Source organism: Talpa occidentalis, unplaced genomic scaffold (assembly GCF_014898055.3).
Source record: "Talpa occidentalis isolate TD23 unplaced genomic scaffold, MPIMG_talOcc4v2.1 talOcc4.9, whole genome shotgun sequence".
Classification (NCBI taxonomy): Eukaryota; Metazoa; Chordata; class Mammalia; order Eulipotyphla; family Talpidae; genus Talpa; species Talpa occidentalis.
This window is the reverse complement of record NW_023605305.1, coordinates 23072511-23144599: the sequence shown is the minus strand read 5'-3', so window position 1 is coordinate 23144599 and position 72089 is coordinate 23072511. Positions and strand designations below refer to the sequence as shown.

The 72089-nt window shown below is 49.6% G+C and overlaps 1 long non-coding RNA gene across 1 annotated transcript; it reads right to left on the bottom strand.

Moving 5' to 3' along the window:
- Positions 1-28713: 28713 nt before the first annotated feature.
- LOC129145123 (uncharacterized) lies at positions 28714-40989 on the bottom strand. Its single transcript, XR_008550214.1, has 3 exons — positions 40554-40989; positions 29840-30052; positions 28714-28745 (listed from the first exon to the last, which is right to left on the bottom strand). It is a non-coding gene; the product is annotated as an uncharacterized LOC129145123 (long non-coding RNA).
- Positions 40990-72089: the final 31100 nt, after the last annotated feature.

Here is a 72089-nt window from a genome sequence, read left to right as displayed (position 1 = left end):
CATGCCAAGATTTTGGAGCCTGGTGTAAGAGCTGCTGTTGGTTCCCTCTTCTAAATTCTCCTATTGCAGCTTCTCCCACTTTCTTATTTTTGCTGGACGATGAGAGAACAGCTCTCTGGGACAGGGGGGATTAAGGAATCTGGGGGGAATGTTTAGGGACCACAGAGGTTTCCAGACCACATGGGCTGGGTCAAGCAGAGAAGAGGTCAAAACATAGGGGTACTAGGAGAGAGAGGGCGTAGGGAAGACAGGACTGGAGAGCAGCCAGAGAGAGAACAGGTGGTAGGAGGGGTGCAGAGGTACAGGAAGGGATCATCATGGGCTTTAATCCAACCAAGAAGGTGGTGGAGCTCCCCCGCTGCCTGGAATCCCTAAGTTATTGGTCATATCTCAAAATCCAGGGAGGGGACGGTGGGGACCCACGTAGTCTAGAGGGTATTCCAGCATCCTAACCAAGCTAAGGTAGGACAAATAGAGACTGGACCAGTACAGCTGAGAGCCCCCGGCAAGCCATGTCTGGTGAGCCCTTCCCATTGCCTCACCAGTCACAGTCCAGACATTACTCCATTCAGTCCTTCTAGAAGTCCTGCTTATGCTACTTACCCATAATCAGGGGATGTGGGCCCCCTTTCTGCCATGGATGCATATGCACAAATAAACACAAAGGAAGTGCTACGAAAATAAGAAATGTCACCCAGTTCATGAAGAACAGTGAACCTGGACTTGCACCCAAATGGGTGGCCCCCATGGAGGACAGTGGTCTTCCTCCAAACAGTGTCAGCTCCAACCCCACAGGCAGGCCAATCAGCCATCAAAGCCCAAATGTAAGCTGTTGAGAAGATTTTCCAGGGTGGGTCTGATTGGACATGTTTCCCATGAGATCATCCAGACTATCAGAAAGAGGATTCTGAGGTCATTTGAGTTTAAGAAACTCCACAGACTACATCTCCCCATGGAAGGTCACAAAAGACCTCAGCACCTTGAAGACACTGAAAAGTCCTGGAGCAAAAAGCCTCCCAGGCAGACTGAAGCCAGTGCTTCTCGACACTCCTAGCCCTCCAAACTCTTGCCCTCACCTAACACTCATCAACGCTGCAGACTGTGTGCTGGGACAGCTGCAGAGCTTGCATTTCAGCCTGTGGGGCCAAACTAACTTTGCAGCAGCTGGCACTCAAACACTCCCCCCATGTAGGGACCGAACTACAGTTCAGGAAGATGCAAATATGAAGTCATCCTAACTCCTTGGAAGGAGCAGACATGGAGAAAAAAACCTACTGAGATGGGCTTGTGAGCTGGGGATGGAGGAGAAGATGGATGGGGGTGCTCTGTTGTTGGTTCTGGGGACTTATGCAGTCATGAAACCAGTTGTTCCCAACAGATCTTCCCCTGTGTAAATCAGACCCCAACTCAACTGGAACAAGATGATTGCATGAGTCACGCCTACCCAGGAGAAGAGAAATCACCTTACGAATTTATAACAGAAAGAAAATAGGGATGAGAGAAAGAGAGAACAAAATATGAGGGGACAGATATCCTGGGTTCTCTACCATCCAGGTGATCCCCCATGCCTACTGAACAGTCCATCCTAAAGCAGGTGACAAAGGATCATGGACGTGCAGGCTATAGGGGTCAGCTCCCCAACAGGCAGAGCAGGGGAAGACCACAAAAGAGATCTAATTGCAAACAGACTCCCATAGTCAATATTTCATGGAACTCTTGAACTTCATGTCTTCCTCCCAAAGGCCTCCACCGGACAGGAAAGGGAGGAATGGATTGTCGTGTTAGCCCTGATCAGTCAAGAGACTGATCCTGCCAACCTGCCATCTTGACTTGTAGCCAAGACTTGACCCAGCACAAGGGTCAAAGGCAATGACAGTTTCTTCCACGTGGACATTTTTTAGGCCATATTATATCTGAAAATGACATTATAAAAACCTAAACTGGTGTGACTCTCCAAATCACACCCTTGGCCCCTGCTATGCAGTCAGGCAGCCGCCATCCAACCATGAAAAAGGAATTTGTACATAGACTAGATCCCCAGGTAAACAGAGATGCCATCTCCCTGGTTAAACAGGCTGGCAGCTGCACTGAAAAGGAAAGCCACCTCATTAGAAAGAGCTGGCACCAGTGCTATATTTGAAATTTGAACTTTCCAGACCAAGCCTGGGAATTCTCTACAGTTAACATTCAAAGAAGTGACCCTCCTGGAGCCAAGGCAAGACTTGAGTGTCAAGCTGTGCAGCGAGAAGACACAACAGAAGGAGATGCCTCCAGTCAACCGTCTGTTTCACTGAGCACCTGCCGTGTGCCGGGCACTGAAATATAGGATGTGAGCAAAGAGACCAGGCCCTTCCCTTGCGGGGCTCATGGTGTGATCAATATCACAAATAGAGGCAGAATGCAAACTGCAATAAGTGCTACAAAAAGGAACACCCGGGGCCCTGAGAGCTTATAGCAGCAGACCTGGCCCAGCTTGGGGAGTCAGAGTCCAGCACGGACACTTCCATTAGCAAAGGGCTCCGCCCATCCCCATGAGAAGCCTCAAAGTCAATATCAGGTCCAATTGTACAGCATTTGAATATTTTTGTGTATTTACATACAAGCATGTAGTTTTCTATTTGAAGGTATTGTGTATGCTTGTATGTAGACTTATATAAATATACGTATGGACATTATGCATCGATGCTCGAGTTAACTGTGTTGAAACCTGCATCTCACGCTCACACAGAGCAGATTGTGCTGGTCCCCATTAATCCAATTGTTGTCTTCATGCCAAGCAAGCCCCTCCGATATTGCTTATAATCCTTGGTGTGCAGAGTGAGGGAGCAGTAAGAGCCCTTAACCAGAACGGGACCTTGACCAGAGACATCCTGTCCAGATGTGGCATATGTTACACCTGGAGAGTGTGTGGACTAGACAGAGATGTGCTTGCACACCTGTGAGGACCCCCAGGGGGTGGGGCACTTGAGGGACTCTGTGCACCTCACTCTGTGTGTGTGTGTATGCTCGTACGCATACGCAGGCTCACAAGTGCATGTGTAGACACCCTGTTCTGGTGAGCAGGAGGGTGGTGAGAAGAGCCTCGTTTTCCTGGGTTGGCAGTTTTGTGACTCATTTCCTCTGGGAGTCAGGTGCTTGCTGTGCGTCCTGGTGTTCCTTACAGCCGTTTTGCCTGCAGCGGTCACACAGTTGAAAAATCTGGGTCTGTGTGGCTGCTCAGAGACTCTGCAAAAGCAAACAAGTAGGATTCGTGGCCATTTTGCAATTCCTGCTCATTAGACATGTCTGGAGCCTTGCGAGTGAGCTCTGAGGATAAATAAGTATAAATATTATATTTGCCTCCAGGTTATCTTTAAAAATGTATTTCCCTCTCCTGCTACCTGCCCCCTCCCTGCCCCCAGCCACCACCAACTGTCAGTGCCTCCTGAAAGCTCCTGGGCATCAGAGGCCCACAGTGAGAGTCTAAGGTCTTCGCCTGGGCTCATTTCCCCTGGGCCGGCTCCCATCACCCCGTCCTTAGGGTGACCAGAGATGGCAGGGCACCCCACAGGCTTTCTGGTACCCCCCTGGGTGGGGAGAAGGGACGTGATGTTCCCATTCTGCTGCGAGTCAGGGCTACTGGCAGAGCACACACAGAGATGATGGGTCTTGCTAGGGAGCCCAGACCTGTGTGTGCCAGCCCGCTAGAAGGCATGCTACCTGGCATGATGCCACCCCCTCAAAGATATTAAAATACCCATGTTGGGCCCAAAGAGGTCCAGGCTCCAATTGGTGGATCATTAGGTTTTAAGAGAACAATACCTAATCTAAAAACTCAAGAAAAAGGGGTGATTTCCAGGAAGCATATGAGGATCCTATGTGTATCCTCCCTCAGCCGCCCCCCTCCCCCCCACAAGATCTTCTCAACCAGCAGTGCTTTCACAGAAACGGCAGGTCATGGACCATCCCTACTACCATGGGAGACTATCCTCCCACCCGCCTGCCTGCCCTGGACTCAGACAAAGAGACTGTTTTGGACTCTGAATGTGGGGGTGGATCGCACCACATAACAAGAAAAATCCCCCTAAAATTGCATAACAGTGGTAGCTACCATTTGTTTAATGCTTCCTATATACCAGGTACTCAGCTGATTGCTTTAAATGCATGATCTTACCTAATATTTACTATAATTAGAGGTAGCATTATTATCTTTTTGCAGAAGAAACTGAGGCCCAGAATGGTTAGCTCGTCATCACAAAATCGCACAGCTGAAAAGAAGGAGAGACAGGCTTCAAGTCAAGGTCTCTCACGACCACAGCTTAGGTTTTAAGAGAACAAAACCTAATCTAAAAACTCAAGAAAAAGGGGTGATTTTCAGGAAGTATATAGCAGATCATTGGAAAGTGCTGCTCATTCAACGTCATTCCATTATGACGCTAATAAACAATAAGCAATCCCAACAGTGTTGAATGGAACACCATTATTCAATGACCTGCTTTTGTTGTCTCACTTAAACTCACAGATTCCAAGAATGTGCCGAAGATGTTCAGTGAGGACATACTGTAGGGATGCCCAGAAGATCTTTATCAAGCAGGAGTCCTTGCACTCAGGAGACCTGAGACTTAATTGTGGTTTTTTTTTTTTTTGTTTTTTTTTTTTTTTTTTTTTTTTTTTTTTTTTTTTTTTTTTTTTCAATAGAGGCATGCTTTATTTATCTGTTTGCTGGTTTGTTTGTTTGTTTTATACATGCACTGGGTACAGTCAGAAGTGCGGGAGGGAGGGTGAGAGAATTCACCAGAGCCAGAGCAGGGAGCAGAGCAGGCAGAAGGACCGAAGTACACTGCTGAGGGGAGCAGCGGGCGGCAGGAGAGGTCTGCGCGCCATGTGGGACCCTCCTCCGGTGGCCGGGAGCAGCTGGGGATCGAACCGGCGCCGCAGAGGCCGCGGAGGCCCTTAATTGTGGTTTTAACACTGGGTTGGCATTACCTGACATGCTACCATTATTTCTTCCCCGAACCATGGTGAGATTTGCCAGTTAATGCCAGTTTAAGTGTAACAGGGTGGTCCCCAGGAAAGGGGGAGGTTCCCTGCCCCCACCCAAGGGAGGGTGGAGCTGAGCAGGAAGAGGAGAAGCTGAAGAAGAGACTGAGGAAGGAAGGAAGCAGGATGGAGCCAGGAGACCTGGAGGAGGCGCATGGAGCCTAGAGACATGTGAAGAAACTGCGCTTGTCTTTGGGTTGTGGACTGGGTGACACAGACGTGGGTGAGACCCTGTGGGGAGGTGACAATGGCAGCTTTTATCTTGATGTTGATTTTGCTCTTTTCCTTCCGGGCTTGTCCGGTTGTTTGTGACCCTTTTCTGTGGGTCCCCACTGGAAGATGCTTTAGACTTGTGGCAGGCTTTGGAGCTTTGCTCTGGGCCAATCCCATTTGGATGGACTTTTACCCACAAGGGGACGGGTAACTTTGGATGCTTGATTTAGAAACTAGATTATTTGCCTTACCTGTATTGTTTCCTAGTTTTATTAAAGTTCCTTCCCATTAAAGTCTCATGTGTTTTGTGTTGATGCGGCGGATGGCAGAACCCATTTAGAATAGGCAGGTTTGCGGGGTTTGGGCTGCCCCTCTCCCTGTCCTATAACATAAGCACCAAACCTAGATATGGCTTCAGAATTCTTCTCAGCACAATGGTCAAAGCCAGTCACCTGGTAAGAGTTGGTATATGAGATGAAATCCGTGTTGTCACCATTGCAGGTAATGGGTGTAGACCACTTGTGTTTCAGTAAGGAGGGAAGGTAGTGGAAATCCAGTAAGAGATGCTTCCAGAGGAGTCATAATCTCCACATGGAGACTTCCAAGTTTCCATCCTCTTAGTGTCATCTGAGAGCAGATGTGGCTCACCTTCTAAAGTCATTTGCCAAGACGTAAGGAGATATCACCCATACTAAGGGTAGCAGAGTGAAAATCTGAGAAGAAACTTGAGATTTTTGAGCCACCAACTACATCTTCCCTATTTGCCTCACCTCTCTGTGTCCCTGTTAAATGAGAGAATGTACAAGCATATCATTTAAACTTTTTTTAGGAGGATGTTCTTCTTCTTGATGCTTCAATGTTCTCATTTGCAAAATGTGGGTTACAATAGGATTATTCTAAGGATGAAAGGAGATAGCGCATGTAAAACACTTAGAACAGTGCCTTGCAGGCAGTTGCTAGCAGTTGTTACTGTTAGAAATCATTATTATTATTTGTGCAAGCTTATCTCCAAGATGGCAATCATCAAGCCATTTCCTCCCTTTACCACTGCCATTTCCCCATCAAGAGGTGGGGTTTATTCCTCTTCTTAAATCTAGGCTGGGCTATGACAACTTAAACCAATAGAATGGGGGTAATACTATGCCACTCTGAGCCCTACCTTCAAGAAGACTGGCAAGTGCTGGCTTCCCTTCTCTTCAGACATTTGCTCTTAGGATATCTCACTGAAACTCAGCCACCATGCAGTGAGAAGCCCAAGGCACATGGAGAGGCCACCTGTAGGACTCCAGGAAACAGCCCCAGCAGAGGTCTTAGCCCATGGCTAATGTCAATTGTTAGCCAATGCACACATCATCCTGGATATCCAGCCCAGCTGAGCTTTCAGGTGACACCAGCCCCAGCCACACCTGATTGGGACAGCATGAAAGACCCCCTCAATGACTCAACCCACAGCAATTATAATAATTTGTTGTTTTAAGCCACTGAGTCTTGGGCTGAGCTGTTACACAGCAATAGGTAACCAATACACTAATTATTACGTTTGCTTCTCTGCATTCCCCTGTAATTCTAATTTGCATATGAATGGGGGTATATCCCAAGAGCAGTGAGCAAGCAAGAGCATTCACCTTTGGTCCCAACTCTATATGATTTTTCAGTTCAAGTGCACAATACCATCCTACTGATTTAGTCCCTGTGTCTCAATTCCAAAAGTCTAGGAGAAAGAGTCTATGTGGGTCAGGTTGAGTTAGATGTTTACCCCTGATAAAATCATTTGTGATCAAGATGAAGGTCGCATGGACCCTAGTACTACATGGGAGTGGGGAGCAGAATTCCCTTGGAAAGATTGTGGGTGTGGAGGAAATACTGGGTGTTTTTTATAAGGTAAATCTCAGCTAGCTCATATCTTCTATGCTGACTTTTTTTCTCAATGTCCACATGCTTGCTAAATAGCTGCAGCAGCTCCAGCCACTTCTCAGAACCCAGTGCTTGAAAGACAATTAGACTCTTTTAGTAGCTCTTCCAAAAATCTGCTGCCAAATGGAATGAAGAGTAACACTAATTATAGCTACAGTACAACATCTATAGAAATCCACATCCTGTTAGGGTCACTTAAGGGGGCTGGAAAGGGAACAGGGAAATGAACCCCTACTTTCCCAGGCCCTACCTAATCCTTTGTACTTCTGGCTATTTCACTGTCCTTGAAGGTCCTATTTCTACTTGCTTTTCCACCTAGCTGGTTGTCATTTGCCCTCCAATGAGATCAGTTGAAATGCTTGTCCCCTTAAGATTAACAGCAATGTTACGTGAAACAAAGGGGTATCCTCAGCCCGAGGATGGCTCTGGCTGGCAGAGAGCAGTCATTTTTAGAGGGAGGGAAAAGAAGTGGGCTTCAGAAATGCCAAGGCCTGCATTGGCCTCCGAGTCATTCATCAGAAGCTGACATTTCCCTCATTGCTGGCCTAGAGCCAGGGAAATGAGTAGCTTATTCTGCTGCTTTACACTTTGAGTCCATATGCAAACCAGAGGGCTGTGTCTATAAATAAGATATTATAGTTAAATCAATATTGATTATTAGGAGTTAGTGTTATATTTAAAGTCATAAAACTAAATAAACATTATGGTAAAAGTGTCCTAAATCTCATGGGCAAAATCATCAAGCAAGGCAGACACGGGTCTGGGGTTGATGGAGCCAAGATCCTACTTCCCCACGCTCCCAAAAGGGACCATCCAAAGATGACCATCCCTAGTAGGGCAAGGGAAAGGCAACTTGGGGATAGTGGACATGTGACATGTCCTCCAACCCATTTCTCAGCCATTTCTTGGCTTTGTTCCTACCATGTTACTTGGCACTTGGTACTCAGCCCGTTTTCATGGCTGGTGGCTTAAGAATAGTTTATTCACAATATGACAATTGGACTGACCAAGTTTATTTTTCTAAGAAAAGCCTTTTGCTGATTAAAATATATTTTATGTTTATTACAGAAATGATAGAAAAAGCAAGGTAAACAAAAAGAAAATAAAATTCACCTAGGATCCTACTACTCAGAGATAACCAGTTAGAATTTTTGGCATATATCTTTCCAATCATTTTTCTGTTTATAAATATGTGTGTGTGCATGTGCATACATTTTAAAATAGACTTGAAATAGCTAGGTTGTTTTACAATCTGGATAGAGTATATTCATTTACTAGTATTTACTTAATCACTCCCTTATTACTATGTATTTTGATTGTTTCTAATACAAACTAAATTACTTTTCAGTTTTTTTCATTGTTTTATAAATTGAACTAAAAGGTGCTTTTCTTTAGGAAATAAGTCTTTATTTTTTCCCAGTTGACTATGAGGAAGACCAGCACTGTGTCCAGCAGAATGCAGGAAGCCACTACACCTTGGTTGCAGCATATGCTTAGCTCAGACAGAGACAGAAGCACACACTGACGAACTCCAGCAGACACCAAAGTCAGTAAGGCCTCCTGCTCCATCAAGCCACATTTCTCACCTGAAGGCCCCACTCTGCCCCATCACAGAATGTGGAGAATTTGGAGGTGTCCTCCTCATTTGTGCACACTGTTGGAAATAGTCATCCTTACACAAGGTCATGAAAGAAGTAATCCCCCGTGTCCACTGCCCACTGCTCATCACCAACTGTCAAATAAAGATGTGTCCTACCCTTTATCTGCTAATCAGTCACCCTCCCAGGACACTGAATCGTGCTCAAGTGCACAGGATCACAGAGCCATTTAGAGATTAATGTCAACAGTGACAAAAACCACCATAGCACCAGCAGTCATAGCCTCTCCCACCTGCTCGTGTGAGAACCACGTTCTTGGCCTCCTGCTTCCAGAATCCAGGGCTTCCTCAGTTTCCCCAATTCCTGTCTTTCCCAGGCCTGATCTCCCAGCCTCTGGTTGATTAGTTATGTGAAATTAATTCTGTTGCTTGCATACAGAATCCTAACTGAAACCTTACTCCTCCCCCACTCCATTCACTCATCCTCCACAACTCAAGTCAAATGTCACCTCTTTGCTGAAGGTTCCCCTAAAGGTAATCAAGATTATCTTTGTGCTTCATTTCCATGGACCTTTGCTCGTAACTCCCATAGCATTTATTTTCTCTGTATGTATGATAGGTAACAACATACACGAAGCCAGAGTTGTGTCCATAATCATAGGAGCTTGTCAAAGGAATGAATGAATGAATGAATGAATGAGTGAACATGCATACCTATGAGAAGAGATATAACATATTTTGTGTTCAACCATCAACCAATTAACTGACTGTTAACAGGGACACTGGACCTTGTTCAGTATTCAGTTCCAATGAAAAGTGACCATCATTTCCATCTTGTGCAGCTGGGAAGCATTCCTACTTGGCTGGGAACACATGGCTATTAAGCTGTGGGTGTGTCCTAGTGATTTTCATTGGTATTCAGCATTAGCTTGTGCACTGGGCTATTGTTAGACCCACTGCACTTTCGGTCCCTCTGTGATTCCATGTCAGGATTACAAACCAGTCATCTGCAGGTCAAAGGCATTCTGCTTCATTGTTTCACTTATTACCTGCTTAGCCCCAAGCATTAGTATCCTTGGCCTCTATTCACTAAAGTTGGTCAATAGAGGTAGAAAGACGGCTGCATGGGGGTTTACAAGGGCGAAGTCCTGTTGAGTCCGTTTCCAGAGTGTCACAGTCAAAGTCAAGAAAAAACATAATTGGAAGATCTTAGAAATCTCTGATGCTAGAAATCTATGCCCCTCCTTTCCAACCCTACCTTCCCCAACATTGAAGGTAAAACCAAACTCCTCTTTTCTCCATCAGCCTCCAGAGGTGCAAGTCTAGCCTACTACCAGAAGGGCATTCAGCACCCAGAGCATCCAAAGCCCAACAAGGGGCCAGTTCAGGTAAAGCCTTTCCATCTGCCACAGGAGGTATAAGCCACAGCCCAGAGGGCACTGCAGGACCCCTCCCCTCTCAAGGTAACACGAGAGACTCTCCAGGCAAGGACATGGCAATGGGGATGAGGGACTATGGCTCTCCAGCCTCCTGCTCTCAGGGCAAAGTGCAATTGGGCAGAAGGAGGGGCTCAACCCTGCCCCACAGCTCAGTTCATGATCAGCGCCTGCTCCGTTGGCTCAACCCTGAGCCGGGGCTCCTCCAGGCAAGAAGAATTTGGCAATCAGTCCATCTCTGAGCCAGCATTGTCAGAACAAGGGGATGAGGAGAAGATGGAATTCTCATCCTGGGTCCTCTTTTTTCTCAGTGATGGAGGCACAAGTGGGAGGAAGGGTGAGGACTTGAGGAGACAACCTAGCTTTCCTCTTTCTCTCATCCCTGCATTGGACTCATAAGAAATCCTGAAGGCCCTGCCTCCAAAACAAATCCTGACTCTCCCACATCTCTTCCTGTCCATTTCCCGCCTCCACATCCAGTCACAGCATTGCAGCAGCCTCCTAAGGGCCCCCACCTTCATTCTTGACCTCACGCAACCCATTCTCAACCCAGTAGCCAGAGTAAGCTTTTCAAACTGTCAGAGCTCTTTGACTTAAAACCCTCCCAAAGGCTTCTGATCACCCTTAGAATATAATCTAAATTCTCGACCATGGCCTCTAAGGCCCACTGTGCCATGGCCTTCATCTACCTCTTGAGATGCATTTTCTATTGGTATTCTCCAAACTTTCTACACTCTGCTACAATGGCCTTCTCTTGTTCCTTGGGCCCAGCAGTTTTATCCCCATGTCAGGGGCTCCCTCTGCTTGGAACTCTCACACACCTTTGTACAGCTTCTCCTCCTTGCCATCCAAGTCTAAATTCAAATGTCACCTCCTTAGAGTTCCAGACCCCCATTCAAAAGTAATTCATCTCTGGTCACTCATGCACATCACCTAATTTTACTTTCTCTGTAGGTCTAATATTATCTGAAAGTATTATACAACATTATCCTATTTAAGTGTGATCTTTCTTATCCATTAATGGTCTCCCCTTCTGCAAATGTGAGCCCATGACAGGTAAGCTAGTATCTGCCCTGTTTGATACTATTTTCCCCAGTGAACAGCATATAATAATATACAATAAATAGTTGTTAAATTAATTAACTGGCTAATTATACAGGTGAGAGATTATAGAGCATAAACTAAGGCAGTGGCATTCATAGTGAAATGGAAAGGATAAATGTGAGACATATTTAAGAAGCAAAATCAACAGGGCCAATTCTAAATAAGAAATGAAATAGCAGAAGTCTCAGGATTCAACAACTTGATTGAAATAATTCATCAATTTTGGTAATTTATGGATAGAAAACCAGAGGAGAGGAGACTTTAGAACAAGGGAGACAATGTTTTTCTACAGTGAACCAGATAGTAAGTATCTTAGGTTTTGTGGGCACCATCTGGTCTCTGAAATCTACTCATCTCAACTCGTAAAAGAGAACAGTCACAGATAACATCTAAACAAATGTTTGTGACTGTTTTCCAATAAAACTTTATTAACAAAAATAGGTCATGGGCCAGATACAGACCCCTGTTCTCAAGCAAGGGACCTGGGAAAGAGGGATGGTGACTTTCCCTTCTGGTAAGTAAAGCTAAGAAATCCCATGCATCCAGACCTAGGCCAGAGATCTGGCCACTCCTGGTTGCAAACTCGCCAAGAATGAAAAGCTCCCAACTCACAGAACAAGCAAATAATAAACGAGTTTTGAAAATAATTAAAATTGAAAATTGATTGTCTGGGCCAGAGCAGATTTATGCAAAGGGTCCCTGCTCCATGGGGAGTGGAAAGAAGGTTTCTAAGCTCTGTGTTGAACAAGCTAAGCATTTTTTCAGATTATTCCCAGCATAATATGCCAAAGGGAATAGGCTCCATTTATTATTTCCTTTAAAAAATCAATGGGCTGAAACATTCCCTCTAGACCTATAATATTTATTTCAATGTTCTGTCAATAAATATAACAAGGTTAGCTTTCTATCAGTTTAGTTGGAAGAATCATTTGAGGGAAGTTCTATTTGTTAAGCTCGATTACAGAAAGCAATCAATAGGGGGAAAATTCCCCGGTCACTATAGGCAAGAAATATAGAGCTCAGAGGAGCCATCACAGGAAAGAGATTGATGCCACTGCCCCATGATCTCTCCCTCCTTCCCCCAGAAGTAGAAGATGTGGGTGCAACATTGAATTATGGAGTGTCAGGCTGCAAAAGGCCCCATCTAAGTGCTGAGCGGGAAACTAAGCCACAGAGAGAGGAAAGGAATTATTCGAAGTCATGTAGTAACAGAATCTGAATGAAAACTTAGATCTTCTGAACTCAGATTTCTCCCAGGTCTTGAGTTACTAAAATGACTCATTTAGGACAATAGATACAGAGGTTCATGGAGTAAGAACGCTTTTCTCAGAAGAAATGCAAATGGCCAACAGGCATATGAAAAAATGTTCAACATCACTTGTAATCAGGGAAATGCAAATCAAAACTACCATGAGATACCATCTTACACCAGTGAGAATGGCACGTATTTAAAAAACTAGCAACAACAAATGTTGGCGAGGTTGTGGAGAAAAAGGAACTCTCCTGCGCTGTTGGTGGGAGTGCAAACTGGTCCAACCACTATGGAGAGCTGTGTGGAGATTTCTTGACCTACTAAACATAGAGCTTCCATATGATCCAGCAATTCCACTCCTAGGTATTTACCCAAAGGACACAGAAACATCAATTCCAAAGAGCACCTGCACACCTATGTTTATAGCAGCACTGTTTACAATAGCTAAGCTTTGGAAACAGCCCAAATGCCCAAAAATAGATGACTGGATCAAGAAGATGTGGTACATATACACCATGGAATATTACTCAGCATTCAAAAAAGATAAACACATGCAATTTGCAGCAACATGGATGGAGCTAGAAGGGATCATGCTCAGCGAAATAAGTCAGAAAGAAAAAGAAAAATACTGAATGATCTCACTCATAGCAGGAATTTAGAAAACCTAAATAAGATACCAGGAAAAAGAATAACTAATCAATACAAAATCAAAATCAAAATCAGCAAGCAACTATAAACCAGAGACACACCATGGGGTGGGGGGAAGGAAGGAGTAAAGTCAAAATAAGGGGGGGGTGCAATTGTATGGGGAATGTAACCAAAATGAAAATGAATACATTGTGCAAAGATGAAAAAAGATGTAAGAATTATATTAAATATTTAAATTAAAAAAAACAGCATGCAAACTGTAAAAAAAAATATAAAAAGAATGATTTTCTCTTGCATTTGGGTTCAGTTTCTTTGGAATAGAACTTTCCAAAAGATGGATAGAACTTTCCAAAAGATGGATACAGAAGAATATCACAAAGATAGGACAGAAAAATGCCCTCTATGAGCTAGGAAATTCCTGGAAACTTGGAAATTTAGGAGAGATAATTCATCATTTATACTGATCCTCCAACACAAATGCATATACATACACATACACACATCCCTAACTTAGCTGGCCAGAATGTCTTCTCTCCTAGAACTGGAGTCTTATCTTTTCCATTGCTGTTAGATTGGGCTGGATGGTTCTGCTTAACTCTCCCTAAACCTTCCATGAGATGAATTATGGGAAACATAGACTTTGGGGTCAGGAGACTGACAAGTTGGCTCAGCCTCAGCATATTGTTGACTGGATAGAGTCATTTCGCCTCTCCAAGCTTCTCTTTCTTATGAGTAAAATGAGAATAGCAGGTAGAGGCAGTATAAGGAGTGCATGATATTGCTAAACAGGCAAAAATAATTCTTGGTATTATTGATTGTTGTTATTATTAATAGCATTTATTGACTGCTTTCTGTAATGCCATACATTGAGCTGATACTGTTTTATCACATTTAATTCTCACAACACTATGAGATAGATGACATGTATATCTCCATGTTACCAATGTGGAAAATAAAACTGGGAGGTTAAATAACTTGCCCAAATTCACAAAAGTAGGAAATAATAGAGGGAAGATTTGAACCCAAGTTATCCAACTCTCTTATGCTAGTACTTATAATATCTACAATCAGGATTTCAGTAGGTCCTGATTCAGAAGGAGGAAGCTGTTTACTCCACTGTATCCCCACAACACCCCAACCACCACCTCATTCAGCAACTGAGTCCTGAGATGTATGTGGGTTTTCACACCCCCACCTCTAGCTGTCCATGGTCTTGAATAGCCAAAAAGACTTCTGCAAGCAAGAGCTGTGTGGCGGCTGTCCAAAACCATCACAGAGAAGTCTGAGACTTTAGCCAACTGAGTCCTTCACCTAAAAACTAAATCATCCCAAAGGGAAAGTAACACCAGCTCCCCTCAACTATCAGTGAGGTTAGGAATTGCTGAGGGAACTTGGGGAGAATAATCTAGCTAATGTGACTAAACAAATTTGTTGAATTTCTAACACGCCAGGCATTATTTAAGATACCAGAAAAGTAAATACATTCACCATCTTTCTGAACACTACTACCTAGATGTTCTTCAGCATAATCCACAACTGAATTCAATAACCCATCCACCAGCCACCAGAGCCAGAAACCTGGGATACATTGGACTCTGCCTACCTCTGACCTAGCCCAGCATGCATTCACTGGCCCCAGGTACAAAATGCTTGTAATAACTTAGAGCCCCCCAGCTGACTGACAGCAGGAAATCCAGTCTTTTGAAGAGTTCTCTTCCACTCTACTTTGCACCTGCCCTACGAAGTGTTTCTGGGAGCCTGTCACTGTGCTCCCACAAGTCAGGCCCGAGTCCTGGTCATCGCAGGGATCACCAGCTACACACTACAGTGTGGGACCCAAGTTTTACAAGGAGCCTCTGAGTGGTTGGAGCAGAACGGGCATTCAGAGTCTTAGTTCAGCTGAAGTGAGAATAGTGTCTCTGCATCAGTCCCATCCACAGTGCTCCTGAGCACCATGTTGCTCGGGGACAGAGGTCTCCAGTTCACACACATGGCACCTTCCTTCCAAAAGACAACTTCCAACAAGAGATCCAAGAGGGACTTGTCCTAGAGCCACAAAGCCCTCAGTGCACACAGTGAGTGAGAGGACAACATGTCCACACAGATGTGCGTGTGCATGGCTTAAGGCAAAGCACTGAACAGATTATATGGAACAGATTAAGGTAATTCTTGTTTTATTGAGTCCATAAATATCTTGAGTCCATCTACTCCTCTCTCTCTACCTCCACCATCATCATCATATGAGTCCAACCACCAGTTCTTGTGAGGACTATTGTAATTGCCTCCTCACTAGACTCTTTCATACACTCTGGCCCGTCCAGTCCACTCCCCACACAGCCACCAATATCCTCTTTTTTAAAATGTGAATGTGACCATAGACCACCCTTGCTTACAATCCTCCAGTGAATTTCATTGTACTGAGGGCTGTTTTAGTCTCTTTTCCAAAAAGGAGATCCTGAGACTTGGATTTGGGTACAGATTGTCCCAAGAAGCACAATTAAGGTAGGGAATGGAGAAAGTTCACAAAGAAAAAGAAAAGTTCTAGACTTATTTCTTATTGCCCCCATTACATAGTAGCAACTCTAGGTCCTTTCTTTGTGTGCTGGTCTATTAACATGAGGGATCTGAAACAACTAGATGGAAATCTGCTTCAGGTTCAATGGTGTCCTTACTATTTCCCCTGGTGGAAGTACCTTATCCCTAAGAGCCAGGACCCCTAGTCCATTATGGCCTTAAGATTCCTGGATAGGGCCTCCCTGGGGGTGCAAGAGGTTAAGATGCAGCATTATGAAGCTATCCACAGCCACTGCAGCACAAGTACAATCCCTGGCCAGGGAGCAACCCACATGGCACAGCAGACCCCTCCTGTCTTCCCCACTGCTCCCCTCAGCAGTGTATTTCAGTAGATCCGCCTATTCTGCTCCCCATTCTGTCTCTGGTGAATCCTCTCATCCCATTCCCACACCTCTAACCTGTACCCCAGTTCTTGTATGCATAAATAAATAAATCTCTAAAAAGAAAAAAAAAAAGTGTTCCAGGACAGGAGATACAAGTTTCCCCAAGCTGATTCCAGGAAAGGATGGTAAGAAGGCCCAGTCCCACCTTAACCCCTTGATTCCCAGATCCATTTGATCTGGCTCTTGTAATACAGCATTGTTTAACAGCCTCTAGTTTAATGTATATGCTACATCCTGGAAAACAGAATCCCAGGCTTCCAGGGTGCCATTCCTCCAGCTGCCACCTTGTGAGTATTTAATGGATCATTCCAACATTCTATCATGCTATCAGGCCGGCAGCTTCCAGGTGATATGATGTCTATCAGGACCAGTGGCATGTGTCCATTGTCATAACTCCTTTGCTGTGAAGTGTGCTTCTTGATATGAGGTGACATTATATGGAATTCATGTGAGTCCATAAACATTCTGTAAGCCTCTAGAAAGTGGTGCCCCAGTTAGGGAAGACAAACCTATGTCCAGAGTGTCATTCTCAATAAGGACAAGGCATCATTCTCAACAAGGTCACTTGCCACTCGTCATGTCCATGCCTCAGTGTTGTACTGAGGCTTCAGTGTTGGGCTCTGCTGTGGACAGGCCACATTCTGACCAGCTACATCAGCCTTGGTGAGAGGGGCTCGTGTTGATGGGTCTCTGCATAGGCTTCATCTCTGCCATGATGCTACTGTCAGATGAATCCATTATGCACATGTGAAATGGCTAACAGAGGCTGACTAACATCCAATGAGCTGATCTTCTTAGGCCTTGGTGGTTTAATGTCTTTTCTCCACTGGATGCTCTCTCATGAGCAGTAATGTAAAAGACAAAAATCTAAAAAATGTGTGCCTAGTCCCCCAAAGTCTTCCACATCCCTGGTCTCCAGACCCTTTATCACTATTCATTCAATATAGGTGCTTCCAGACCCCTGACCACTGAGCCAAGCAGCTCACCATGCCCAACAGTCCATGTGTGTATATGCTCACCTCAGACCACACCCCCTCCATGAAAAGGTGACAACCAAACTATCCTGCTTAAAGCTCTACCTAGTAGACTCCTTTTCACACTGTCCATTGGGGCCGCCACCAACATACGGGGCTGACCCACCTGTAAACCAACCCAAGGTTTACCTCCTCTATCTGCTGGGCATGTAAATCACCTCACAAGGTGATAGATGAGTCTGAGAGGAAGGTATTGGCATAACAAAGACAGTTGACATGGGACACTAAGCCACCTGTGGGTATACTTACCTGTGCCCTCTTGACCTGCTCAGATCTGACTCAAATACACCTGTCCCACCATACAAATAATTGTGGATGCAGCTACTCAGCCTCATGACTCAGATCTGATAAAACCTCGCTCATGATGGGCAGCTCTGACCACATAGTCACTTGATGGTCCATGGCCAGGAGCTCAGTGTCTGCTAGGGTCCCGTGATACTCCAGAAGCTGATTTTCAGGCACTGGGTAGTTCTCTGCTACGGAAGGGTTGGCTTTGCTCCATAACTAACTCTACCATTCTTCTAACAGGAGTTGTCAGACTCTACCATAGATAGCTCTAATACTACTGGAGATACCAGGTCACCTGGCCCAAGCAACTTAGACTTGCTGTTGAGCCCTCTTTTGATCTAGGAACCTTCAAAATAGGCAACCTCTAAGCCCCTCAATAAGTGGGCTAGAACATAATTTCCAGGTGTGGTTTGTACTACCTCAAAACCCCAAAGAGGCTGGCTGAGAACTGTGCCTCTTTCTTAGTGGTAGAAGACTCCAGGAGCAGCATCTCTGAAAGACTTACCAATATGTCAAGCCCTGAATCTTTGCAGGGTTGCTCTCCCACCTCCTGACATGCTCATTTCTTACTAAGGTGTTCAGAGCACTTGCCACTCACTTTTCTTTAGCTTCCATGAGAATTATGCCATAGATACAGTGGATCAGCATGATCTTTTGGAATGTCAAGACAACCAAGGTCCCTTTAGACTACATTGCAAGAGAAAGCAAAAAAAAAAAAAAAAAAAAAGCAACATAGCCTTGGGGTAAAACAGTAAATATATGTTGCTGTCCTTCCCCTGTGAATACAAACTGTTTCTAATCCTTTTTCCTGATGTGAATTGGAAAGATCAAATGCTGTATATCAAATGCTGGAGGCTATGTTGATCTGTTCTAGTAAAGATACCTAACATTTAGCATGGCCGCTACAGTTAGGGATGCCACCTGTTGCAGCAGTGCACGGTCATCATCCATGACCAATCCAGATTTTTCAGAGATCATACCAATGAACTGAATGGGAAGCTGATGGGGAAAGAAGGAAGAAAAAGAACAATGAAAAGAAGAAAGAGGAAGAGAGGACTTCTTGTGAAAGATGTCAGTGTATCTCTAGCCCACTAATTATTCATGCTGGAGACTTCGATGTTGTCAGAGTCAAGATCAAGATTAGTAGCATCGTGTCTGAGATAGAACCCAATAGCTGAAGTCCAGAGAATGGATTCGGGACCTGACATAGTCATGCTCTACTCACTGGGACTTGGGTTCTGCACCTAGAAGTAATTCCTATTTCCCAGGTCACATGAGCCAGAAGTAATAATTAGAGTAAGTAGCCCAAAAGAGACAGGAATGAATGTGCCATCTCCAATTATCAATGCCACAGTCTCTATTGCTGTGACTCAGCCTCTGTTGGCACCATTTGATCACTCATGCAACAAATATATTTGGCATGTGCTGAAAATACAAGAATAACAAGAAAGTCACAACCCCTGCTCTCCTTGAGCTTACATTCTAGTAGAAGAAGCAAGTTTTTATCAAATCATCAAATAAATGAGTATATAATTATGAGTCGACATAAATATTCTGAAGCAACCCATTCTATAAGAGCAGATGAAAAATAAGTTGGATTAAATGCTTCTCTGAGGACACAACACTTGAACTGACATCTGAAGTATGAGTAGGAGTTAACCAGGCAAAAAAGAGAGGAAGAACATTCCAAGCAGATGGTAGAACAGGTGCCAAGGCTCCGCAGTGGGGAGAGGGACACGAAAGTGTTGGTGGAAGTGAAAGGCCAGCATGCAGGGATTCCACAGGCCAAGGGGCCGCCTGCGGGGAAATGAGGCTGGAGAGGTAAGCACAAGCCAGGTCCTGCACACCTTACCGCCCGTTCAAGATTTCAGCCTTCCTGGTAAGGCCAGTGGGAGGCCAGTGAAGGGATTTGGACAGGGAAAGTTACAGGACCAGATGGATGTTTGGAAAGGATCATTTTGGCTGTGAGGTAGACAATGGGCTGGAGGCAGCAAGAGTAGAAGCAAAAAGACAAGTAAGGAGCCTTCACAGTAATGCGGGCGAGAGACCATGGAGACTTAGGCTGTGGGTGTAAAATCAACAGGACTTGGGCTAAGAGCAGCTGCTGCTGACATCTTGTGCTCTCAGCATCTCATGAAATTTGCAAGGTTCTTTTGGTTTTGAACAATGAAATCTCATTTTACAGGGGGGGTTAGATTTTGAAGTCTGTGCAGAAGACAATAATTGCATATAGTCAAAAATCCCATAGAAAAACTCCTAAACCACTCATGCAGTCCAGTATCCATAGGTTCCTGTCTACAGTCAAAAACAGAAATTTTTAGGCACACTAAAGTTAGAGAGAAGATGAACTAGAATAAAGAAGGCCACTGAAGGGAAGCTCAGATGCAAGTGTTTGGACACTCAAATTACTCTGTCTTTAAGACAACTTTTCAAACCCCTAGCAGTGAATCAGGACATGGTGGGAGAAGAGGAAGAGGTATGCAATGTACCTACAGGAGACAGGGGTAGAAATCTTTAAAATTTACCCCTTCCTGAATATTTGTTCTGTTCAGTTTAATAGTAAGCCTTTATAACTCTAAAACATCCTAAAACATTTGTTTCTTGCATTAGGTGGTCTTAGTACAGGATTCCCACTGCAATATCTGCTCCAGTCTCTAGTCCCCCTCCCCTTGAAGTGAATTCTTTCCCAAGAACCCTACCCCCAGCCCCCTCAAGACCTACCTGAATGCTAAGATGCCTTCAGCTTGGGTCAAGCCAAGACCCGGTATGGTCAAAATGTAACGTCCCGTTACCATGACAAACAGCAAAGACTGTTTCTTACTCATGCCACTTGCACCTTCTGGGTTGGTTGGGGTTCTGCTCTGTGGCCCCTCTCCCCATTGATGGGTCAAATACCACAGTACAGGGAAAGAGCGCTCTGGAGAGGACTTGACACCGCAGTTAAATGCCCAGACGTGGCATGAGTCACTTCCACTCACAACTCACTGGCCAGAATTAATCACCAGGCTTTCACCCAATCACAAGAGGGCCAAGAAGTGCAATCCTGCCATGTGTTCAGCAGGTGCGTAGCCAGAAATATTTGACAAACAACACTAATGACTTCCACATGCTCTAAATGTACAATGACAAGAGAAAAGAGAAACGAGCTTTAATTATTAAGTCTGTGTGTGGATCCCTGGCCCTGTGCAACCATGTGGCTGAATAACATGTGCCCCTGCTCATGCCCTGGGGGCAGAATCTGTGCCCAGAAACAGATTCCCAGACAGCATTTGGATCAGCTACCTTGCATTAAAGAGATGTTCCACTCGAGGCAGCTGATAGAGCAGGGCTTGGCCCCACTACCTCTCTATGCCCCCCACCGTCACCGCCACCACCTCCAGGCTCTATGGAGATCAAACACAGCAAGAGGGACATGGGGACTGGAGCTCACTCTGTCACCAAAACTCTGATAGCTGCCAGATGTGGTTGGTCTGTACTACAGCAACACAGCTGAATCCCAGCCCTCAAGAACCTCCCAGTACACGATGTGATGATGTGAGGTAGCTGGTTTCCACATACAGGTTCATCCTGCTCCTCCAATGGTGCTCCTCCTGACAACCAGGCCCGCCTACTTACCTTCCCCTGGATCTGGTGAGCCTGGTGACCAGCTTTGCCCGACAGGACACAGCACACGTGAGGGTCAAAACCTTCTAAATCCAAGACTCAAGAAGAACGACCACTTCCAGTTCTTCCCTCTGAAAGCACCGTGCTGGAAAGGAACCAAAACGAGACACTCAGCAGTTAGAAGCTGCGCAGGGGAGGCTCTGGAGGATGAGCAGCGTCAGGACAGACCAGTCTCTGCCCGGCTCCCGGCTCAGTGCAGCCGCCCGGTTGGCCAGCTGGGGCAGAACTGCCCGGTTGAGGTTGGTCAGCCCAGAAACCCTAAGGGGAGGGGAAGGCAATCGTGATTTGAAGCCAGTGGGTCTTGGGATGGTTTCTTACACAGCAACAAATAAATGAAGAAAGCACAATATCAGATGTGGATGTTCCTTTCAGAGGGAGCCAGAGAAAGGGCCTGAGAACACCCGACGTGGCGTTTTAGATTGGAAACGACTTTTAAACAGCTCCGTGACATTTAGGGGGGATTTGGGAGTGGGTGTGGTGGAGCGATACACCTATAAGAAGGGAGATTAGGATGGACCAGCAACGTGGAACAACGGAGGCCTCAGCAAATCCTACCTATGAGAAGTGCTGGAGGGGGCCAAAATTCGGCGTCACCCCAGATGGAGGGAAAGGGATGAGTGTGGGCATCTCCTTGGCCATACTGGCTGTGGCTGGCCCCTGCAGGGTTCAGAGGCTTCGGCCAGGTAACGCTGCAGCGCTGCAGCGGAGGGTGCAGCTGGGAGCCCCCACTGTTGAAGATAGGAGACCTGAGAGGAGAACTATCTCCTTAAACAAACAGGGCCAGGGAAGTGCCTGGCAGAATGAGGAGGGGGCGGGGAGGAGCCTTTCCAGGCAAAGGAAACAAAACCTGAAGGCTCTGATGTGGGAGCCGCAGGTAAAGCGCAAAGGAAGAATCACAGGACTGGCACTTCGCGGGGACCAAGCCACTGCCAGCACGAAGGCATGGGCTTCCTCCAGGGGCAACAGGAGCTCCTGGCAAGTTCTCAGCAGGGCAGAGACATGACAAAATATGTTTACCAAAGTTCCCTTGGGTGCAACGTGGAAGCAGGACCAGCAGAGCGAGGCTAGAGGCAGAGGGACAGTCAGTGACACAGACGAGAAAAAGTTCAGCTCTGGCCCTGGTCCGTGTACACCAGCGAGGTCCTGCAGAGACTGAGCGGCCAGGCTACATCGGGGTGCCAGAAAGGGAGTAGACATTGGTTGGGGGGAAGAACATCCCACGATGCATGCCCTCTGGGAAGGAAGAAGCCTCCCCATCTGAGCACGGGAACCTTTCACAGGAAGGCAAAGCACATGCTGCTGCCAAGAGCTCAGTGTGACCTGGGATTTCAATCCACGCATCCCTCTCCCTCCTAGGGACCCACTTTTCAGTCAAGGCCCTGACCCGTCAAGGCACGACCAACTTGCTCTGTTGAGAATTCAGCCATTTTCTGTGGAAATCTGCTATTCTCATAATTAATTCCTGGGCCTAACTTTGTTTTTTCTGCCTTCCAGCTGCAGAAGAAACTCTCTTTATCTGATGTCAGGGAGGCCTCTGGCTTTCACACTTCACCTTAAATTGGTGATTAATCACTCTCAGCCTTTCATTGTCTTTCTCCAATGCACTGGAGCCCCCAGCAACAATCATTAATTCCATAGTCTTTATAATTACTACTTCCTCCTGTGAGCCTCCTCCCAGCCCTGGCCCCTCCCATCAGAAGCCCTGGTAAAAGTTGTAACAAAAGCCCCGCTCCAGCTTGGCCCGGGTGCTTAGTCATTCCACCCACCCCCAGGGAGGGGGTTCTCATTACCAACTGGCCAGTGAGTGACTCAACTCCGTAATTCCATTTGAGAGTCTGTTTCCTAGGAACCACTCCTACCACCGACTCTTGTCAAGGAGGTCAGCTTCTCTAGAAACAGGTGGAAGATGGAGATCTGCATGCAGAGGCTTATCGGAAAGCCATCTCAGCAACAGCACCTGTGAAAGGGGGAGAGCGACAGGACTGGATGGGGCAGAGGGGGGAGGCAAATTGAGCATTAGCAACAGAGGCCAGCCAACTCCCTAGAAGCCCTCGAATCCTGGACACTTTTAGAAATGTCCCAAAATGAAGCAAGAGTAATCAGGGAGTCACTGAACTGGAACTGGCCCTGGGAGAGGCCTTACTTGGGAAGGGTAGTTCCCTTTGGCCGAGGTTGATTCTTGCTGAATCAAGAGGGTTGAAACTTAGCTGAATGCTGATGGTCATCAGGACTCCCACTGGCTGGGAGGGTGAGTCCCTCACTCCAGAGGGGGGTACCTGGGGACCATATTCCCAGCATCCACTACACCCAGAGAGTGATATTAGGCAACTCAAGACACAGCATGGTGGTCAATAATGACTGTTGCTTAGGTTAAGTAAATTCTGAATTTGACTGGACCCTGGGAAGCAAGCTCCTTCAGGGGAACCATGAGGAAGAAGCCTCTGTAGGAGGCAAAGAGGAAGCAGAGGTGCAAAAGACATGATGACTCTTGACCTCTCAGACCAAGCTAGTGACCAGCTTCCTGTGTGGGCCTACTGGCCTTTAGTAATATACGACTGTATGGCCTGCACTGTCTCCTCATAAACACACACATGCATGTGGGTGCACTTTGACATCTCCTGGGGCAGGGATCCCAACCACCTCTCATGAGCAGATCTCTGTTCTCATTGCCAAAATCTGACCTCTGCCCATCCAGCTTGCAGAAACAGAGCCTTCCTCTCCCTGTATTCCTGGAGGGTCAATATACCCCAACTGGGGTCTGCTCAGAATCCTGGCGCAGCCCAAGTCTAGGATAGCCCAGGGCACAAACATCATCACCAACAATGATTAATATGTACTGATGACCAGTTTTACTCCAGTCACCTGCGCTGTGCTTTAAACTTGGGCTTGTTTCATCCTCACCAAGCCCTGGGAGGCAGGTACTTCTATTATCCCACTTTACCAAGGAGGAAGCAAAGTATCCAAGAAGTTAGACAGTCTGCCTGCGGCTGCACATCTGATTGACAGCAGAATGGGAACTGTGGTTCCAATAAGGTCGATGACCTTGAGACAAGCAAGGTGTTGACAATGGGCGGGCTGGTCCACTCATTCAGAAAAGCCTGTTCTGGTGCTTAGGAAAGGAGCTGTGCCAACAGAGAGCCTGTCCCTCCTGGGACTCACCTTCTACCGGAGAGAGAAACATGACCGGGAACTGGAATTCCTTTACATTTGTGCATTTACGATGTTCGAAGGTCTAGTGGGTGCCCAGACTTCCCACGTCTGACCTGAGCCCTCACTCTCCCCGCTGCTGGGAGTGCTGGTAGCCAGCCAGTCCCTCTCCTCCAGAATGCCCTGCTTTCCCCCAAGGTCACTTCCCTCCACAGGGGCAGCGAGTATCCAATATCTGGTCCATGAGGGGTTATCAGGCCCCCCGCCCCCTCGCCTAGATGCAGAGCAGCTCTGCAAGCCCCTGCGCAGTGCGGGGTCAGCTGCGTCTTTGTTGAGACTGCGCCATAACTCAGCTCTGCCTCTGCCTGGCTCTGCTTCCTCCACTCCCCATAGGTCTTGATCTGAGAGCCTTCCCCATAGACTTCCTGCAGCAAAACCTTATCTGCGTGTTTCCCAACGCACCCAACTGTGACCGAAGTCTACATTCCGAGGGAAAAAGAAAAAACAGGGCAGATAAAGGGGCATGGGGGAGGATGGGGCTGCAGGGGCAGCAGATTATAGAATTAAATAAAAGAGTTAAGGTGAGCTCATTAAGAATCAAAAATCAAGCAAAAACGAAGGAGGAAAGGCAGCTCCTCAACAGCAGGGGCGAGAAGGATTCTAGGAGGGGGAGTGGTGACCCCCAAGGCAAGGGGGCAGCAAGGGCCATCGAGCCAGTGAGGAGGGCTGGGGAGGGGGAGAGCCTGGGGCAGATAACCAGGGACTCACAGCCCTTGTGGAGACTGAACTTTCTCTAAAGGAGCAGAGCAGTGGCAGGACCTGATTGAAGCCTGCTCTGCTGCCGTGTGGAAGCGCAGCCTGGCCTGTTTGGAGGTCACTGCAGTAAGGCCAGGAAAGGTCTTAGTCAGGCCAGCCAGTGGTGGCAGAGGAGCAGCAGAAAGAGAAATCGGCAGGTTCGGAAAGCATGTATAAGATCTAGTCAGTGTGACCTGGACCCAGTAGGCAGCTCAGCTATGTGTCAGGGTCCAGTCCGACTAGGAACAACAGAAGGTGCTCCTGGACACAGTGGAGAGGGGGCCGCAGGGTCTCCATGGCACAGGGGCCTGACTCTATAATGCTGACATTCCAAGCTCCTGTGGCTGCTAATTCTGTGAGTGACAGACAGCAGAGAAGGAGAGAAGGCTCATGTGACGATGAAGAACAGCATACTGTGTGCATGTATGGGACTGAGTTGCGCACACATTTGCAAGTAAGAGTAGGCGGGTCTGTGCAAATAGAGTGTGTAACTGTGAAGTGGAGTATTGATTGTGAGTGTGCATAAGTGCTTGGAGGGGGATGCTTCTATGTGTACATGTTTCTGGGAGTGTGTATACACATGCAAGTTCCTGTACATATGTGTGGGGGGGGGCGTTTCTGGGAGTGTGTGTGTGCATGCTTCTGAGTGTGTGTGCATGTGCTGGGCCGGTGCAAGGACTGGGCACACCCTGGCATTACAAGTGTGTATTTGAGCGTCTCGGTGGCCTGGCAGCTGGGTACATACTGATATGAGTGAATAAATGATGCCAGCTTAGGTCCTGACACACCATAACACCTATACTTGTGCAGTGTGTAGAATCAACAAATAATTGCTACTGGCTTTTGGAGCAGAGCACTTGGGTCTCCTGGAGGGCAGGGATGGAATGTCCCCTGAGCCACCCTGATCCACACAGCTCCCCTAATTCCTGCAACTTGCCACTTCAAGAAGCAGAGGTCTCTGCAGCTGCTCCAGTCCATGCTCTCCTGTTCCCCTGGGCTGTTTGGACTGAGCTGGGAGAACCGGGGACACAGCTCCAGGGAGGAGGGTGGTTAACTCTCCATTTGCCATTAAACATAATCAGGAAGAAATCTGTGTGGAGCCCGCTGCTCTGGCCGATAAGTGATTCCCCAGAACAACAGATAAAAGCCTGGCACTGAAGTGCAGCCAGAAACGATGTGTAATTGGGATGGAAGAATCCTTAAATCTGCACGCTGCTTTTAGCTTGGGAGGCTTAAATTACAATTAATAGTTCCCTTGAAGAAGGCAGGAGGGGAAATAGAGGAATTCCAAGGCCTTGAGCTCAGAGCCCTGGGCACCATTCTCAGCTCTTCAGTGTTTCGGGAAGGGGAAAGTAATAAAGAGGGAGAGCAAGCTGGGGGTGGGCAGGGAGCCCTTTCAGGGTCTCGGGCACCCTGATGAGTTGCATCTCTTTAAGTTCCAAACCCACTGGTTCCCAAACAAGCTCATCTGAGCCTCTGGACCTTTGCCCAGCCCCCTTGGGGCATCCCTGGGATGCTGCCAACATCAAAAATCTTCACCACCATGTTGCTGATGGAGAAACTAAGGGACACACCTGCCCTGCGGTTGTGGGATGAAGCTAATTCACCTTCATCTCCAAAACTAGGAGGGGCCTGAAAGCTCATTGATCCTTAGGATTCACTGGGGTTCAGAGGCCCAGAGATGGATGAGAAAGTGCTTACATAACATCACACAGGAGCCAGGTGTCCTGACTCCTGTGGCCGCCCACTCCAATGCACCTCTAATTGAAGAGCCCAGAGTCCTCCGAGGACTCAGTCTCAGGCTGCAGTCCTGCAGCCCCGTCTGTCCCCCACCTGCTCCCGGGGGTGGGAACTGAGACTGGGTAGGAGGTTCGCAGGCCTCCTCCCCCCTTCTCGGCCTGGGGCTACCCCCATCTTTGCTTGGCCCTCCTTCACCCCAGCATATAGACTTCCAACTATCCCTCTGCCCAAGCTTTCCTGCGTTTTGTTCCCGTGCCAAGCTTGTACCCTGGGCTCTTCCTTTGGGTTCTTGCCAGAAGACAAAGCCACTGGCAGTAGGACAGTGGTGGGGTGTTGAGGTGGGTGGTATGGTAACTGGACACAAGTCAGATCCATGAAGCTGTCTAAGTGTCCTCCAGGAATGAGGCTTTGGGCCTCGGACGACACCAACATCAAAGAGAGCCCTTCCCAGGGCTGACTGAGCCCTGCCCCAGCCAAGAAGACTGGCGCACAGGCTCCTGTGTTGGTGGGAATTCCAAAGTGCCCTCCATGAGCTCATGGGTGGCTGCGTGCCTAAGCTTGCAGTTCATGGCTTTGGAATGTGCTCGCGAGGCGGCCAGCTTCAGTCCCCCCATCTTGCCACAGAGAGAGCTGCTGCCTGCTCTTGGCCCTGCAAAGCCAGGCAAATTTCATCAAGGCTTCCTTCTCAGACTGCCAAGTTGTGTAAGCACATACCTGCAAATGCGTGTGTGCACGTGTGCACATGAGCCCCATGCATGCAAGCACCCTGTGTGCATGCGTGAGCTCACATGCACCTGTCTCTACACAGAAGTGGGCATGTGTGTGCACATTTGTGTGCATACATGTATAATGTATGTGTGTGTGTGTGTGTGTGTTCTGTGTATGAGTTGTTTTAAAAGAACGCAGTGAGACCCGCTCGGGGCCTGTGTAGCTGAGCCTTATTTATAGCTCTCCTCTGTCTGGTTCGTTTCCTCTAACTTCCCTGCAGAATGATATGAATGAAAATGACACTATTGACTATCTTGGTAACCATAAAAGACCTTATAGAAATAAGATTTTTATAGTTTGTGGACTGGGAGAATCAAAAGACTAAGAGTTATGGACTCAGAGGAGAGGAGAGAATCAAGCTGAGGCAGTAGGAGAGGTCCCCACGGTAGATCGTCTGTGGGTTTTTTAAAACAAACTCATATAAATAAAGTGATTGTCTTGAAAGAGTTATGAGAGCCCTGAAGCTGGTGGGCAATATCTCCGTGGCCTCTGCAAAGGCGGGAGGGCGGGCTCGCTGTCTGCCCGAGGAAACCTTCACTTTGTGTGCGTCCCTGATCCTGGCCTCCCTGGAGAGACAGGAGGCCCAGCAGGGTCGGGGCTGTCCCTTTTGCTCCTGGACAAATACGGCACTTGGAAGTCTTAGGAAAAGAACCCAGGCCAGGCCCCCCACTAGCTGGTGTGACTGAGAGGGTGTATGGGACTGAAGCAGCCCTTCCAAGCTTGACTGGAAAGACTCCCCCCAACGCCACCCCCAGTGAAGGTTGAGCATCCGGGTCCTGCACAGCAAATTCCCACACCCTTTGTGGGAAGCCACACCATCACCATCGCCACCACCACCCCAATAACCCTTCAGAGAGCCCCTGGAGCTCCGTACTAAGTCTAAGCTGGTTCTTGTTAGCAACATCCAAACCCAGTTTCACCAACCTTCACCAGTACCCACTTTGCATTCTACTTTCCAGATTCCATCCTGCCTTTAAGGGGTCCCTGTGGGGTTGGGAGGACGGGGAGGGGAAGGGGCAGGGGGAGATGTGCCCACTCAGGTACACACGACTCAGGAACAGACAGAAGAAATGTTGAAACTTGGTGATGTAACTTCCGATTTTATTCACCCCAACCAGCCAGGGGCCTGACTTGCACACACAGGACTGCTGCATCAGACTCGGTCCAGCCCTAGAGGAGAAGCTCGTGGCCAGTGGAGAGAGGGACACTGACCTGACAATCACAACACAGGCGGGAAGGGGTGAATTGAACACATTGCCCAGGGGACATGGATCATCTCTGTCTGTGGAGTCAGAGAGGGGGCTCTTTGGAAGAGGAGACATTTCTACTGGGTCTTGAAAGACAAGTAGGCATTCACCAGAAAGAAGAGGGCATGGCCTGGCCAAGGGAACAGAAAAGGCAAAGGTATGGAGGTGAGAAAATACAGAATATTTGGGAAACTGCTCAGGTGCCCAGAAAGATTGCCCCCTGACACGGGAATTGAAAGAAATATTGGGGGTTGATCTTGGTTGTTCACCATGGTTCATTTTTTGCAGACAACCAGGCAGCATAGAAGCACTTTAGGGAGGAAAGTTAGAGTCAGTTCATGTTTTGGAAAGATCACAATGGACATAGAGACGCAGAGAAGAAGGTACCTGGCCAGGGGGTTCGGGCAGTGACAGTGACATCAGACAGAGGCAGATAGAGGCAGAAGGTCAGGGAAGGTGAGAAAAGCTCCTTCCCAGCTTTGCATCTGTAAACTGTGCCCAATCTGGATAATGGATTTCAGACAAAGAGCCGATGGCACGCTTAGCTGCCCAGCCTTAGCTGTCCAGTTTCCCTGGGGCCTCTCCTCTCCTCTCCCCTCTCTCATTCTGGTCCCCCGAACCCCCAGCCCTAGCTTGCCCCCAGCCCTCTGGAGCAACACCAGGTGCATGCCCTCTCCCGCCGTGAAAGGAATGTTTCTGAAAACCAGACAGAAGCCACTCCATCAGTTCAGGTGGCCCGCTGGAAAGAGCTACCAGGCTCGAAAGGCTATCTTGCCTCCTGCCTCCTCCCCAGGGGACCTGAGGACACAGGGTGAAGGTCAAGCGTGCCTGTGGCCCTTGTCATCGCCCTGACTCCTTGTCTGCAGGCATTGATTTCTCTCCTTCCTGACCTTTCAAGAGAGATGCCCTGAATTCCATGCCCGGTCATTACAGGGCCTGCAGGAGCGACTCCGGGAGCCCCAGCCCCCCTCACCACAGCCCCTCAGGGATGGGGTGCGTCTGGGAGAGCAGCCTGACCTGCTGTCAGCCGGCCCTGAGCGTGTCTGAATCGAGGCGAGCAGAGTGGGGCTGGATTCACACCGACTGGAGCTGCAAGGCGAGTTTATGGTTCTTGATTACACCCAGCAGGGAGGCCTTCTTAGTGATGAGAGAGAAAATATTCAACAACCTGTCTTTGCAATGTGCTGATCTCTTGAGGAGAGGGAGAGCGGGAGGGAGTGGGGGAGGGGGCTGAGAAAAAGAGAGAGAGAGATTTATGATTTATGAGACATGAGAAGGGTTTTCTTTTTCCAATCCCGGGCTCCCCAAAACTGCCTCAATATTTCATCTCTCATCATTTATGTTTGCCTTGGTGGAACTTGGAGACAGAATGACCCCATCAGCTCCCAAAAGCTGGTGGAACTCTCAGAAGGGTGTGCAGCTGGGAGAGAGGGGACAGGGCAGCACCCCTCTTCCGAAACCCTCTTCCCTCCTTCACATTCTTCTTTATACTCAGACTGCATCTGCTTGCACTGGGCACCCAGACACAGTGCCTGACTCACAGGCGGTGCTAATGAATGAAGGAATGTAAGGATGGGGGGTGTTCTCCCCTCCTGTGCCGCTTATGCCCCCACAGCCCCAGCCAGTAATATACAGAGTCAGCACCGATGGTATGTTCTAGATAAATGAGTGAGTGGGTAATAGATTCCACCCTGTAGGACTTCAGGGCTCACCCCAGCAGCCCTTCACCCCGCACGCGCCGTTTCTAAAGCTCATTCTGATTTAAAATGATGCATCAGATAGTTCCAGAAAATGGGATGCTGGGGGAAGAGTAGGGAATTTTTTGGAGACTACTTGTATTAGTTGCTTCTTAATAATTCATGGGAACTAGAGTTTTTAAAGCATTGAATTTGAAAGTACCTGCTAGAGAACTGGCATTGAGGGGCAGGGGGAGAGGTGCCTCAGTTTCTGCAAGAACCCCAAGCTCTTCCTTCAGAAAGGAGTTTGAGGGGCCAATTCTGTCCCCTTTTCTCCTCTCCCTCCTGTCCTCTCTCCTCCCCACCCCCCAACTCCCAGATGGAGCCCCCACCATCCAACTTAGACCCCTGCCACTTCCTCTTTGGCCTCCGTCTCCCTACCTGAGGAATGTAGAAGGGCATCTCAGAAAGAAAAGGCACTCTTGTCTTTACACAAACAGTCCAAGTCCTGGTGTGTGTGCAAGTGGGGTGGGGGCAGTCAGTGGCCCAGCTGAGAAGGGGTACTGGATATCAGGTCTGCTGCCACCAGCAGAAAAAGGAAGGTGCTCCCCCAGGTCCAGCCCCCCAAAGACCTCCAATGCTGGCAAGTCCCATGTCTGCCTAGGAGGGAGTCAGACACTGGGCATCTGGGCACCCTAGGGAGTCCAGGTCAGCAAGCTGTGCTCTCCAGGCTGAGCAGGGGCCCTGGGGGAAAAGGCGCAGAGAAGCAGGGGGCCTCTGCCTGGCCGGCCTTCCCCTCCCAGGGCTGAACCCCACTGCTGCTGGAAACCCTTTTCAGCCAGTCTCCCTGGTCTCTGGCTCTGCAAAGCGCGGTACCCACCAAAAGAGAAGGAGGCAGCGCCACAGGGATGATGCCCAAGCTCCGAAACTTTACACTGAAAGTTAATCCACTGAAGCGGAGCCCAAAATAAGCGCACTGCCTAATGTGCCGGGAACTGCCGGTCGCAAGGCCAGACTGCTAGCGGATGTCTGTGCATCTCCGCCCGGAGCCTGCATTTAGCGCCAGCGAGGGAGTCTGGGCTGGAGCGCTGCTTTCACACCGACTCGAGCCGTGAGTTTATGGATCTTGATTGCACCCAGCAGGGAATCCTTTTTAGTGATGAGAGAAAAAATATTCAACAACCTGTCTTTGCATTGGGTGTGTTGGACACACTTCCCTGCTTCGGAATCAGACATATGCAAGTTGTGGGAGTAGAACTGCTGTCAGCAGGCCAGAAACACTCCTCTCCTCTCCTCGTCCCGTGGAAGGGGGCGGGGAGCCCAGAGGGGCCGCGGACGCCCCAGCTCCTCCAGGAGAGGAGGCAGCCCCCGGCGAGGCTATCCCTCGGCCCTCCGCCTCCTCGCCGTGCCCGGGCCGCCGCCTCCCTCCCCGGCCTGCCTTGCCTGCGGCACACGCGCCTGGGCAGTCCTCGGGGAGCCGGCTCCCGCGTGGGGCCCGCTGACAGCGAGCCCAGTAGAATATTGTATTAGTTGGTTGTGAGCTGTGTTCTCGTCAGGGTATCTGAGTTTCACAGAACAGACGGGGTGAGAGTTTTTGTGCTATATCCAGATTGGCTTAAAATAATGTCGTTTTTGTAGCTTATTAAACCACAGAAACTACACCAAAGTCATCTACGCTGCTGCCAGCAAACTCTCTGAGTTGGGGTTGGAGTAGGAGCTGAACCCAGCCCAGGGCTCAGGCCCCTGGCCCCAGGGAGAGGGCAGAGGGCAGGGGCCGGGGTGCAGACAGGTGAGCAGCCATCTTCTGCTCACCCCTTCCTGGGGACAATGGGGGACCCCGCTGAGCCCTGCCCTGTCCCCAGGACTGCCTCTGCCACTTCTGGGGCTGGAAGGGAGGTAGGCTGAGGGGGGTCACTACCTGCAGCCATGGGGAAAGACTAAGTGGCAGGTTCAGCCCCTACCTGGGGAGACCACATCTCCACAGGGGCAAGTCGCCTCCAAGTTTCAACCTGGATGGTTGGCCAACTGTTCCAGGACTTCGGGAAAGAGTCAGGGGCCTGAGTAATTGGGAGAGGGAAGGGGTCTGACAGAAAAATGCTGCCGGGCAGTGAAGGTCCACGGGTACCCCTCCCTGACCAGACGGGCCTCCCCTTCTTGCCTGACCCGCCCTCCCAGGTCCAAAAGCAGAGCTGTGTCCACTCTGCTAGAGACAGTGGGAGAGGGTTCCTAGGAGACTTGGGCAAAGAGAACTCAGAAACTGTCCTCGTTCTAGGTCATTCCACCCGACCTGGATAATCATAACTACAGCTGCCATGTCCTGGCTCAGCCAACATAGTCGTCATACAAACCTATGAAATATGTGCTGAGATGGTCCCTAATTGTCAGATGAGGAAATTAAGGTTGGGAGAGGTGGAGCAATTTGCCCAAGGATACACAGCTCACAGAGCGATAACGCTGGAACTTGGAACTTGAAGCCCCAGCACACCAGGGAGGGAGCCCAACCACTGTGCCTCGCAACCCTCTGGTATTTGAGACCTAGGAATGAATGACGTTCAGCTCCCATACAATCCTGTTTGAGTGTTTTAGAAATGGGAATGCTACTTAAAGAAAATGAAAAATAAATAAAAACGAACAAGGATGTTTTAAAAAGAAGAAAATGAAAAACATTTGGGGAGAAATCAATATCCGCCCCCCACCCCAGGCCATTTCCTGGTGTGTCCACTGGCCATGCCTCTGACTTCCTGCCTCCCCTGCCCGTGGCCCCACCAGGGGAGAATCCAGGGCCAGGCAGTGCCCTCACTATTTTGCACAAGCACACTGTCGTGGCCACCATGGCCACAGGCTCCCCTACCCTCCTCAGTGACCCATGGGTGTGGCAGAAGCCACTACCTTCCTGACTCTTGGGCTTTATGGGGTCAATTTCACATCCCCCCCCAAAAAAAAAATAAGTCCTTCTGGGATCAAAGCATGAGACAAAGATAGAAAGGATCAAAGTTGTGGTTCAGGGATCCAAAGCATGAGTCAGAGACACCCTCCAAGTCTGGCAGACAGACAGTGCTTCTCAGTGGTTAGGATTTGGGTATGGGCCCAACTCCTGGCTTCAGGATTTGGGCACATCATTGAATGGCTCTGTTCCTCAGTTTTCTTGTCTGTAAAATGGAATAATAGTAACAACCTCCTAAATTGGTTATAAGGATTAAAAGAAGATAGATAGATAGATAGATAGATAGATAGATAGATAGATAGATAGATAGATAGATAGATAGATAGATGATAGATAGATAGGATTTGTGACAGGTTTGGTGTATAGTACATATTATATAGATGTTAGCTAGCATCACCATCCCCTCAATGGCCCATCCACTTTGACTTTGCCCCCTTTGATCCTTGACCCTAGCAAATTCCTTCTTCCTCCCTCTCTCCTCCTCTTCTTTCCTCTCTCTCTCTCTCTCTCTCTCTCTCTCTCTCTCATTCTCACAGTAAGCCCTTACTTAACGACCTTGACATTCGGGTTCTTTTGTTCAGCCTTCCCTGGGATTGTATTTATCTCATCAACCTTATAACAAAATGACATTGGGTGAAAGGATGATATTCAAGGACCTGCTGTGTTTTGCTGCACGAGTGTGCACATGCACATGTACACACATAGGCATGCAAGCACCCACATCAGCCTCCCACCCTCAGGACTCTCCCTGCACGTTGATGTCCTCTGTGGTGTCGCTTCAAGGAATTGCTTTCAACCACTCTACCCCTTTGCCACATCAGAATTCAAAGTCAGGAGCTCCCCAAGAGCCCTTCAAGGTGTACCAACCATGTCCCAGCCAGTCCCTGGCCTCCTACAGTGTTTGTGACTGGGGTGCAAGTGCCTGGTGAGGAGGGGGAGTAAGGCTGGTACCCTGGAACCAGTAGGCATGTGGGCAAATGGGAAGGATGGGGGGATCCCAACTCAGCAATGATGTCTCCCTTTTCAGCTCCTGCTCCAACGGATTTCAGCCAACCCTCCATCAGATCCAGGGGTCAGGAGGCCCCGTCAAAATTAGAAACTTGTTTCTTGAGTAGTTGGTTATGATCTAATCGGCCAGGTGTCCCGAGTGCTCCAAATCTTCACCCATGAGCAGGACCTCCCTCCTGGCCCCACAGAAGCTTCCAGGCAGAGTTCTTTCACACCAGGAAACTCTCAGAACACTCAGCCCAGACTATCACTTTCTGCATCCAAGCCTCTATTTCAGGAGGGAAGGAGTGGGGGGCAAAATTTGCAGTGAGGCAGAATGAATTAGCTCCCTACTGTGTGATTTCAGAGACATTGCTCAACCTCTCTGAGGCTGTTTCCTCCTAGAGACAAGAATCTGTTCTTAGGGCTGTTGTGGGAAGTGAGAAGGAAAATGAATAAGAATGTGCTAGAGAAATTCTGAAACATCAGACAATGAAAAGTTGTTTCCCATCACCTCAGAGGCTGTGCGAGCTGGTCTCCATTTGCTCTCTACCCCCACCCCCATCCATTTTCTGCCCTGCCCTGTGCACTGGGAACCTCCCCGACATGAAGGCTTTCAACCAGGATCCCAGCCCCCTGGCTTCTAGTCCTGTCCAGCTAATGCTCTGCGCAGGCAGGAGTCAGAGGGCAGGGGAAGAGACAGGCTGGGGATATAGCCCTTTTCTCCCCTGCCTCCCTGTATTCTGCTACTCATTGTGATAATCCACGGCCACAGCTCTGTCAAATGACCCTCTGTCCCCCCTTTTTACTTATATTTTTTTAAGATTTATTTATTTATTTATACAAGAACCAGGGTACAGGCCAGATGCGCGGAGGGGTGGGTAAGAGGATTCACCAGAGACAGAGCAGGGAACAAAACAGGCAGAACGACCAAATACACTGCTGAGGAGAGCAGTGGGTGAGACAGGAGAGGTCTGCCGTGCCATGTGGGACCCTCACCAGACGGCAGGGATCGAGCCAGCACTGCAGAGGCTGCAGACAGCTTCACAGCGCTGTGCTCTACCGCCTGCGCCACCAGGGGCGGCCTTGTCCCCCCTTTTTAGAGTAGCCAGAGTTTCCTTCTCCCTATCACTAATGTCCAGATGCTTCACCATCCTTTGTTTTTCTTAAATCTGCTTTACCCTCTCAAATCAAACTGTCCTCAGTGAAGCCTTTTTGCATGTGCCAACTTTCCCAAGCTGATCCCAATGCAGAGTAAAACTGGGCCTACCAGCGTCTTCTATGCTCACCCTGGCTATTCTGTATCTTGAAGACCCTCTGGGTGCCCAGTTCTGCCACCCCCACTTTGGGTCCCTGAGGACTCACAGGACGAAGTCAGAGGGAATCTGAAAAGACTCGAATGTTCTTGGATGGCTGTCCCATGGGTCCCTTCTGTCTGGTCCCTTCGTGTTGCCCATGCTCCCTCCAGGCAGAACAGGCAGCCTGTCGGGGTAAAGACCTGCCCAGGCCCTGCAGCCCAAGGGCAGCCCCTGGGGAGTGAAGGCCAGGATCAGCCTTTGTCCCCCACACCTGGAGCTCAGTGCCTGCTTTGCCTGCGCAGTGGAAGCTCTGGTTTAATTAAGGATCTTAGGAGAAAATTCTCTCTTGTTATTTTCTGAATAAATTAAGGAAGTAACTTTGATGCAATATCATTTTCATCTAATCAGGAACATTCTGAAATTACCATATTGTTTTCCATTAGAAACCCCATCAGCCCCCAAATCAGATAACCAGGCTGGAGACTGCCAAGGCCCCTCTGTCCTGGGGCAGGTGCGTGCCACTGGGACAAAAAGGGACTGGCAGCTCCTGCCAAGATCCCTTGTTGAGTTCATGAGAGTGCTCAAGGCTCTTAGAAGGGCCCCCTCAGCCTTGGCTCGGCTCAGGAGGGGTCCTCCAGGCCAAGGGCAGGGGAGGGGCAGGAGGCCTGCAGAGCGGGTTGGGTTGGATCAGAGCATGCCCAGGAGCTTCTTGGCTGCTAGGCCAGGATGGGGGAAAGGTCAGGCTCCTAATCTTGAGCCCCCATTCCCACTGCCACCCTATTAAGCTCCCAGAGACAAGAGGAAGGGGGCCCCTAAGTTCCGAGCTGGCACCAGGGAGCACAAAGAACGGAGGCCCAGGGATCCAGCATCTGAGAAAAGACTAAAGACCTCCCACGCAAGGTGGGGCCAGAGGCTGCTGGGAATTTGCGAAATTTCCCCCGCAAAGCTGATTTCCAATCTCTGACGAAGCTCCCTGAAGGCTTGAGCTGAAGGTGTCAAGACCACAGCAAGGCAGAGACCCATGGAGGGTAGACAGGAGGGTCCTGAGGCTGGAGTCCCCTCCCAGGAAGCTCACTGCCTCGGTTCACAGCCTCCTCCTCCAGGCTGCCCTCCAACCCTCAGCAGGGATGGGCCAGAGCTGGCCTCTTTCTGAGGGTCATTCCAGAGCTGTGTAATGGTACCTTGCCTCAGCGTGCCCTGAGAGACCCACGTTCACCCTCAAGAAAAGAGGGTGGTCACTCCAGAAGTGCTCGTGGTAGGGTCAGAATCTCTTTCTGTTGGTCTGTTTGTCCCTAGTCCTTGTCTCTGTTTCTGAGTTTGTCACTCTCTGCTCTTGCTCATGTGCATGCTCTCTCTCTCCCTTACTCGCTCCGTCCCTCCCCCCCCCCACCTCCTCATCCCACCATGCTTCAGGCCTTTGAGAAGCCAAGAGGCTAACCCCAAACCCAAGAGGGACAACTCCCAGCCCTGGTTGCTCTGGGTCTGCATGTCCCAGGGCTAAAGCCGGACAAGTAGAAAAAAGGGGGCGGGGGTATCTGAAGCTATTCACCGTCCCCCTGAGGCTGCCCCAGAACCAAGAAGGCAGCCCAGGTGATGCCAGCCATTCAGAGTCATGTGAAGGAGGAAAAGAGGAAGGTGGGGGAGACTGACAAGGAGGAGGGTGGTTGTCACATGGCAGAGAAAAGTGAGTGTGGGGGAGTGGGCAGGGTCTGAAATCCCAAGACAAGTGGGGAGCCAGCCTGAGGGCAGCGAAGTCCCAGGTGTTCTTTGAAAGTGGCCGGTGGGTCCTTCTCCTTGTCTCTGAGCTCAGCAGGGGACCAGGCACATGGAAGAACCAGGAAAACCTTGCCCAGTTGGATAAGGAAGCAGCGAGTCGCCCTGCAGGGCTGTGTCCCCTGTAAGCACAGGAGGGAAGAGGGCCTGGAGGGCAGCTCCCACAGGGCCAGGAGAGGCAGCCACCAGCAGGCACTCTGGGGAGCAGGGCTGTGGCCTTTGGCACCGGGACAGATACTGTCTGCACTGCTGCTTTCGGGCCTCTGAGCCCAGGGATGGGGAACAAGGCCAGGAAAGGCCAGCGGCTCACGGGTGGACCCATTCATTCATTACACAGCTTGTGCAACGCCCCTGGGTGAGGCCGCTTGCCTCCCTGTGCTTGTGGGTGTGGGTGTGGGATGTGCATGGGGGTGGTGGGCATTGTGCGTAGATCGGAAGTGGGTGCTGATGTAGACCCGGGGGCGGGAGGTGGGGTGGGCTAAGCATGAGTGGGAAGGACCTGCGCATGCTTGCAGGTGTCAGTGGGAACAGCTGAGGGCCAGGGCAATCAGTCCGCGAGCAGACCCCAACCAGAAGGTGCAGGACCAGTGCCCACTGCTGCTGCTCATCCCACTTTCTGCTCTAACCACTCAGAGTGGGCACCTGTCCAGGGAGTTCCAGGACCCTGATTGTTCCTGGGGGAGCTCCCTGTCCATCCAGTCCCACTCCTGCACCCCTCCCCCTGCCTGCCAGCCCACAATCAACCACTTGACATTGGCAGCCTGTCTTACCACAGTGTGAATCTCTGGGCTCAATCTGAAGTTGCTCTTTAATATATTTGGCTCAGAGAATACTTCCCACAGTCTCTTCTGGGCTTTTCTGGCATTGGTTTCCGAATCTGCTCTTGCTAGCATGTTGCCTGGCACACAGTAGGGGCACTTCTGCTGGCCCTCCCTCTTCCTGGACTTTACTTCCAGTCCCAAGCTGAGAAGGGTCTCCTAGCTCCCTTGGCTGCTGGCAAGTGTCAACTTCCCTTTCTCCTGGTCCATCGGTCTAGCACTCAATTTTGGTCTTGAATTGATCTCCCCAGCCCTAGCCTTCCTCCTTGCTTCTGCCCCAGGTGTCCATGTCCCAGGGAACTCAAGAAGGACTGGGATTCCCCTCTGAGACCCCGGCATTTGCCCCAGGCAACACTCCCAGAAGAGGTGCACATTCCCGCCTGCCAGCCTGACCTGGCCAGGCCCCAGCGCAGCGCGTAGGGACGCCCCTGCCACAGCTGGCTGAAGCTTGTTGTCTAAGCCTGGGAGCGGGCTGGAGGGTGGCCCATCCGAGAGCAGGCACACCCTGGGTGAGGTCATGCCTGCCTCACACCTCTGGTATTCCGGCTGATTGCTATCTCCTCCCCAGCCCTCAGGTTACTGCCGTGGAGATGCAGGCAGAAGAGGCCCTGATATTGCAGAGCTGGCCCCAGGCAAGACGGGCTATGGCTGAACCCAGCCTGCCTGTCTGCTGCTCCCACCACCACCCTCACCTCCTGCCACCCCATCAGATGGACAGACAGACAGGCCAGCTGCCCCATGGGAGAGATGTCTGCTCCCCTTGGCCACCTCCACCAGGTTAAACCCTACCCCATCACTGGGCAACCTGGAGAGGGTCTTCCCTCCTCAACCAGGAAGCCAGGCCAGAGGAGGGGTGCTGGGGGGACAGGTCCCAGATGACTTTCCCTTAGGAACATACTTTGTCACTTCCACCATACCTTCTAGGCCTCCTCACCTATTCCTCAACCAAACTTCAGTAATCCAGGACCCATATGATTTAGATTGTCCTCAGCAAACCAGATAATTGTTGAATCCCATTGTGCACTGGACCCCCAAGATGGTATGTGGGTATTTTGATGAGCCTGGACTCTGCAAAGGAGTGATTCTGTGGCCTGGGGTTCTTGGAATCCAGGGATGCATCTGTACCTGGATTCTGTGGCTTACTAGAGTGGTAGAGCTCAGAGGGGGGCTCCCTAGGGGATGGGGGCCTGGGGAGGCAATTACCAGCAGCTCTCAGGAGACTTGCTCTTGTTTCCTGTTCTCTTTACTACCCTCATCTCCAGACGGGTCCCTAAGTCAGGGAAACTGAAGCCCTGAGATGATAACCAGCCGCACATTTGGTTGGGAACATGATCTTCCTGGGTGACCCAGACATCCTCTCCCTCTCCCATAGCCCCTGCCACACACAAACCCCTCCACTCCCTCTCCTGTCTGCCTCCTTCATATTCTACAGCTAAGCCAGTGGTTCTCAAAGTGTAGTCTCTAGATCAACAGAATTAACAACACCTCATTCAAAATGCAGCTTCTTAGGCCCCACCCCAGACCTACTGAACCAGACACTCTGAGCTGTGAAGCAGTGAGAAGCTCTGCTAGTCTTTTCAGACCTCAGTAATGGACACATCACTTGGAGGTCCCATTAAATACACAGTATGGGAGTGTAGATTATGACTCAGGAGGCCTGGAGGGGCCTGGTATTCTGCATTTCTTAGAAGTTCCCAGGTGAGGCCAGTGATGCTAATCCAGGGACCACACTTGGGCCAGCCAAGCCCCGCATACCTGGCTCTGTGTTCTCAATCCCGCGGTACTTAGAACCACGTTGGGGGCCTTTAAAAATACCAATAGTTGGGCCCTGGCTCCTGAGATGATTTAATTGCTCTGACATGAGACTGGGGCATGGGTAGGTCTTTAGATCTCCCTGGGATATTCTAATGGGCAACTGACATTCTCAGCTGACATTCTAAGACATCCTGGGCACATAGATGCCTACATCCTGACCCACACCATACCATCCCACACTCTCTTCGAGCCTCCTTATCCCAGTCGGCATCTCTGAGCCCACATCTGCAGATGTTTGGCACATGAAGCACCAGCGCAAGGACAGACGGTGAGGGCTAAAAGCCTCAGATGTGCCAAGGCAGTCAGCTGCCGGCACGTGTGCACAGCCAGGCCAGGGACATGGGCAATGCAATCCTTTGGGTATGCGCTAACACCCCCAGATGTATTTAGCAAAAGAATGCACAGGAGCAAACACACAACCTGCAAGAACATGCACCAGCCATGAAGGAGTCAAAGACCTCTTCCGTCGGTCTCCAGTGGGTGACTTTCCATCCTTTGTCCAGACGATAGGCCTCTGTCTGTCCTTGACACGATCAGCACCAGGAAGGCTGGACTTAGGTCCCCTCTTCTGACTCAGCACCACTGAGGAACTCTGGACTGATCACAGCCCCCCACCCGGGGTGTCATGGGCACCCCGGAACAGGCCAACTCAGCCTTGGGATATTTGACAGGCCCCAGGAACCAGAACCAGGCGGCTATGGCAGGGCATTGCCCCCCAGGGACTGACCCAGTCTGGGGACTGTGGGTATCTTCAGCCCCCCTGCTCATCACACTGCTGCTGTTGTTGGGGCCTCCTTAGAGTTTAAAGCCCTGCACCCTGCCCCCCTACCCCGCGCGCTGGGTTCCTCCACAGACAGGCCTGATTGATGACTCAGGGGGGCTGCGGCTGCCGCAGGCCTGTTTTATGATGTCATTAGGCAGCTTCGGCGGCGGGAAGGAATCCCTCCTGACATCATAAAGGACTTGATATTTCGCTAATGTTATCTTGGCGGCGTGTCGCCCTGACATTTTCTCTTTGCAGCACTCCCCCCAGGACCAGGAGGTGTCTAACTACAGCCTGGAAAAAATGCAAAACAGACAAATGCACCCTCGGGGGACAGCGGGAGAAAGCTAATAGACCAGTCCCGGGCTCCCCACCCACGGAGGTGGTTTAGGTGGGAAGCAAGCATGATGTGTTTGTCAAAGGGGACCCAAGGCTGCCTTGGGCTGCACTCTCCCAGGGGCCGCTGCTCAGCAGCAGGAGGAACTCGGCCTGAGCTTCTGCCAGAGCTGCCACCCGCCAGCTGTGCAACTGGGGCTAAGCCCTGACACCGCCATCGGCTCCTCCATCCACAACACAGACCATTTCAAAGACTGTCTTGGGCTCCGCTGAGGGCCCTGAAGCTTCGGGGGAGGGTGACTTGGTAGAGGGACTCCATCCCAGGCTGGGAACTGAAACTCTAGACAGCCTGGGGGAGGCTGGCTGCCATAGTTCACAATTCTCCACCCTACACCCAGAAATGGTTTTGGGGGTCAGCCTCAGAACTCCAAGTGGTTTCCCCAGTCTGGAGCCCAGTGTCTTCAAAAGACCAAGACCTGCTTCTGGTTCTGAAGCAAAACTGAGTCGGCACGGGTGCAAATTCCTTGCAGGCACTGGCAAGCAGGAACCAGCAGAAAGGGACCAACTCTCAGTTCCAGGGTGGCTTGGGTAGCTCAGGGCTTGATGAAGGAAAGATCCAACAGCTTTGGGTACCTCCTAGATCCACCTCCACAAGGACCTTAGGTTAAATCAATCAAATCCCACCCAAGCAGCAATCACCCACCCCCATCCCAGAATTCCTGCCTACTTTGCAGTGTAGAAAACAGCTCCGCACCCCACCTCCAAAGACGTGCTCACTTCTTCCACCAGGCAGCCCTGCCTTCTGCCTCCCTGTGGTTTCCCCAAGGGCCCCAAACCCTGCCTCCTGGGCTTGAGGGAATATGGCTGCCCCCTGCACCCCAGGACAGCTCTGCGGTGATATGTGCAGACTTTCCCCATCCCCCCACAGAGTATGCAGGGGAAGAAGCCAAGTTTGTTTTCTCATGTTGGAAGAGCATAGCTGGCTGTTTTAACTTGGGCTCCAGGGTTAGAACTATAGTTCAACAGCATGCACTTCGTCACCCTCTGTATTTTGTTTTATGCAATTAAAATTTATTTGAGAAGGGTGTGCAGGCCTCACCAGACTGCTAAAGAATACAATGACATTAAAAAAAGAGGATCCCAAAACAATTTTTCTTTTAAAAAAAAAGAAGGAAAAGAACTCTGTTCTAGAATCCAGACAAAGACCTTTCACCATGAATGTATTGGGTTTAGGAAGATTATCCTGACCTGCATGTGCCTCCCAGCTCTGGAGAACCCCCAGTCTTTGAAGGCACCACTATAAAATTTTAAGGTAGATAAGGCCAAGACTTGTCTCAGATGTGGCCTGCACCTCCAAGTCCCTCATGCACACCAAGTGACAAGATCACCCAACTCCTGCACTCCTGGATTCCTGGATCTGAGCTGAACTAGCCACCTGGCAGACACTGGTGCACCTGGCAGGGCAGGCAGAGGTGGGTCAACCCCAACCCTGGCTTCAGGGAGTTCTCACCACCGAAGGCAGACACACTTGGGCCACACACTACTGCCCACTCTTCCCATGGGGCTTTCTAGAAGCTGATCCTGAGGCCCATTCCATGCCCTGTGGGCAGCCAACCCTCCCTCAACCATGCAGCACCCACTGGACCACCTACCTACCTTAGTCTGAATGCCCTCTCGCCCCGCTGAGAGTGAGCCTCTAAAATGACCCTCTTAGCCTTGGACAAACTGGCAGCATTGTACATAGAGATAGAAGGTAGAGGATGTCGGGGAACAGGCAGCCCTGCCCCCTGGCTAGCCCATGTCTCTGATCATGTGAGGAAGCAGCACATGGACATATATCCTCCTGAGCTGGCTGCCCCAAGCAGAAGGCCCACAGGACAGTGTCCTCCAAGCCACCTGTCGCCTGCCCTGCCTTGCTGAGGAAGCACCACTCCAGAGCTGCAGAATAATAACTTGATTGTCCAAGCTGGTATAATGCCACTGCTGTGCGTTGGTACCCTCCAAAATGGTGAGCAGGTCATTCATTCACAAGATCTTCCTTAAGTACTGGTGACTTGCCAGGCACTGTTAAAGATACTGGGAACAAAGACAAAAATCCTGCTCTTAAGGAGCTTACATGCTCTTGGGAAGAAACAAGCAACATAGAAAATAAATAAGCACCAAGAATGGTGTGTCATACTGAAGGGTTGATCAGTGCCAGAGGTAAAAGAAAGAGCAGGGTACAGAAAAGATGACATCTGAGTAAATATCTGAACGGATAACAGGAGGAGCCGTGGGGAGATCTGGGTGAAGCATGTTTCAGCAAAGGACACAGCACATGCAAAAGTCCTGAGGCAGGAATGTAACTGACACATCTGGGAAACAACCAAGAAACAAGGGCAGCCAGGGGAGATGGGGAGAAGAGCAAAGACAGTGACAGGTGGGGAGGTGGATCATCTGGGGCCGGAGGTCACTCTAATGACCTTGGCTTTGACTCCACATGAGGTGGAGCCATTGGCTGTTTTGTGCAAACAAGTGAAGTGATACAACTTGTATGTTAACGAGATCACTGTGGCTATAGTGTAGAGAACAGACCACTGAGGGGTGGGGGAGACTGGCGCTCAGCCTGCTGCACACCAGGCATTGCTCCTGGGCGTGTGCATGTCTGTCATCCTCACAAGCACCCTGAGAGTAGATGCTTTATCCCCCTTGTACAGATAAGGAAACTGAGGTTCAGGAAGGTCACACACCTATGATTGAGAGACTCGACCCAGAAGTCCCCAAACCTGAAACCCAAGTCCTTCACACTCCATTTCAAGTTCTGCCAGGTTAGGATTCCAACAAGGAGAACGTCTAGCCACAGACCCCAAGACAGAGAACGGAGTCAAGACATTTACCAGCTGGGAACTTCATGCTAATTTGGAGTTGCCCATAAAATGTCATCTTCACATGCTTACTCTTTACATTAAAGCTCACATGATAGTCCCTGGTATTAGTGCTTTTATTTTCCTTTATACAGTTTCCAATTTTTCGTCAATCTTTTTATTTTAAATTCCATCCAAAATCATCAGCGAAGGGAACAGACTGTAAGGAGCGGGGAAGCATTTGATAATTGCAAGATGTGAGCTGGGACTCCTTGTCTCTTACCAGAGTCATCCATCGGCACTGACATCACAGGACGGCCTGGGGCCAGCCCTGGCCAGGGAGTCTGCACGGGAAGGGCTGCCTCTGCCCAGTCCCTGCAGGTCAGAATGGGAGTGACATTACCAGCTGGCCCAGGAGCGGAGCCCTATCCAGGTGAGGCCGCCTGGGAATGACTCCAGCATCTGAGCAGGGAGGTCCCGCCATGAAGACTGGCCTCTGAACACAGACAGGAGAAGAGCAGTCCCCATCCCAAAGAAGTTCCACGACGGCAGAAGAGACCATGGACAGACAACGGGGGAGCAGGGGCACAAGTGCTCGGGGGCACAAGTGCTCCGGAACGCATACCAGCAGGTCTGGCAGGTGGAGGGCCACACTTTTCCCCACACACACTGTGGGAAGACCGGGGTGGGGGTCTCCTCAAAAGAACAGGTTCTCACTCTGCTTCCAACTGGAGCAATTATAAATACCCAGTGGGGATTGTGGTGATTTCTATTTAAAGAACCCCAGGAGACTCTGTGAGCTCTGTTTTCCCCACAGCAACCCCAGGACAGTTCTCCTCAAGTGAGTTTCAAGAAGGGAAGGAAGAAGTGAGGAGAGAAGGATGGAGAGAGGGGAAAGGAAATGAGGAAGGGTAGTAGGAAGGAAGAATAGAGAAAGGGGAGGAGATGAGATAAGGAAAAAGAGAAAGAGCTAAGTAAGCCCCAAAGGACAGGCAGGTGTTTCTCCAGAGGTATCAGACCTGGTCTGGTCAGGGGCAGCACCAGGGAAACTGAGAGCTGAGTCCAGAGGCCCAAGCCACAAGAAAAAGATAAAAGGCATGGCCTTGAGCTGCTGCAGCCATGCAGACAAATCCATCCTTCTCACCTTGATGCAGCTGTGCCTGCATCCTGACGTAGATACCAGCAGCCTCACAGGTAGATGTGAGGAAATGCACCACCATAGGAAATGCACCCACTGGTGCATGCATGTGAGCAGATTGACAGGTATATGCAACACAGAGAGGCATGGAGGGCTGGGGGGAACACCCATGGTGTCCAACATTGCTCACACGGATGCCAACAGAAAGGCATGGCCCCATGTCCACACACTCCGACAGGTGTCAGACATGCGCCAGTATGGACACACCTGCACAGACATGGAAAGATGTAAAAATGAACATCATAGACACAGGCAAACGCCCATACAGATACTGGCAGGTGTGTACATGCACGAAGTTCCTGATAAACACAAGAGCAGGTGCACATGCATGGTCATATGCTGACACCCAGACACACATCTCAACACATGCATGTGCACAATGACCTATTCTGATAAGTAATGCACAGTAATGCACCTATTTGTAAGAATTGTGTTCCTAGGTGTATCCTCAGACACAGGCACAGGCACTGAGGCACGCTCAGAGACATTGGCCAACATGCCCAGGCATTGTCAGCAGACATGCACACATACACACACACACACACACACCTGTACTCGCTCTGCGTGCAGGACCTGAGCATCCAGGAGTCAACTATCCTCACAGCCATGTCCTTCCCTGCCCACTTCTGCCAGCTGCCAAGCTTTGGCTAGCTCCCTGGCACTCAGCACCCCACCAGCCCTTCGTCTGCCCATTGGCCCTGGCCCAGGCCCCAGGCTCCAGGATGGCAATTGCCCCATTCTCCCAGGTGCCGACTCAGCCAAATTTCACACCCAGAAGTGGAACCAGGCCAGCGGGGCTTGTTGCAGCGCGCTCGGGGCAGCAGCGCGGGGGTGGCAGGAGAGATCCAGGATCCTGTAGTGGCAGAGAGAAGAGCAGCCCCAGCTGCCATGCAGGCCTGCCTGGCTAGACCGCAGGCTTGCTCTTCTCCAGTCACCCACCCGCTGCGGGCCTCAAGCTCCTCCCCTCTGAGATGGAACGGTGCTGCTGCCCCACTGACACGCCAATTAAATGGACACATCCCCTCCCAGATGACAAAGGGATTTCACCTAATCTTTGTTTCATCTTCACAATAACCCTAAGACACAGGTTTTATTTTCACTGTTTTATACTAGGAAGCTAAACTTCAGAAGGGTAAGTCACTCCAGGTTGCAGAGAGGCTGGGAACCCCAGTTCCTGCTCCAAATTTCCTGTTTTGTGTGGTCAATAAATAGGCAGGACATGAGCCACCAGAGTCCATTCACTTGCCTGCAGCAGACAACACTAATCAACACAGTCTATCTTCTGGTGAAACTAGACTTGGCCTCAGAATCCTTCTTAACACACTGCTCCAGGCAGCCATTCCTGATTGACCAGGGCTGGCACCTAAGATGAACCTACCTGCCATCCTGTCAACGAACTCAGAGAGTGGATGAAATCAAGGGCAGAAGGCACTTTGGAAGAACAGGGCAACGTGCCTATCCGAGGGATTTCAGTACAGCTTTCAAAGGCAGTTCCATTCAAGTCCTCCCAAGTCTCCCAGGGCCGAGTGGCAAATTAGGAACAGACAACACGATCGTTGCTCCATTTCACAGAGGGTCAGACTGAGGCTTGGGAAAATCCCAATCCCAGGGCCACACGACCACAAGTCAGAGGTGGGGCTAGGATTTAAGCAGACTCCTGCTTCAGTGCTCTTTGAACATCCACAGTCCCAGCCCCACAGACCAGGCCAGAGTGGGGGGACAGGGGAGCCAGGGCTGGCAGGAGAGGAGAGGAGGGCCCAGTCTCCCCCCTGCAGAAAGGAATCGACCCTACAACTAATTGGTTCAGAGTGCTTCTTTTGACCCTAATTAGCTATTTGTCATGTCTCCATTTGCATACCAGAAAAGATGCAAATTTGCATATTTGTAAATGAGGCCGGGCCTGGATGTGGGTTCTGGAAGAGCTTGGCAGTTGCTGGCAGGCAGGGAGGCAGCTGGCTCTTGCCACTGAAGCATGGGCCGTGGAACGAGGAGATTTGGAAGACAGCTCCTTGGCTCGGGGCTGCAAGGTGCTCTCGAAGGGGGTCAGACAAGCCAGGCCGCCACACTCCCTCCCCTGGGACTGAGTGGTGGGTAGGGAGACTGGGTGAGCCTAAGGCTGCTATTTTGATTAGATGAAACAAGGAGGGGGGATATAAAGTAATTTCAGGACGCTCTGTGCTGGGAAGCCTTCTGTTCCCATCCTTGGATAGAATATGTAACACTTGCAAAGGGGGGACCGTCCCCCTCCACCTCACTAGATAGGAAAAGGTTTAGGAGGGAATGGAGGTCAGGGAGAGATGAGGCCTCACATGCACACACACACACATACACACACACACCCCGCCTCTCTCTCAGACTCTGAGGCACCCCTACACTTGTACTCACAGCTACAATTCATTTACACACAGGCACAGACACACTCACGCAATCTTGGCTCCCCCAGAAGCACCCTTACCTACAACCCCCCAGACCCCTGAATACACACAGGCAACTCTAACTGGAGAGGCACATTCACACATGCAGACATTCCCAGACTTCCCGCCACATACACATTCACGCCCTTACACATACACACACACTCAAACACTTGAACATAGATGTAGGCATACAGACACACTGAAGCTGTGTGTAAATATTTACATACACACACACACAAGACACACATGAGCACATCCTTACTAAGACCCAATTCCCTGGCAAATTCTGGAAATTCTGACCCTGCTGCCAGAGTTTCTGGTGCCTCCTTGGGAAGAGACAAAGGAAGCTAGGTAGCCATCCCTCCTGGAAGGGGAACAGGTGCATCCCCAGGGAATCAGACCCCAAGTGGGGAAGGGTTCCTTCTCTAGAAAAGCAATGACTAGCAAATGCCCCAGAGCCTTCTGGGCTTTGGTCTAGGGCTTAGAGCAGGGTCAGGGGGTGGGGGAGTGGGCCTGAACAAATAGGAGAGTGTTGGGGAGCTGGGGGTGGCAGGAGGAGCAATGGTATTGGCGGCACCTGGAGCAGGAGACCATACGTGCTTTGGGATTTTCACACCGACCAAAGGGGCCAGTGTGGACTGAGGAGGCACAAGCTGCTGCACCTTCAGGCATGGGGCACCAAGGTGCCAAGCTCAAGGGGAGCCCCGGACCTAAAAGGCTTCGCAGGATCCCGGCCCGGAGGCCCAGGGTCAGGGACCGGAAGCCTCCACCAAGGCTCCCATTCCCCAGCACTCCTCCCCAGTGCCTGCACCTCAAAAGGCAAGCTAAATAGCTCTGTATTTGTAAATTAAATATAGCTGCACTCCAGCTTTCCAAATTGCTGGGAAGGAGAGAAGGAGAAAGAAAAGAGAGAGAGGAAGAGATGAAAAGCTGCCGCCCTCAGGAAAGTCTGGCTGGTACAGATTGCCTGAGTCATGAATATTCATCTGGCGAATGAGGAGAGCGGGAGTTTGCATAACAGCTCCACCCACCCAACTGAAAGAAATGTCACCGCCTTTGCCAATAAAGTGCCAAAGGAAGCCGGTGGAGGCTGCCAGCCAGACGGTGCCAAACTGCTGACTTCCACTCCCAGGCATGGAGAAAGCACATTGTTTCCGGCCCAAGGAGCCGCCACTTGGGACTTGGGGAATGGAGCTGGCTGCTGGGAGAGAACCAGAAAGAAAAGTTTCACTTGCCACCCACAGGAAGCCTGGTGGGCAGAGCACCTGGGACACGGCCCTCCCCTGAGCACCTCCAAAGAGTGGCTCAAGGCTACTGATAGAGGAAACCCACTTTGGGTGACCCCCCAGGGGCCTAGGTTTGAACAGCAGGCAGCCAGGTTGGCCCCCAGTTGAAAACACCATGCTTGGGACGCCTTTAAAGAAATCCCAAGAAGGAACTCATATCTGCTAGAGTCTAGATATTTGCTAGAGACCGGAGACAAGGGGGCCAATTCGATGTCACTTTGGGGCCTGGAGGTCCGCGGCAATTAACCTTGGCCCCAGTGTGTAGACAGGAACACCCCAACTGCAGGTAACTCGTCCCACTCCAGGTCACACTCATTTCCAATACCCAATCTCACTGTCTCTTATTCCAAGAAGTCTTCTCTGACCACCCTTTCCCCAAGTCAGGGTCCTTGGTACCCCTCAGGCCTGAGAGCTTGCCTCAATGCCAGCCTTTCCCCTGCCCATGCTGCTTCCTCCTCAGGGCATGAGCTGAGCACAGGAGCTGTGGCTGATCAAACTGTCTCATCGTCCCTGCTCAGCACAAGATTCAGGGAAGGCCTCTTGGGTGATCTACTAAACAAAGTCACTTTCCTCCATCCATCCCATTCTTACCCCATGGCCATAGCCAGCCTGCCTCCTTCCCACTGCCTGAAAGATGCTTGTCAAGTCCTGAGAGGTGAAGCCTCCTGGCCTGGAAGCTCAGTGAGATCAGGACAGGCACCGAGCAGCAGCCTCCCCTACCCCGTCCTCAGACACCGCCATTGCCACGAAGAGAGCACAGAGGTTCCAGCTCACACTGCATCCCATCCTCACGATGCACCCACTTGGTTGTATGAAAACCCGCCCGCCTGCCCGCCAGTCTGCCGCAGCTGGCTCCCTCCAGTAATTACCTAAATGAATGGGAGAAGCAGAGCTGGAGAGAGGACGTTCTCTTAGTACAGAAAAGCAATTAGGGCTGTGGGCGTCTCCAGCTGCTGCTCCTGTTATGTAAAGTTTGGGATGTGTATTTGGGACTTAATGAGGATATTTATGTGTTCACATCTTACCTTCACAGACTGTTCATTTCAGGCATCCCAAGTACTCCGAAGTCAACTCCGCAGCGATACAACCTCCCAGGGAACAGTGTCACCTCTCAGGAGCCGAAGAGCCCCTCTCCCCAGGTTCATGGAACCCCAGAAACCAATGACGACACCCCCCTGGAGCCTAGCTCCCATTTTCAGCATCCCTGACAAATCTACGCTCCGCTTGAGGCCTCCAAGGATGGGAGTCCTTTTACTGTCCCTTTCATGATTGAAACATCTGCAGTGTTGCAAAGTTCTTCCTTGAACTGAGCCAAAATATGCCTCTTTGCAACCTTCCCACATCAGCTCAAACACCACCCCTGGGACCACATGGGACATGTCACTCCCTCTGCCCCAGGTCAGGCACTAATCCGGCAGGAGGCAAATTGATGTTAAACTGAAAAACTTTAGGTAGTCAAATAAGTTTGGAAAAAGTCTACATGGAACAAGTTTCCTCACTGCAGGACTTCTCAGAGCCTTGAGTGTGCTCTCAGGCACTGAGTTGTGAATGCTACTCATAGACTCACTCTGTGGAACAACCTCAAGAAAGGAGGGTTCCAAGGACCTTGTTTTCACAAGCTCTGCTTTGGCAGGTTCAAAGCAAACATCAAATTCCTTGGCCGGAGCACCTTCGAACATTTCTGCGAGATCAAGCAACATTCTCGGGCTTCTCCCCAGCCCGGCCATTTTTGCAAGCGAGACTCACATATCTGTGTTCCTCCACTGCCCCTGAAAAGCTCTGGCCACTGAGTCCAGAGAAGCCTTGACCTCCTTCATCCAGGACCCCATGGTCCCACTAATGCCATCAAAACACCATCAGAGGCACAGCAGCTGAACCAAAAAGTGTTCCAAAGCCACAGCGGGACCCCAACTTCTGCTTGCGGGCCTGGAGACGGAACCCACAGGCAGATCTCTCTATGCCAGGTGGTCCAGACAATGTGCTGCCCCTGGAAAGCCAGCTGGTGGGCCACAGTGAGCCCCCAAATACCCACACACCAACTAGTCACTCACTTGCAGTGGGGTTTTATCACAGCATCATCCAAATCATCAATTTGTTCCAGCATCCCAGACCCCTGGAACTCACAGACACCATCCTGGGCTCCACATGTGGATGTCTTCCTGGGCTGAGACCATAGTCCACACCTGCACTGGGAGCCCTGGCTCTAGCAGGCCTCCCCTCTCCTGCTCTTTAGTCACCCTTCCATGCCTTCCTTCTCATCATCCTTCAAGTATTCATTCAAGCCCAGGCACGGGAAACAGGTTCGTCTCACCAGTCAAATCCAATTGATTGCTAGCAGCACCTGGCCTGACTGTCAAGCCTCCATGGAGCTCGGCAGATGATTAGTGATGCCTGCCAGGACTGGGGCACAGACAGGGGGCACAGGTGCCAGTTATTGCCATCCCTGAGCAAGACTTAGTCCTGTTACCACAAATCTGCTCCCCCAAGGTATAACCCTTCTTTCTCCCGCAACAAACTCAACACACACACACACACACACATACACACACACTCCTGATTCCCCACTGCTCTCCTGAGGTCACCGATAAACTCCTGTTTGTCAAGTACTGAGCAGTCTCTTGGTCTCAGGGCTCCTCCAACATTGGACATGGTTGACATTCCTCTGGAATTTCACCACAGCCCCAGGGAATTTCCAGGCACTCTGTCCCTGGTAGTCCCCCACCTTCCTAACAGCTCTCCCATTCCGTCTCCCATCTCATAAGCAGGCCTATGCTGCAAGACCCATCTAGCTCTCTCCGGTCCTGGTTCTCACCTACAATTTTGTCCTGGGGAAAAATGTACACCCCTCACCCCCTGCACCTGGCTGTCGGCTGTGCCTCTATGATCAGCCTCCTAAGAGGTAGTCCGGCGACCACAGGCCACTGCCATCAGCCTAAGCTCTGGAAGCTCTTCCCCCTTCCTCCATGCATAATCCTCCCTGGTCCCAGGATCAAATTCCCGACTTGCCTCTTAACCATTTTAGCCACAGTCATTAAATCACTACATGCTGATTCCTCTTATGTGATACTTATCCAATTTCCGTAATGAAATAGCTTTAGTATGTGTTTTATAAGGAGGATATGATATATCCTCCTTGTAAAAAAAAAAAATGCCAATACTTAAAAGTATGAAAAAGAAAGTAAAACTCACCCAAAATCCTACCACCCAGATATAAACACTCCTAGCATTTCAGTGAACAGCCTTCCAGACATATCTCTATGCATATATACACACAGAGATCTATGTATATAATTTTATAGACGAAGGATTGTATTATACATACTGTTCTCGCTGACACCTGCTTTTCCTTCTCAACAATATGTCATAGACATCTTTCTATGTCAATAAATAGAGCTCTACAAAAATTATTTTAATTACTCCATAGTATTCCATTGTACGTATGTATCAAACTTTAACTGGGTCTCTATTGATTGTTTAGAATGTTGTCAAGATTTTGCTCTCATCAACAATGCTATAATAAATATCTGGGTGTATAAATAGCTCTTTGTTCATTTTTGCAATTGTCTTCTTGCAATGAAATCCTATAAATGAGATTGCTGCTTCTGACAGTGCTCTTTGCCCTTCAGAAATTTCCTATAGGTATAGGTATTTCCTATCAATGCCAATGCTTCCCCTCAACACACTTCCACGTCTGTCTGTCCATCCACACATTCCCCAGTCCTGCGTTTCAGTGTTGGTCAATTCAGCAGAGGGCGAATGACATTCATTCTTATTGGCATTGCTTAGACTATTCGTGAGAGTAAATGAATAGCTTTTCATGTTTTTTAATCATTTGTAATTACTTTCTTTGTGAATTGCTGTTTGTGTCCTTTGCCCATCTTTCTAATGAGATGTTTATCTTTTTCTTAAAGAGTTGTAAGAGTTCTTTGTACAGCGGAGATTAGATCAAACTTGTCGACCATATGTTTTCCCTTTTTTTTTTTTTTTTTACTTTTAATGGTCTTTAAGGTCCTTATACTTTTCATTTTCATATGCCCAAATTTATCAATTTCTTCTTTTATGATTTCTGGATTTCATGTCATGCATATAGGGAACTTCCTCACCTTCAAATGACCAAAACATTCATATATATTTACATGCCTCTGGTTTTCAAGGCTTCCTCTTATTGAAGTAAGGTGAAAAATTAGTCTACTTTGTAAGGGCCCATCCATTATTCCAATACCATTTATAAACTAGACTTTATATTCCCAAATTAATAGAAATGCCATTTTATCAGATGTGAAATTCTCTTAAATACTCGAATTCATTTCTGGACTCCTTATTCTTTCCCAAAGTTGTCTATTATTATATCAAAATTTAAATTATTGTCCCTATATAAAACATTTTAATTTCTGTTGGAGTAAATATTATTTCTCTTTTTCAGAATTTTCCTGTTCTCATTTTTCATTCTTCCAGATCAGTTGCACAATTACTTTGTCAAATTCCAAAGGGAAAAAAACTAATTCTGTAGGGATCTTAAGCAGATTATCATGATTTTGTACATTCACTTAAGAAGACTTAGCATCCTTATAGTATTCAATTTTTCCACCCCAGAAATAGGCATGTGTCTTATTTACTTATGTTTCTTTTCTATCCCTCAGAAGAGTTTTCTGGGATTCTTCATGTAAATTCTACATGCTTCCTAAGAAGCTTATTTCCAGGTATTTTTGTTACTGTTTTCTTCCTGATGCTGTGAATGAGGCCGTTTAATTTACCTTCTATACAGTCATTTTATAAATAGAAAAAGCTATCCCATTCTGTATATTGTTTTGCCACTGGCCACTTTACCAAACTATCTTTTTTCCTATTGTTTTCAGGAAATTGTCTTGGGTCTTCCAGGTAAACAATCATCTTACCTGCAATTATGATTATTTACTCTCCTCCCCCAATATTTACACTTTCTGTTTCATCTTCTTGCCTAATTTACCATCTAGAACTTTAGGAAAAAGGTTTTTAAAAATATTGATAGCAAAGTCTAGGTTGTGACTTCAGTAAGAGCCTACATCTGGGGTCACTAGCCTAATGCCTCTTGTTCCCTCCTTACACCCCTTCAACCTGGGTTCCTGTCACCTGCGTTCCCACAAATGTGAAGACTAAAGGTACAGAGATGAGGGCAATGACCTGTGCTCAGGTCCCGGTGCCATTTAATAATGATATGTTAAATCAAGTGTCTCGAGAGCTTTAAAACCTGCTGTTTATTTTTTTTTTAAGGGCTTATTTCAGGATGAATGCACCGCGGTCATGCACACACTACATGCAGTGTCAGTAAATGACAATGCTTTTCTAAGTCTCCTTCTTCCAATTCAACCTACACCCACTCTTAGGGTGATCTCCCCCAAATACCGTGGTGTTCACGTCACTCTCCCACTTCCTCTCCTCTGCTCACGAATCTTCCGTTCTTCCCCAGCACCTTCAGAATCAATTCCAAATTCTTAAACTTGAGTCTGCGTCCTTCTATTATTCAACCCCAAAGCACCTTCCAGTCTTATTTCCTGTAGCCCTGCCAGCCCCGCCCCATCCACACCCCTGCTGGCCCTTCACTCCAGCTGAAATGCTCTCCTCACTCAAGGCCACAGGCCTCCACTCCCCACGCAGATCCTTCCATCAGCCCCTGTATCTGCTTTTATTTATTTACTTACATACACACAGGGGACGTGGGCAGGAACACATAGACATACATACAGGGACACACAGTCACACACACAGGCCATCAGGCACCAAACAAAACACCCACCACCATCCACTATATCCCGCCCCAGCCTTGCTCTGACCCCCACCCACTTCACCTCTGGTAACCTCATTTCAGTTCTCAATGTCCACACCTTTGTATCAGCTCTCAGTGGCAAGTAAAACAAAAATGAAATCCAAACTGGTTTAAAAAAGTGGATTTATTAGAATCGTCCTGATGCAATAGGGTTCAGGCATGGTTTGGTCAGGACTAGGATGCCATTTCTCTGCAAGTTTCCATGCTCTTCCCACCTCTCCCACTGCAGTATCTCAGGCGCATTCCTAGTCACCAGATGCCCGCCAGGAACTAAGGTCACTTGCCTCCTCAATTGAATCCAGATAGAGATCGGGTGTATTTCGCTGGCCATGGGACAAAACTTCTGAATTTCTGTCTGATTGGATGAACCCGAACCAATTCCTGTAACCAAGGGAACGTGTGTACTGATTGGTTTAGAACCAACCAAACTGCCAAGGTGGGGGGCAGAGGTGATTTACCTTGACTGGCTGAAACCAGAACTCAACGCCTGAGCCACACACTATGGGAGATGGATGGGTGTTGACAAACTCAGTAATATGACAACCTCCTCTTGGGACTTTAAGTCCAAGTCAAGCCCCAGACCCCCGATAATGAGCCCTTCCCTTGTAGCTTTCAGACCCCTTACTCCCTGCAGCACACAGTAAGCCCAGCCATAGATAATTATGTTACAGTCTTTGGTCCATTTCTCCCAATTAGTAATTATAGGACTGTTTGAAGCCTACACTTGATACAAGCTAGCCCTTTTGACCTTCACAACAATCCTGAGACTCAGAGACCTTAAGCAACTTGCCCTATGTCACACAACCAGAGATGACATTTCCCACAGGCCCCTATAGCAAATCATCTCTCTCTCTCTCTCTCTCTCTCTCTCTCTCTCTCTCTCTCTCTCTCTCCTCTCCACTCTCTCTAACTCATACACACACACGAACACACACATACACACTCCATTCCCTCCTCCACATGCGATATTCCGTCCTGACCAGATGATACAGAAATCCTCAGGAGCACCACCTCCTTTTCCCACTTTGCCTCAATTTCCAGAGCTCTTAGACTTCCTCCCAAAAGTACAGAGAAAGTTTCTTGCCAGACAGCAGTTTCTAAGATTTGTGTGACAAGGCCAGGTAAAATTCAAATGACTCTGGGTGATTTAATCTGCTTGGGGCTGGGGTGGTAAATCAGTGCAGCCCAGGCTGCCACGGCCGCCCCAGAAACCCACGAGCCGAGCCGATGATAGGAGTTTATCTGCAGATCTGCAGGTGAGGGCCCTGGCAGCATGAACTGCGGCCCGGGAAGTTCCCCTCCGCTGCACGCAGAATACATTTGGAGGGTCTTACAGCCCGCAGCCTCTCCCGGCCTATATGTTCCACCAGAAAACATCTTTCTCAGGGACACAGCTCCAATTCTTCCCCACCCCCTGTGCCCCAATGTCAGAGCCAAGCCCCAAGGCCGCACTGGACCTTCCCGGGGAAGGAGACCCGCGTCGGTCAAGCTCTCACTGAAACTGCGGCTGGATGCCAGGTCCCCGACTCCCACACACCCCCATTACCTCATTTCATCTTCACAACAACTTGATGAGGGAGGCACGTCCATCCTCAGTTTACAGGTGACTTAATTGAGGCTCAGAGCGATTAAATTACTTGCCCAGGGTTATTACATAGCCAGCGGGAGGCTGAGCCAAGATTCACTCTGGGATTCTTAAGACTCTAAATCCTCCTCCTTTGACTCCACCCCTCTTGAGGAGGCCAGGGGAGTCAGAAGATGGCAGCTTTCATTGGAACCACATTGTCTGAGAAAAGAGAGGGAGCAGTTCCCGGCGGAAGGGACGCTGTTACTCTGAGAAAGCGGAACAACAGTTTTTCCTAACAAGGGAAGAAGCAGAAAGAGAGGCTCACGCCAAGCACGTGTGTATATAGGCGTGCGTGTGCCTGGTGTCCAACATCCCTCCTCCCAAACAGAAGTCTGTAAGCAGAGGTATGATGGTAAATATTTACCAACTAGCAATCTGGAAGGAAAAAAGAACCCCGATGGGTAGCATTTGCCAATTTCAGGGGTGTAAATGCCCCCACAGTGGTCAATTTTGAGCTGCCAGTGGGATGCCACTGAACAGGGAATTAGGAAGAGACACTCGTTCTGTTCTATTCTCCAGCTGGATCTCACACCACTACAGCTCTGCCTGGAAGGGAGGTTTAATTAAACCCACTTAACAGATGAGACAGTACAAAAAGATACTCAGGCTGAAATCTGTTAACAGTTTACTAAAGTCCACATCCTCTCCACAGTTTCACCTTCCCTGAAGCAGACATGATACTGGGAGCCACCATCCTCATCTCTCATCTCTGAAGGAAGGTGAACTCCTGAGGACAGGTGGGTGAACATTCAGCAGATTGAGGTCCAGCATAAGGAAGAACTTTCCGACGTTCCCTCTAGACTGACAGCTCAGGAAGGCAGTATCCAGCTGGGCCTGGCACATGGCAAGTATGGAAGGAAAGGAGAAAGGTGGGTGGGAGGCGCAAGGAAGGGAAGGAAGAAGAGAGAAAAAAGGGAGGGAGGGAGGGGGATGGAGAAAGAAAGGGGAAAAAAGAAGAAATAATCATATATACATGTGTATATATAAATATATGTATATCCATGTTCCACTGATACTCAACTCACCAAATCCAAACTGAATTTGTCATCTTTTCCCACCCAAAAAAATCTATTGTTGCTTCTGAGTTTCCTCTCTCAGTATCACCAGTCCTTGCCTCTCCCTCTTTCTCACGCCTCCCACCCAATCGATCACCAAGTCCCATCTATCCCCTTCCTAGTTTCTCTGGAGCAGACGCTGTCCCCCACATACCCACACCGCTCCCCTGGCTGCAGGCACCCCATCTCCCCCTAAGCTAACGCCATGGCTTCCCGGTCAGATCTTTCAGTACTTGTCTTGACCTCCACCACTCCCGGCCCCTGTCAACAAAGCTGCCAAAGTCACCTTTCAGAATTGAAACAGGTCCCCCCATCTGTTCAGTGGCTTCCCAGGACCCAGAGGATGGAATCAAAGCCTCTTGGTCCTCCAGGGCCTGCCCCATCTCCCTCTCTCGTTTGAGTACTTACTTCTTCCTCACCCCATGCAGGTCTTGATTCTTCATCTTACTGGCCACTGCCTCGTCCAGCTCCCCAATTTTAAGAACAGAAAATCTAAGGTCCAGAGAGAGAAAGGAGTTTACCCAAGATCACACAGCAGAGCTAGGACAAGAACCAGGCAGCTGCCTCCCAACCCAAGGCTCTTTCTATCACATCCTCCAAACGTATCCCCCATACCATGCACCCCACTCCCACATGTACATTCTCACCACAGCCATAGCTACCCCACCCTGATGCCCCTCCTCACACCCACTTTTGATGTGAGGCCAACCTCACAAGTCCATCCAACTCTCAGGGCTTTCCACCTCCAGGAAGCCCGTCCTGGTTATCACGCCAAACCCATCTGCACCCCATAATCTTCCCCAAACCATCCATATTTGTCAGAACCCAGCAGCTGGGGCTTGGCTCCCTCATAGCAGCCAGTGTCTCCCTCTGTCTTGCCAAGTAGGGCGCCCCCCCCTCAGAGCTAGCCAGTGCCTTCTCTCCTCTCTTCTCCCCTTCTTTTCACATCTTCTATTCAATAAACAATTCAGGATTAAAAAAAAAAAGCATGGCAAAGAAAACACAGCGTCTGAGGTCAAACCCCAGCTCTGTGTACCCCTGAATGGTTGACCTTCACTCACTTGAGCCTCTTCTTCCCTTATCTATGAAATGGGCCCTGTCCCCCAAGGACTGAAGGAGCTCACCATGTCACAGGCCTAGCACTTAGGAGGTGCTCTCCCTACATCCCCCGCCCCCACCTTTCTCGGGTGAAAACCCAAGACACTTGAAGGAGACGGCTCCTCTGGTTGGGAGGTGGGCAGACTCGTGAACACTTTCTCTCATCCCATCCTCAACAGGCTATGAGCAGCCTGTGTGCAGAAACGTGGGGCGCATCCAACCCCCCATCCCCACCCCCAACAATCTGCTTTAACCTTCCTATCACAAATGCCTTGTTTATTTCAATATCATCCGTTTTACTTTTCCGTTCATGAAAAAAATTACAAAAACAGATTTAAGAGGAAAAGAAGTGTTTAATGAGTAAAACTGTCTGCAGCCCTGTTTCTTTCTCAGGAAAAAGTGGCTGTGATTCTGGCATAAGAGAGGGAAGCTCAACAGCTTCACTTCATTGCAGCTGCCAGAAGAAGTGCATTTCAGAGTGGAACAGAACCTCCAAATTCAACAGTACATCTCCCGCCAGGCGCTTCCTGTGCCGGATTCAGCTTGGCAGGTGACACCCAGCTGAAGCAGGGCTCCAGCCTCAAGGTGAGCAACTGTAGGCTCTGCTCCTGCACCTCCAGCCTGTACCCGCCAGGCCTGGTGACCCACAGGCCACGCTATGAGGCTCGGAGAAGGGAAGGAGACAGCCAGAAACGAGGTGAGTACATTTGACCAGCAGCCAAGGAGACCAGACCCTTCCCAGTTCCCAAACATTCAGAGACCAACACTTTCCAGTCCCCAAATGAGGGCAATTTGGCAAAAAGATCAGCTCAACCAAAGGTTCGGAAAATCTGTGGCCTCTCGACTACCTCCAAAGGTGTCATTTTGGAGAGCTGCCCTGGATGGAATCCGAGGGTCAAAATCTCGATCCAAAATCTGATCCCCTAAGAAATCCACCCCCCAAAAAAAGAAAGAGAAGAACTGAAAAAGCATTAAAAAAGCACATGGCCTTCAAATAAGTATAGTAGAGACTGCCTTAGGGCACAGAGTGGCCGGCAGGGTGGTGGTCTCCCTCCCTGACCCAAACCCCATACTCCTATTACTGTAGCCTGTTGACGCACACTGAACTTACTGACCCTTGAACTCCTAAATTCCGTTCTCATGAGTTGCTGTGCTCTCTATAATTTTCTCCTGTAGTCAAGATGGGCTATCTTTTATCCCTGTGATATTTCATTGTACTAAATCCACTTTTTTGCTCTGACCTGTTGGAATCTTTCTGGATCCTGATCCTGCTAGCTACCCTTTTTCTCTTGTTCTACCATCTTCTGCTATTATAGGCCCGCACCGTGTGTCTTCTTCTGGCTTCTTGGCATATATATTGATCAGAACAGGGTGGAAGGCAGAGCTCCACGCACCTCGAAAGAGCCATTCCCTGGCTCTCCGTCAGCCAGCTGGGAGCTCCCTCTGCCCTCACAATCATCCATCACGCCCTCAAGAGTCTTGAGTGACCTTGTATTAGGAGGCAATGTGAGATGGCAGCAATGGTCAGACAGATTCAGGCTTAAATCCCAGTTCCACTGGTCTCGGGTGGGTCACTTAACTCCCCAGAGACTCGACTGCCCAGTGGTAGGACAGACACTGTCATATCTAGTGTGCAAGCTGCTGAAGATTCATAATGTGTGTGAAGTACTGACACACAGTAGGTCTCCACACTGGCCCATTTCCTTCATCCACCAGTCACCAAACTGCCAAGAGTCCGAAAGATTTGCCTGAGCTGGGTGAATCCACGTTGGCTTCAAGGATCACTGCCTTCTTTATTAAGTGGCACAGATTACAACCCCCTTACTAGATCATCGCGCTAATTTGCGATCAAGGCAAAATCCTAGATCTTTTTCATGTGAATTCCTATCAAGACTATCTTTCCTAGATGCTTCAGGCTTGTGTCAGGCTTCGGGGCATTGCTCTGGGCCAATCCTGCTTGGGTGGACTTTTACCCACGAGGGAATCAGTAACTTTGGTTGCTTGATTTAGAAACTATATTCTTTGCCTTTCCTGTATTGTTTACTAATTGTATTAAAATTCCTTTTATTAAAAAAAAAAAAAAAGACTACCTTTCCTTCCTGGACTTGTGCCTTTTTATTAATAAAAATAATTACCGTAATAATAACAGCTTAATCCTTTCAATCCCACCGTGAAATTAAAATCTGTTTTTGCTTATGAGGAAACAGGTTGAGAAAGGTTTTAGGACCTTTCCAAGGTCACACCGCTGGAGGCCATGAAAACTAAGCACACTTCTGTCTGACTCTGAACTCCCTATCTCCGCAATAGGCGGTGTTTCCTAAATGTTGACCTACAGGGGCCACTTTTTCTCTGGCTCTCCCCCATTTGTCTTTTTGGCCTCAGCCCAGAGTTAACTTGATTGAGCCCCTTTGAGGTCCCAATACTGTCACCCACAGGGGTGTCCTCTCTCATTCCCCACCGCCCGGCAGCTCTGTGTCAGACTGGACTGAAACACAGACCCCACTGGGATCAGTGAGTTCCTCGTCTTGGCCCCAGAGACTGATCTCCAAACACATCCTAAGATCCTTGATGCTCAGGAGCTCGTCTCCCCCACAGCCTAAAAGGGAAGCTAGCCTGGGCCCTCTTCCCAGCACTTGGTCAGGGCCCAGCCACCTGCTGCCAAACTCTGATGCCTCTGAACTGATGGCAACCTCCTGAATCCCCAGGGGCCAGATCTCCAGGGTGCTGAATCCAGCCAGCCTGGGTATCCCCCAGTCCCAACTACCAGCCTTGCCCATCTCCTGGCTCCCCCCAGCTCACTGGTCAGACTGGCCTGCAGGTTGAGGGAATGCCCTAAGCCTGGTGCCCAGATCCTCCTATGCGGAGAGGAGGGAGTAGGCCCAGGAAGCTACCAGGGCTCAGGCTTAGCACCATGGCCACCAAGGGGGCAGCCAGTCAAGGACCAGTTTCCTGCAACTCAGAGGAGGCCATCAAGGGTCTGTTCACAGTCCTTGATGATGTCCAGGCAGAATACCAGAACCGGAAGCCTCATCAGAACATGCTCCCAGCGTCAGAGGAAGGTGCTTGGGAGCAAAGCCCACCCCCCTTCCAAACAGTTACCCCCGCAACCTAAAACACAGTGCTTGACAAGCACACCCCGCTGGCAAGCCCATTTACACAAAACATCCTCGGCACACAGACAGCAGCCCCATCTAGTCAATAAATATTGATTAAGGACCCACCACATGCCAGGCACTCTCACCACAAAGGATACAGCAGTGGCCAAGATAGAGGAAGATTCCACCCTTTGGGGGGGCACTCATTTTAACAGGGAGACCAACAATGAAAAATAACTTAGTAATCACAGAGGGTATTGGGCGATACAAAAAGAAAAATTAGAACAAGATAAGGGGGATAAGCGTGCTTGGGAGGGACAGGCGGCAATTCTAGGGATCAAGATCTCTTTAAGTGACACTTAAGGGTTCAGTAGCCACATACACAGCCAGGGAGCCCCACCTCAGACTGCACACTCCTGGGTATTTCCCATCGGCTTCCACATTAAGTTAGAGCCTCCCGGTCACAAACACCTGGAGACCTACTCCAGCTAATAAACCCAAGAAGCTAGAACATACCCTGACAGGAAGGCCGAAAAGGCTGAAAAGTGGCACTATGTGAGTGGGAGTGATCACAGGCCCCCAAGACTTCTTCTAGGTTGTTCTTTCCTGTTTTTTTTTTTTCCTTTTTCCTCCATTTACTGACTAAATCTACCCTCTATCCTTCATTTTCTCCAACCTCCTCCCTGACACCCTGTTCTTACATCTTCATCAAAACTGCCCCTCAGGCCTCCCTGGTGGCGCAAGGGGTTAAGCACCACACTATGAAGCAATCCGTAGCCTCTGCAGCACGAGTTCAATCCCCGGCTGGCCAGGGAGCAACCCAAATGGCGAGGCAGACCTCTCCTGTCTCACCCGCTGCTTCCCTCAGCGGTGTACTTCGGTCAGTCTGCCTGTTCTGCTCCCCACTCTGCCTCTGGTGAGTCCTCTCACCCCCTGCATCTCTGGCCTGTACCCCAGCTCTCGTATGCACAAATAAATAAATCTTTTTAAAATACTGCTCCTCTCTCTTAAGAAGCAGCCCCCTCTCCCCCTGATTTCCATACTTGAGCTGCACCTAAGGGGTGTCAATTTGCACTGATCCATTTATGATTCAGGAAGAAAAAATGTGACACTTGAGGAAACTCTTGGAAGTGATAAGGTTATTCATTCGTTCATTCATTCAATAAATATTTATTGACTGTCTGCAATGCTACTGTGTGCTTAAGATTGTTCTAACATGGGGATTCAGACATCAACAAAACACCCCAAACTTGTGGGGTTTTAGTTCCTGGCAAGAGCAAGAGAAAGCATACGCTAAATAAATGGGGGAGATTCAGGCAGAGGAGTAGGATGTGGGGAGGGGTCAATTGCAAGCAAGGGTGACCTTACGTCCCACCCTCACAAGCCCTTCCATCAAGCAAAGGATACCCCCAGATCATTTCCCAAACTCAATAGCACACATACTCACACCACACTCAACACAGATTCACGATACAAACCTCTGCACACGGGTATCCTCCCTGCTATGAAAAATACACTCACACCAACCACCCCCATACATACACACAAGCATATACACAACACACCTACGCACGAACATGCACACGCATGCACACACACACACAAGCCCAACGTACTTAAACCTCAGAAAAACACACCCTCAAGCTCATACAAAGAGTCTGGAAAAAACTGTCAGGATCTTCAGCAGCCAAAAAAAAAAAAAAAAAACAAGACCAAGGGGGGCTTACCTAAGACCAGACAGAGGCCAGTGGCATGGTAGGCAGGACCCCCGTGCCAAGTCCTATACCAGACATGGCTCCCCCCAGTCCATAGACCATCAACCCCAGCACTCAGCAAAGGCACCCACACTGGGGGATTACGTGCAGGTAAACACGGACTGTGCACAGGGCCACACACAGACACACACGTTCACACAAGAACACAGACCTCATTCCCCTCCACCAGGCCACAAGGTGGATTGGGAGAACTTCTTGCAATTTCAGTGTTATTTGTCCACTTCACCCTCTCCCTCCCACTCACCCCACGGCCCCCCATTCCAGCCACCACAACTGCCTTCTGCCTTAACCTGTGGCCCTGGGGTCCCTGGATGACATGTGTGTGCAACAAACGCGTCATGTAGGAATCTGTTTGTGTGTGGTTTGCAAATGAGGTGGGCATGTTTGTGTGTGAATATTTGTGCGTGGGGAGTTTATAGCATGTGAGCAACTTTACGTGAATGTGCAGGTGCGTGTCTATGTATGTACCCGCTCCCAGGAAGACAGAGAAATTTATCATCTAAATCCCGCTTCTCAGGGGGAAGAAAGCAAAGCAAAGTTCAGGTTTAAATCACACCACCACGGGCAGGAGGGGTTCCCTTGCCTTACATGATTATCTGCGGTGTGCAGCGGAACGGGCTGGCAGGCAGGAGGCAGCGAGCAGCCGCCAGCAGGGAGTCATTTGTTGTCTCCAGGCCCCTGGGACCTGCTGTGGCTGCTCCGGGAGCGGGAGACCGGAGTGCAGCAGCAGCGACAAGCACATGCCTGTCCCAGGTGCTGCGGTGGGGGAGGAGAAGGGCTGGCGCTGGGCTCCAAACTCGTGTGCTACAGAAAAGCAGAGAGAGAGGCAGGCACCCACACACCAGAGAGAAACCTAGGCACTTCTTGGCCAGGATGGAGGGAGAGGGTCCAGGCCAGAGGCAGCACTGGCCCCGGCAGACCCTGCCCTGCCCACCTCTTCCCTGGCCATGAAAACATCCTGAGGCCTCCAGGAAGCCAGAACCCCAAACATCCTGTTAGCCTTGACACCTGTCTCCCCGGCGATCACCTTCCCCGCCTCTTCATCTATACCCCTTTCTCTTTGTTTCCGTGTGTTTGTGCTTTTGCTCCCCGTCTCTGAAAGTCTTTTATCTCTTTGTGTCTAAGGGTCTGGGCTTCTGTCTCTAGCAGTCTATCTTAGACTTTTCTTCTCAAGCCCGAACCTCAACACTTCCTTCTGCCAACCTGTCACCTGTGGCCTTGTGTTGTAGGACCTCACACACCTCCAGGGCACTTGATCCCATTTGATCCTCACCAATGGGAGGCAGGGGGCAGTGGGCAGGGTGCTGGGCTGGTAGGCTCAGGCTTAGAAATCCCATTTTACAGATGAGGAAACAGCCCGCGAAGCTGAGAGATTTTCCCCAGACCATACATCTGGCATAGAATAAAGAATCTAGTTCATTCATTGCCTGACCAGCACCCCTGTAGCTCTATATCAGCAGTCCACCCCAGTAGCCCACACCCTAAAAGTGAAGAGAATTTAAACACCCCATGCCACAAAATAGCACATCCGTCCCCCAGTCTGACCACTAAAACTGCCTTTAATTCACTGAAGATCCTAGAAAACAGGAGGGCTGAGATGCAGGTCATGGGGACTCTCTGTGTGTCCTCTCAAGGACACCGCAATACAGCCCTACTCTCCTCTCCCCTAAGTGTGAAGTGTCTGCTCATCCCACACTCCCCTGGCCCACCTGGGACAGACGGGCTTCCCGCCTCCCGACGCCTCAGTCTTCCCGTCTGTACAATGGGGTGACAGTCTCGTGTGCCCTGCTGCAATAGGCCCCAACAGACACAGACGCAGCAGCACCCCCCCCCCATTGCCCTGATCCCTATAAGATCTCGGACTTCCGCCACCAAGTGCACATGGACACCTCTGGAACACCTCTGTGGTCCGCAGGCCCAAAGCTTGACCACTTGGGCAGCTGGGCAGCAACCCCGAAGCCTCGGGCCGGAGAAGAAGCCCCATCAGCAGCTCGGTCCAACCACCTCCTGAAGCTGCCTCCAGCCCCCACCCGAGAGGCGGCAGCACCAACGACCCGCCAGGGCAGGCCCATTTTCCTTTCTTTTCATTGCCGGCTCCGCGAGCAGTTATAGAACCAGGTCTCCACAGAGTAATTTACTGGCAGAATCTCTCCCAGAATCCAGCTTGAAACCAAGCTGTAAAAACAGCTTCGAGTGTAAATAATTCATGCAGACAATATGACTTTTTTATGTAAATTCGGTGCATTAACCCTCTATTATAATGATGGACGACAGATAGGGGCGACGTTGCCTTGGTAAGAGCTAATGGATGGCCGCCATAAATTCACTGCACATTTTATTGTGTTGCTGGAAATTGTGCCTTCAGGCAATGCTGTTTACTTTTATGTAAAACTCTAGGTTCCCTAAATATTACAAATATTTTACATCCAGCTCCTCAGCATTTGGGCTCTGCCCACAAATCAAGCTTTCTCCGTGTGAGTTGTAATTAAAGGTTTGTTGTTTTTTTTTTTCCTGGGACAATTATCTCCAACTATAAAGAGAAATATTTTTCCCCTTTAGATGTTCCGTCATTGACTTATTAACAAATCCTTTGAAGAAGGAGGTTGTAAGCGACTCGCTCCGGTACTTGGCACGAGAGGGTGGGCAGGAGAAGAGGCGCTGTGGGTGTGAGGACTTGGTGGCTGGCTTTTATGTCTGGCCGCCACTCCGGTTTATTTACACATATGATATTCTGGGCCTTTCTCCCCCCTCTTCCTTTCTATAATTCATGACCACTTTAGCAGGGTAATTTCTGCAACCACCTTTGCAAGAGGTTGGCCCCTTGAAAGTCCCCTGCCCACACTCCTCTGGGGACTCACATGACTGGGCCTGATGCCTGGGAGGGTCAGAAGCAGAGGCTTGGCAGCTGGCTGCCGGGACACAAGCTGATTCAGGCCTTTCTTGCCCCCCACTGGCTCACGTGGCCTGGACGGAAACTCCGGGCTTCCAGCATTGATTCTCATTCAATCCAAAGTGATAGAAACGCCCTTTCGGCTCAGTCCCTGTCCAGGCAGAGGTCATGAGGGCACCATGGAGTCTTGCAGGAGGTCGAGGGAAAAGGAAGGCCAAGAACCTCAGAAGCTTCTTAATGAAGGGAGGCAACAGCTGGATCAGCAGTCCTCTTTAAAAACAATCCTCACACTTGTTTATTATTGTCATTAATATTAATGGCCTTGCTGTTAATATTCATATAACTGCATTAATATCATCTAGGAGTACCTGGGATCTCTAAGCACTCCTAATGGCATGTGGATTTGGCCTCCAGGCTCCCACCTCTCTCTCCATCCCTCCCCACCGGGCATAACGCCCCTTTTACACAGGTTCCCAGCCACCTGCCTCTCTGACTGGCACCTGCCTTTGGAAACCCAGAGCCACACAGGATTTGAAGTCATCTCTGAGTCCCAGGAGGCTTTGTTGCAAGGATGGGAACCCAGGTCAGGGGCCCCGGGCATTCCCTGCCTCTCCAGGGGGCACAGGAAGGTTTCTGACAAAGGTGGCTCAAGAAAGAAAGATAGTTCATTTCCCCTAAAGGGCTCAATTTCCTGCAGAGCTGAAAAAAGACACATTGGTTAAAAACAAAGATGAGATATCATTTTTCATCCATTAGATTGGCAAAGATAATTATAATAATAATGGCAACAGCAGTGACCAGCTTGCTTCCTGTTCTTGAGCGCTAAGCTTAACCCTCCATGCCTGCTACTTACTGAATTCTCAGGACGATCTCACCACATACCCTTTATGGGATTGTAAATTCATAAACCCTTCATGGAGAACAATTTACAATAGGTGACAAAATGCAAACTCTGCTTACCCTGTGACCCAACAACTCCAATTTTAGGAATTTTTCCATATGTTAGTAATTGAAAACTACTCTCCAAGTGAAATCCTCTTGCTATTTTCCTTCCGCAATGACCTGTCCTTTCCCCATCAATCCCCTGACCCTCCTCAATCTGAATGTCACCTCCTCAGAGAAGCCCTCCCTGACTTCCAAGTCTAGGTTACCTTCTCTTGTCTCTCTCAGAGCTTGTGCTTTTCCTTAATATTATGTGTATTTTCCTTTGTACCTTCTATCACCTGCTAACTGAATAGTTATTTCTGTAAGTGCTTAATACATAAGCTTATTACAAAAAATTGTTTTTCCTGCTGCTAGGGATTGGTGTCCTATCTCCCCAACTGCAAGGACTGACTGTGTGGCTTCGGTCACTATTTCTGTCTCTAGCCTGGCACTGGGCTGGCATGCAGAATGCACCCGACAAACATCTGTGGCATGAGTGAATGAATGAATGAACGAAATGTGCGTTGCAGGGGAGTTTATAAGAGCAAAACAGTTAGAAAATAATTATCCCCATCCACTGGGGACCAGGTCAGAAGAGTGAGGTGTATCTGTACACATGATGCAGGCATTGAAACTACGAGGTGGTTCTCTGTGTATTGACATGAAGAGTGTCCGTGACATATTGCTGAGTGTGTGTGTGGGGAGGGGGGAACAGGTGACAGAACAGCATGTGTCGTCTGATCTCACTCAGGGTAGAACTGCATACGTGGAATCTATTTGTGTATATTTATGCACAGAGAGCAGTCTGGAAGGACGTTCACCAAAATGGTATGTGGTTATCTCTGGATAGTGAAATCGGAGGTGATTTTTACATTTTTCTTTGAACTTTTCCATATTGTCTGTTTCTTTTTCTTTTTCTTTTTTTTTTTTTTTTTTTGCAATGAGCATATGTATCCTTTTTACAAAATGATGAAGCTGCTTTCAAATGAAAAAATATATAGGTACATTGTGCAAACGGGAGGTTCTTGTGAGGTGCTCCATCTGACGAGGGCGGGCCATGGGGTCAACAGGGCTGTCTCCCTTCCTGGCGTGGGCTGGACACCCCCACATGCATAGAAGAGGGGCATCTAGGGCCAGAGGCCCTGCCCCATCCTTTCCCCAGGCGCATCGTGCCTGTCCAGAGCAGAGTTTCTAAATAGGGATTTCCGCATTTGATTCTTCTGACATGCTTTACCGCCTCAGAGCTGTTTTGCAAAATTCATAGCGGTTTTCGCAGGCTCCAAGCTTCCTGGGACCAATTCCATTTTGAACAATAGCGGAGTGTCTGCTTACAGGAGGAGGCGGCCCACCCCAGAGCAGCCTCCCAGCCTCTGCGAGCTGGGACTGTGGGGCTGAGTGTCCAGGCCACGGCATGAAAATACATGAGCTTGTCCTTGTCCTCGTCCTCACCCTCCTCCTGCAGCAAGGGAAGGAAAACACTTCACCACCCCCTCGCAGCCCTGCCTGTGCCCTGAGGGGACTGTCCCCCCAGGAGGTGAGAGGAACAAAGCCTTTCTCAAAGCCCCTTCCTCTCTACCCTGCTCATCTCCTGCCTTCTTCTCACCGCAGAACCACCCAAAGCCCTGGAAAGCTAATGTACCTGGCCAAGCCAAGGTCACAGAGCAAGATAATGGCGGGACACAGGGTAGATATCAGGGTTCCTGTTGCCTGTTCTGTGCAGCCTTCTAGTTATTTTTTTTTTAATTTTTAAAAGGCTTGATGTCCCGTCCCTTAAGATAAATCCAAGAAGTACAGCAGCATGTTCATTACTGCAAAGTAAGCCACATTATACCCCAGCACTGGCCTCCCTATCTTTAACCTTGCCTTTCTTCAGTCAGGATCCAGGATCCAAGCCGCAGAGTGATGTCTATAAAATACAAGACTCACCAGCCATTTCTCTGTTTAAAAGCCTTCTATGGCTCCCTACATGAGGCAGGGCCCGTTGGGGGGGGGGGTACTGTGGGGGGAGGGGTGTTTAGGAGAGGGGGCTGGGCATTGCCTAGAAGGGGGGCTGGGTGAAATCTATACTCCTTGAGTTGACATTGAAGGTCTTTTGTGATATGACTGCTATCCTACTCCAATCACACCCCTCTCCACTTCTCACCCTGCATACTTGTGCTCCAACCACATTGAATTATTTACATTCCTCTCAACCTCCATGGTGTCCTACCTGCACACCTCAGTCCATGTTCTCGCCCCCCACCACTTCACCTCGCTCAGTCCTACTCATTCTGTGGGACCCAGCTTGAAGCTCACTTCTCCTAGGAAGTCTTCCTTTATTTCCCTTAACCCCAGGTGGATCAAATGCCTCCTTCAACCCCCACAGTCCCTGTACTACTATTCATTTGTCAACACCCTATCAACAAATATTTACTGAGCACCTTTATTATCAACAAATGTTTACTATATGATTACCCCAGACATGGTGTCTACTACACAGGGGTATCTCTTTTTTTTTTTTTTTTTTTTTTTTTTTAGATTTATTTATTTATTTATATAAGCACTGGGTGCAGTCAGAAGCACGGGAGGGTGAGAGAATTCACCAGAGCCAGAGCAGGGAACAGAACAGGCAGACTGATGAAGTACACTGCTGAGGGGAGCAGCGGGCGGCAGGAGAGGTCTGCGTGCCATGTGGGACCCTCGCTCCACGGCCGGGGATCGAACTGGCGCTGCAGAGGCTGCGGGCAGCTTCGCAATCCAGTGCTCAACCACTGTGCCACCAGGGAGGCCCTCCAGAGGGGTATCTCTTTCTGGAAGTTCTTCGAGGGTAGACACATATTACCAGGGCCCAGTGTACATCTATTTCACTATGTAGCAACTATCAGCACTATCATCAACTCCATTTCACAGATCAGAAAGCCAAGGATCCCTTGGCTGACTATAGACATGGGCAAGAAGAGGAAAGGAAAGGTGCCCTAAATTGCAGAAGCGACCAGCAATCCCCAATGTCAGGACCTCCCTGTACTGTCTTCCCCAAACGTTTCACCTACTTGCCACAACCAGGCCCCTGCATGGCCAGGCCCCTCTCTCTCTCCCTTCTCCTACACGCTCCCACTTTGCTAAGTGTCTGATATTCTTCCCAGGCTCCACCACTGACTGTTCTTGCCCGGGTCTTTGCACCAGATTTGAACTCTGCCTACGACTGTCTTCTGTCTTATTCATCTTGGTCTCTCAAATACCCAACACACGGTGTTTGTATGAATAAATGAAGTCACGAATGACATGTCCTAGGTTTAGATACCTAAAACTCACCCCCTCGCCAAGAGAACCTTTTCTTTTCCTTTCTTCTCCCATGTCTGTCGGCACAGTGAACACCCTCATTAGCTATCCATCCTGGGGCCCGGGGCCGGTGTCCCCCAGCACTTCCCCTCTCTCCCCTCACTTCATTATCTACTCACTCTCTGGGTGCTACTGACTTGGACTCGGGGTCCCTGCCCTCTGCTCCTTCCTCCTGCCTCAGCTCAGGCCTCACTGTCTCAGGGTCACATCTCTGCCATCAGTTCCCCAGCACCCCCAGCACCCCCAGCCCTTGGTGATGTGCTCCAGCTCCCCCACTCCTGCCCACTGTCTCCTTGTCCCCACCACACTGAATGAGCCAGACAGCTCCATGTCTGCACCCCCCCCCCCCAGGCTGGCTCACTCTCCAGGCGCTTCATCTGGCTAACTCCTACTCATCCTCCCAGATTCCGCTCAACAATTGCCTCCTCAGAGGAACTTTCCCTCCCCCTCCACACCCCATCTCCTACTTGGCACTAAATGACATCCCTTGGCACTCTGTGCCGTCACCCCAACAACCTCAGTGGTCCCTGTGTGCTTGCGGGCTCCTCTCCCCCGAGGCGCCAGAAGCTCCTCAGTTGCAGGGCACCCAGGGCCCAGTGACCCAGGGAAAGTTTGTCCCTGCTGTTGTGGGGAGGGGAGGTTCCATCAGCGCCATTTTCAGATGAAGAGACTGAGACGCAGAGAGGCAGAGTGACTGTACCAAGGTGGCAGAGCCAGCAAGTGTGTCACTGTTCCCAGTGGGCTGCTCTTCATGCCGCATCACGACCTCGTTCCAGAGCCACCCAGCGAGCACCTCGGACACCAGATACACGCACACAGACAGATTTCAACAGAGTAGGAACACACCAGGGCGTAGCCGGACACATGCAGAGACAGAGGCACAGACACAAAGAGCAGGCCCCAGGGATGGCCCCATGGCCCACACAGAGGCACTAACACATGTGTTCTCCCTGACAAAGACATATGAACATGAATAAACATGTGTGTGCACCTGCATGTAAAACCCACACCAATGAACAGACACACACAGACCTCAGCACTTGTACATAAGCACATACACTCATACACACGTGCACGTACTCATGCACATCCCCTGTCACAGACACATCAAGACCTGTGGACAAGCACAGAGGCACACACACACACAAACACACACTCAGAAATGCACATAGATAAACCACACTCGTGTTTATCCAACACACGGCACAGGGGTACACTCAGATGCCACACAGTTAACTTATGTGAACACAGGCTGTACATCAGCACACACACACATACACACACACACACACACACACAAGGACACACATGCAAACCCACACACCCTCCGGGGAAGAAGCGTATACACTGGCCGGTGTGCACAGACGCGCACATGGAGACACACTCACTGAGACACAGTAGTGAACAGCGCAGGTCAAACGGAGCTGTCTGCTAGGGGTGGGGGCCTGTCTGAGGTACCTCGGGGCGCTCACATTTTTGCAGCTCAGGAAGGCAGCTGACATACCAGCCCGGCTGTGATGGTATTTTG